Genomic DNA, 72,089 nt, shown 5'->3' on the forward strand with positions numbered 1-72,089 from the left:
ACTACCTTGAAATTCATTTTCTTGCAGGCATTTATCAGAAAGTAAAGAAATACAATAAAATTTCTGAAAACCATATGTAAACCAAGACTGACAAACAACCAGTGTGCAAAAGAAGACAGACTGTGAAGATAAATAAATAAACAAAATTACAATTTATTAAATAAATAATACAGACAACATGAGTTGAACGGTTCCTGAAAGTGAGTCTGTAGGGTTGTGGGATCAAATGTGGGAGCTAGGGCTTTACTCTTTGGAGAGAAGGAGGATGAGAGGAGACATGATAGAGGTGTACAAGATGCTAAGAGGAATAGATAGAGTGGATAGCCAGTGCCTCTTCCCCAGGGCACCACTGCTCAATACAAGAGGACATGGCTTTAAGGTAAGGAGTGGGAAGTTCAAGGGGGATATTAGAGGAAGGTTTTTTACTCAGGGAGTGGTTGGTGCGTGGAATGCACTGCCTGAGTCAGTGGTGGAGGCAGATACACTAGTGAAATTTAAGAGACTACTAGGCAGGTATATGGAGGAATTTAAGGTGGGGGCTTATATGGGAGGCAGGGTTTGAGGGTCAACACAACATTGTGGGCCGAAGGGCCTGTACTGTGCTGTGCTATGTTCTATGTTCAAATCGGAGTTGAGGTGAATGAAAACAACAGGAATTCTGCAGATGCTGGAAATTCAAGCAACATACATCAAAGTTGCTGGTGAACGCAGCAGGCCAAGCAGTATCTATAGGAAGAGGCGCAGTCGACGTTTCAGGCCGAGACCCTTCGTCAGGACATGAATGAAGTTCAGGTGCCTGATGCCTGTAGTATAATAACTGTTCCTGAACCCTGCTGGTGTGGGACCTGAGAGCTCTGCACCTCCTTCCTGATGGTAGCAGTGAGAAGAGACCATGGCCTAGATGGTGGGGGTCCCTGAAGATGGATGCTGCTTTCCTGTAGCAGTGCTTCTTGTAGATGTGCTCAGTGGTGGAGAGGGGTTTGCCTGTGATGGACTGGATGGCATCCCTCGCTTTCTGAAGGCTTTTCCTCTCCTGATCATTGATGTTTCTCCGGGCCAGGATAAAAGCAGGTCGGCAGGCACCTGCAACAATTTGCCTGGGGCGACAGTGGAAGCTGATACGGCAGTGCATTTAAGAGGCTGTTAGGCAGACACATGAATATGCATGACTATGTGGAGGGGTGTGGACCATGTACAGAATGAAAAGTAGTTTATCCTTTTCCATAGATGCTGCCTGACCTGCTGTTCCTGCAGCATTTTGTGTGTGCTGCTTAAGATTTCCATCATCTTCTGAATCTTTTATGATTATCATCGTGGTCAGCACAGACTTTGTGGGCCGAAGGGCCTGTTCCTGTTCTGTGTTGTGTGATCTAGACCAACCTCTTCACTATCCTTATTCCCCCTCAAATACCCTCCAATGCCACATTGCTATCTCTCTTGCCTTCTAACCCACTCCCTGAATCCCACTTCCATGCCTCCTTTTCCTCCTGCCTCTATTTCCCAATACCTGACACAATTTTACGGCCTGGACCCTAGCCCTTCCCTCTCCTTTTCTTACGCTCTTTTCTCAGTGTCATTCACTTAATGTGAGGCCCTCTTCTCCAATCCCCTTCTGAAACATCTCCTCAAGCCCCGCTGTCTCCCTCCACTTCCCCTTGCCGAGCTCCCCTTGCACCCACCTTCCAACCTTGCCCCCGAGGGTTGTGAGGACCCTCACTGAGCAGCTCCCACCCCTCACCAATGCTCCAGAATGGAGAGAACATCAGTGAGGGACAGATCGCCCTCTCACCGTGGCAACCAATCAGAGAGCCGATTGTCACCCACCAATACAACTCATATTTCATCAATCGTCTGCATCACTTAAAAAGGAGATTTCGAACCCAGAATATTCTAAACACTAATAAAACAGTGCGCTCATTGCAGAGATAATTGCATCATGAACCTTTCCTCAATATCCACCTCAGCTCTCTTCAGCCACCCGTTTTGTTTAACATGAAGTCAACAATGAAGGACCTATTAGTCACGCACTAAAAATGTTCCATCTGGTGATTCACTGAGCTGTGGTCAGATCCTAGTGTTCTAAAGAACCAGTGGAGTTTACTTTTCTCATTTTTGATCCATGAATAGACTGAGAGCCTTGTCACCACTGGTGATCGTCTAACACACTCCTTCTCCCCAATGTATCCTTGCCAGGACTGACCGGCAGTGCAGCGATTATGGTGCAAGATCAGTAACCCTGAGGACCTCCTGTAACTACAGGAGTCCAAATCCTGAGCCAGGATATAACTTCTGGTTATAATCTTTTATTTGAAACGAAGTGTTATTAAAATAAAACCCAGGAGGTTTACACAATGTTCTCCTCGCGAGTGTACAGGTTTGTTCCAGGTGTTCGGCTTTCCTTCCACAGTCTAAAGATGTACCAATGAGTAGGTCACTTGGTCATTGTAAATTATTCTGTAATTAGGCTAGTGTTAAATATAGGCAAGTTGCTGGTCAGTGTGGCTTGTTGGACCAGAAAGGTCTGCTCGACACGGGATCTCCTCGTAAATAAATATGTCTTAGTCCTGTCCCATAAACGCACTGCCAAGAAACTACCCCAGTGACTCTATTTCCTCAGAAGGCTAAGGAAATTCAGTAGGTCTCCACTCATCCCTCACCAATGTTTACAGATTTGCCAGAGAAAGCATCCTACCTGGATGTGTTACAAACAAGAGAGAAACAACAGATGCTGGAAATCCAGGTAACACACACAAAATACTGGAGGAACTCAGCAGGCCAGACAGCATTTATGAAAAATGTACAGTCGACGTTTCAGGCTGAGACCGTTCAGCAGGACTGGAGAAAGAAAGATGAGGAGTAGATTTAAAAGCAGGGGGCGGGGGGAAGGGAAGAGAGAAACATAAGCTGATAGGTGAAACCGGGAGGGTGAGGGATGAATTTAAGAGCTGGGAAGTTGATTGGCGAAAGAGGTACAGGGCTGGAGAAGGGGGAATCTGGTAGGTGGGGATAGAAGGCTATGGAATAAAGAAAAGGTGGGGAGGAGCACCAGAGGGAGGCAATGGGCAGGCATAAGAGAAGGAAAAGGGGATGGGCCTGGTGAAGGAGAGGGCAGGGATGGGGGAGCCATTACTGGAAGTTCGAGAAATCGATGTTCCTGCCATTAGGTTGGAGGCTACCCAGATGGAATATAAGGTGTTGTTCCTCCAACCTGAGTGTGGCCTCATCACGACAGTAGAGGAGGCTATGGATTAACATATCGGAATGGGAATGGGAAGTGGAATTAAAATCAGTGGCCACTGGGAGATCCTGCTTCTTCTGGTCTGCCAGAGAATCCCTCCGGTGCTCCTCCATGATTGCTCTGACAAATTTTTCTACAGAAGTGGTTTGCCATTGACTTCTTCTGGGCAAGTGTCTTTACAAGATGGGTGACCCCAGCCATTATCAATACTCCTCAGAGATCATCTGCCTGGTGCCTGTGGCCACATAACCAGGACTTGTGATGTGCACCAGCTGCTCATATGACCACCCCCCCCCCCCACTGCTCCCATGGCTTCATGTGACCCCGATCGGGGGTTTAGTAGGTGCTACACCTTGTCCAAGGGTGACCTGCAGGCTAGCAGAGGGAAGCAGCACCTTACACCTCCTTTGCCAGAGTCGTATCTCCACTCCAACACCCAACTATTGGATATTTTATCTAGACCTTGATATTCAAAGTAGATTTCAATGAGATTCCCCTTTCATCAATGTTCCCTTTAATTTGTAATGAGCAGTGTGTGCAAACATTTTGTGTTGTGCAATTTTTATTGCCCAGTGACAACGGCATGTGCGCACTGAATAATTTCTTCAATAAAAACAGTATAAAGAAGCCAGTTCAAATCATTGCAAACTTCATGTTGTCAGCACCGTCTGCATCAGACACTGGAAACAGAAATGTGATTGTGTACGATCGTGAACTAAGAGTTCCAACGAGGCAGAGGGCACCAACCTTTTGTGCACAGTTTAAATTCCTTTGTGCACGAGTAGCAAAAGTTATGTGCGTGCACACACCTTTGAGGGAACATTGCCCTTCATTCTTCTAATCTCAAGCAAGTACAGGCCCAGAGCCAAGAAACAGCTCTCCTAGGTTAACCCTTTCATTCCCAGGATCATTCTTGTGAATTTGCTCTGGACTCTCTCCAGTACAAGCACATCCATTCTTAGATACGGGGCATGAAACTTCTCAAGGTATTCCAAATGTGTTCTGACCAACGCCTTATAAAGCCATTGTCTACCTGCTGAACCGTGTCTACGCCCACCTGGACAAGCCAGCGAGCACTGTGAGGGTCATGTTTTTTGACTTCTCCAGTGCGTTCAACACCATCCACCCTGCTCTGCTGGGGGAGAAGCTGACAGCGATGCAAGTGGATGCTTTCCTAGTATCATGGATTCTTGATTACCTGACTGGCAGACCACAGTACGTGTGCTTGCAACACTGTGTGTCCGACAGAGTGATCAGCAGCACTGGGGCTCCACAGGGGACTGTTTTGTCTCCCTTTCTCTTCACCATTTACACCTCAGACTTCAACTACTGCACAGAGTCTTGCCACCTTCAGAAGTTTTCTGATGACTGTGCCATAGTTGGATGCATCAGCAAGGGAGATGAGGCTGAGTACAGGGCTACGGTAGGAAACTTTGTCACATGGTGTGAGCAGAATTATCTGCAGCTTAATGTGAAAAAGACTAAGGAGCTGGTACGGACCTGAGGAGGGCTAAGGCACCAGTGACCCCTGTTTCCATCCAGGGGGTCAGTGTGGACATGGTGGAGGATTACAAATACCTGGGGATACGAATTGACAATAAACTGGACTGGTGAAAGAACACTGAGGCTGTCTACAAGAAGGGTCAGAGCCGTCTCTATTTCCTGAGGAGACTGAGGTCCTTTAACATCTGCCGGACGATGCTGACGATGTTCTACGAGTCTGTGGTGGCCAGTGCTATCATATTTGCTGTTGTGTGCTGGGGCAGCAGGCTGAGGGTAGCAGACACCAACAGAATCAGCAAACTCATTCGTAAGTCCAGTGATGTTGTAGGGATGGAACTGGACTCTCTGACGGTGGTGTCTGAAAAGAGGATGCTGTCCAAGTTGCATGCCATCTTGGACAATGTCTCCCATCCACTACATAATGTACTGGGTGGGCACAGGAGTACATTCAGCCGGAGACTCATTCCACCGAGATGCAACACAGAGCGTCATAGGAAGTCATTTCTGCCTGTGGCCATCAAACTTTACAACTCCTCCCTTGGAGGGTCAGATACCCCGAGCCAATAGGCTGGTCCTGGACTTATTTCCTGGCATAATTTACATATTATTATTTAATTATTTATTGCTTTATATGGCTATATTTATACTCTGCTCTTGGTTGGTGCAACTGTAACGAAACCAAATTTCCCTCGGGATCAATAATGTATGACTACGACTATGACTTTGCTTTGCCTGCAATTCAACAACACACTTCCTTATCTACTGAAAACAGGCCCTTTACACAACTCCAGTGTTTATTACCTGCTCCTTGTAAAGTTGTAGCAAACTTTCCAACCATTTTTAATCACAGCTGTGCAACAAAGATCGGAATATCACGATCCATGCTAAACATAAAGTACAGATGCAATGCTGGCCTGTTAATCTACTCAAAGATCAATCTAACCATTCCCTCTCACACAACCCTTCATCCTTCTTTCACCCATGTGCCTATCCACGATTCTCTTAAATGGCACTAATTCACCACCCCAGGCAGCACATTCCACACACCCACCTCTCTCTCCATGTAAAAGTCATACTTCTGATATCCCCCCTGCATATTCCTCCAATCACTTTGATATTATGCCCCTTCATATTAACCATTTCTGCTCTGGGAAAGAGTCACTGCTTATCCCTTCAATCTGTACCTTTTACCATCTTATACACCTCGATCAATTCCCCTCTCATCCTCCTTCACACCAAAGAGATAAGCCCTAACTCACTCAACCTACCTTCATAAGAAATGCTCTCTAATCAGGCAGCATCCTAGAAAATCCCCTCTGCACCCTCACACTCAGAGCAATATCACACATTGACGATTTGGATTAGTCGTCAGATGGAGAATGAAAACGAAAAGAGTCTGGCGTTTCTGTGAGGCTGTCCCAGTCCCTGCAAAGGATGGAGGGGAGGAATGAGGAGGATTAGTCACGTTGCCCCATGACATGGTATTTTTTTACGAATTTGGACCTGACTACCTACAGTTTCTCATTTTGATAGTTCAATCATTTTAATCACGTCAGCTGCCCAGACACCGATGACACAACATCTAAAAATCATTATTATCTGAGCAATGCTGGTGTGACATGTTGTGCTGTCAACAATTAAAACCACAGGATGTGGCCCAGTTTCAGCAAGATGGCTGCTGTCAGCACACAATGGGCTAGTGACTGTAGTGACTACACACTCTCTCCAATTACAGCAGAACTGAAGAGACCATAAGACTGAAGAGTAGAAGTAAGCCATTTGGCCAGTTGAGTCTACTCCATCAAGGCAGAGTTATAATCCCTCTCAACCTATTTCTCCTGCTTTCTCCATGTACTCTTTGACACCATGACTAATCAAGAAACTACCTGCCTCTGCTCCAAATATACCCTATGGCTCGGCCTCCACAACCATCTGTGGAAATGAATTCCACAGATTCTTCACCCTCCTCATCTATCTTCTAAATGGACATCTCTCTATTCTGAGGCCGTGCCCTCTGGTTTTATACTCCCCCACGATAGGAAACAACTACTCTATTTAAGCCTTTCAATATTCAATAGGATTCAATGACATCCCCCCTCATTCTTCTAAGCTCCAGCGTGTACAGGCCCAGAGCCAACAAATACAACCCTTTCATTCCAGGAATTATCCCTGTGAATGTGAAGAGACCGGGCCAAGTGTTATAACCAACACAAAGTGGAGACTCCTGGTCCCCACACGTTGATGGAATAAAGAAGCAAAACACCAGTCACTATATCTCATCAACAGCTTGAGGTGACTTGGCATGTCACTGCATACGATTACAAATTCCTACAGATGTATGATGTAGTCCACTCTGACTGACATGGCGGCTCCAATGAATAGGTGTGCACGAGGCTACTGGGGGTTGAAGACACTTCCAGCTGCATCACAGTCTTAACTCAGACCAGCACTGAGCACAACTTCAAAAGAGGCATCCATCACAAAGAACCCTCGCCACCTGCGGGGCCCCCTTCTCATTAATTCCATCAGGGAAGGAGTACAGAAGCCTGAATATCCACCCTCAAGGATTCAGGAACAGCTTCTTCCCAGCTGCCATCAGATTTCTGAATAGTCTACGAACCAATTGACACTGCCTCCTTTTGATTGCACTATTTGTTCTTGTAATTAATACAAGAGTCTGGCCCAGTGGCTCAGAAGGGTAGGGAAAGGAAGAGAATGGCAGTAGTGATAGTCTATGTTCCCTCTAAGCTGCGCGCATGTGTGTGCGCACACGTTTTTCAACCAGCGCACAAAGGAAATTAATGTGCGCGTAAAAGGTTAGTTACCTAAAATAATGTAGTAATCAATAATTATACTTACTGAAAATAATCTTTTAGCTAAATGTTTCTGTTAGCTAGTGACTTAAGTATGTCTGTTATTTTGTTGTTATTCTGTGCAGTTTTATGTCAAATATTTTGTAAAGCTACATAAACTGTCCCATACGTGCATTCAGTGTGCACATACTTTTGTCACAGGAAAACAATTTGCACAACATAAGATTTTTGCACACACTGACTACTAAAAATTAGAGGTAACATTGCCGATAGGGGACTCTATAATTAGGGGGTCAGACAGGCGACTCTGTGGACGCAGGAAAGAAGTACAGATGGTAGTTTACCTCCCAGGTGCCAGGGTCCGGGATGTTTCTGATCGTGTCCACAATACCCTGAAGTGGGAATGAGAGCAGTCAGAGGTCGTGGTACATTTTGGTACCAACAAAATAGGCAAGAAAAGGGAGGAGGTCCTGAAAGCAGACTACAGGCTACAGGAAGTTAGGAAGGAAGTTGAGAAGCAGGACCACAAAGTAATCTCGGGATTACTGCCTGTGCCACATGACAGTGCGTATAGGCATAGAGTGAGGTGGAGGATAAATGCGTGGCTGAGAGATTGGAGCAGACAGCAGGGATTCAGATTTCTGTATCATTGGGACCTCTTTTGGGGCAGGTGTGACCTGTACAAAAAAGGATGGGTTGCACTTGAATCCCAGGGGGACCAATATGGTGGTGGGGAGATTTGCAAAGGCTATGGGGAGAGTTCAAACTGGGATTGCTGGGGAGTGGAAACCAAACTGAAGAGGCAGAGGAAGAGGTGGTTGGCTCACAAATAGAGAAAGCTTAGAGACAGTGCGAGAGGGGGGATAGGTAGGAGATAGAGAAGGGACTCGCTCAGACCCATGGTTTGAGATGTGTCTATTTTAATGCAAGGAGTATTATGAACAAAACCGAGGAGCTTAGAGTGTGGATCAGTATTTGGAGCTATGATGTTGTGGCCATTACAGAGACGTGGATGGCTCAGGTGCAGGAATGGTTACTTCGAGTGCCAGGCTTTAGATGTTTCAGAAAGGATAGGGAGGGAGGCAAAAGAGGTGGAGGCATGGCACTGTTGATCAGAGATAGTGTCACAGCTGCAGAAAAGAAAGAAGACAAGGAATCTCTGTGGGTGGAAGTTAGGAACAGGAATGGGTTAATAACTCCACTGAGTGGTTTTAAAAAATAGTAACAAGGACATTGAAAAGCAGATAGGGAGACAGATTCTGGAAAGGCGTAATAATAAAAGGGTTGTTGTGGTGGGAGATATTAATTTCCCAAATATTCATTGGCATCTCCCTCGAGCAGGGGTTTAGATGGGGTGAAGTTTGTTAGGTGTGTTCAAAAAGGTTTCTTGACACAATATGTAGATAAGCCTACAAGAGGAGAGGCTGTACTTGATCTGGTATTGGGAAATGTACCTGGTCAGGTGTCAGGTCTCTCAGTGGGAGAGCATTTTGGAGATAGTGATCATAGTTCTATCTCATTTGCCATAGAGGGAAAGGGATAGGAACGGACAAGTTAGGAAAATGTTCAGTTGGAGTAAGGGGAAATATGTGGCTATCAGGCAGGATCTTGGAAGCATAAATTGGGAACAGATGTTCTCAGGGAAATGTATGGAAGAAATGTGGCAAATGTTCAGGGGATACTTGCATGGAGTAATGCATAGGTATGTTCCAATCAGACAGGGCAAGGATGGTAGGGTACAGGAACCGTGGTGTACAAAGGCTGTTGTAAATCTAATCAAGAAGAAATGAAGAGCTTATGAAAGGTTAAAAAAACTAGGTAATGATAGAGATCTAGAAGATTATAAAGCTAGTAGGAAGGAGCTTAATAAAGAAATTAGGAGAGCCAGAAGGCACCATGAGAAAGCCTTGTCGGACAGGATTAAGGAAAACCCCAAGGCATTCCACAAGTATGTAAAGAGCAAGAGGATAAGATGTGAACAAATAGGACCAATTAAGTGTGACAGTGGAAAGTGTGTATGGAACTAGAGGAGACAGCAGAGATATTTAATGAGTACTTTGCTTCAGTATTCACTACGGAAAAGGATCTTGGTGATTGTAGGAATGATTTACAGTGGACTGAAAAGCTTGAGTATGTAGGTATTAAGAAAGGGGATGTGCTGGAGCTTTTGGAAAGCATCAAGTTGGATAAGTCATGGGGACCGGACGGAATGTACCCCAGGCTACTGTAGGAGGCAAAGGAGGAGATTGCTGAGCCTCTGACAATGATCCTTACATCATTAATAGGGACGGGAGAGGTTCCGGAGGATTAGAGGGTTGCGGATGTTGTTCCATTATTGAAGAAAGGGAGTAGAGATGGCCCAGGAAATTATAGACTAGTGAGTCTTACTTTAATGGTTGGGAAGTTGATGGAGAATATTCTGAGAGACAGGATTTGTGAACATTTGGAGAGGCATAATATGATTAGGAATAGTCAGCATGGCTTTGTGAGAGGCAAGTCGTGCCTTACGAGCCTGACTGAATTTTTTGAGGATGTGATTAAACACATTGATGAAGGTAGAACATAGATGTAGTATATATGGATTTCAGCAAGGCATTTGACAAGGTATCCCATGCAAGGTTTATTGAGAAAGTAAGTAGGCATGGGATCCAAGGGGACATTGCTTTTTGGATCCAGAACTTTGCTTGCCCATAGAAGGCAAAGAGTGGTTGTAGACAGGTCATATTCTGCATGGAGGTCGGTGACCAGTGGTGTGCCTCAGGGATCTGTTCTGGGACCCCTTCTCTTTGTGATTTTTATAAATGACCTGGATGAGGAAGTGGTGGGATGGGTTAGTAAGTTTGCTGATGACAGAAAGGTTGGGGGTGTTGTGGATAGTGTGGAGGGCTGTCAGAAGTTACAGCGGGACATTGATAGGATGCAAAACTGTGCTGAGAAATGGCAGAAGGAGTTCAACCAGATAAATGTGAGGTAAACAACAGGAATTCTGCAGATGCTGGAAATTCAAGCAACACACATCAAAGTTGCTGGTGAACGCAGCAGGCCAGGCAGCATCTCTAGGAAGAGGTACAGTTGAAATTTCAGGCCGAAACCCTGACGTCCTGACGAAGGGTCTCAGCCTGAAACGTCGACTGTACCTCTTCCTAGAGATGCTGCCTGGCCTGCTGCGTTCACCAGCAACTTTGATGTGTGTTGCTTACAAGGATGCTGCCTGGATTGGGGAGCATGTCTTATGGGAATAGGTTGAGTGAACATGGCCTTTTCACCTTGGAGTAACGGAGGATGAGAGGTGACCTGATAGAGGTGTATAGGATGATGAGAGGCATTGATCATGTGGATAGTCAGAGGCTTTTTCCCAGGGCTGAAATGGCTAACATGAGAGGGCACAGTTTTGAGGTGCTTGGAAGTAGGTACAGAGGAGATGTCAGGGGTAGGGTTTTTTTACGCAGAGAGTGGTGAGTGCGTGAAGTAGACTGCCGGCAACAGTGGTGGAGGCGGATACAATCGGGTCTTTGAAGAGACTTCTGGATAGGTACATGGAGCACAGAAAAATAGAGGGCTATGCATCACCCAAGGTAATTTCACAGGTAAGGACATGTTCAACACAGCTTTTTGGGTCAATGGGCCTGTATTGTGCTGTAGGTTTTCTATGTTTTCTGTTTTACTAATTTATGGTCATTCTAATGTCTTTGTACCATACTCCTGTCACAAAGCAACAAATCACACGTTATTTCAGTCAGTGATGATAAACCTGATTCTGATTCTGAGTAAGGACCCAACCTGGACAACCCCACTTCCCACACTGAGTGACCATTTTAATTGAGACACCTGTACACCTGCTCATTAATGCAAATATCTAATCAGCCAATTATCTGGCAGCAATCTGATGCATAAAAGCATGCTGATGTGGTCAAGGGGCTCAGATGTTGTTCAGACCAAACATCAGAATGGGGAAGAAATGTGACCTTGACTGTGGAATGATTGTTGGTGCCAGATGGGGTTGTTTGAACATCTCAGAAACTGCTGATCTCCTGGATTTTCATGCAAAACACTCTCTAGAACAGGGGTTCCCAACCTTTCTTATGTCATGGACCAATACCATTAAGCAAGGTGCATGGACATCAGAGTGGGCATTCCCACTCTACAGTTTATAAAAATGGTGGAAATAACAAAAGAAATCCAGTGATTGGCAGTTCTGTGTTTGAAAGTGCCTTGTTAATGAAGGGGGTCAGTGGGGAATAGCTAGACTGATTCAATCGAATGGGAAGGCAGCAGCATCTCAAATAAACATGCACTACAACCATGGTGTGGAGGCGAGAACTCTGAATGCTCAGCACCTTGAACCCTAAAGTGGATGGGCTACAGCAGAAAAAAACGAACATACACTCGTTGGCCACTTTATTACGTACGGGCAGTTTTATAGGAAAGAGAAAATGTTTTATGAGTAAGTGCTTAACATCACTAAACGGAAAGGATGCAGAAAAGATTTACAAAGAGATGTCAAGTCCTGAGGGCCTGGTTATGGGGAGAAGTTGTGTAGGCTGGCAGGAATGTAGGAGACTTAGGGTACACTTTCTAGAGGTGTATAAGATGACGAGGAGCAAAGGCAGAGTGCATGTACATAGTCCTTTTCCCGGGGAAGCAGAATTAAAAACAAAGGACCTAGGTTTAAGGTGAGATGTGAAAGATTTAAAAGGCACCTGGGGGCAACCTCTTCATGCAGAGGCTGGTGTGTATATGTAATGAGCTCCCAGCAGCAACTTTTAAATGACATTTAGAAAAGTGATAACTTGAGACCATAAGGTATAGGAGCAGAACCAGCCCATCCAGCCCATTGTGTTTACACTGTTATTCAATTATTGATGATCTTCTTTTCAACCCCCTTTTCCTGCCTTTTTCTTGTAACCATAAGCCCCCCCACCAACTTTACCAATCAGGAACCTGTTCGTATTTGTCTTAAATACAGCCAAATAAACTTGTCCCCCATAGCCCTCTGTGGGAACAGATTCACCACCCTCTAGCTGAAGAAAATTCTCCTCATCTCTGTTCTAAAAGGATATCATTTGTTCTGAGGCTGGGCCCTCCAATCCTTAGGGAAACAAACTCTCCATGTTCACTCTATCCAGGCCTATCAGCGTGCAGATACCTAAACAGAAGCAGTTGAGAAGGAGAGGGGCACATCGCTACCCACCATTGAGGACATCTTCCAGAGAAATGGCCTCAAGAAGATGTTATCACCATTGGGAACATGCCCTCTCCTTAGTAATACCATTGAGAAGCCTGGAGACCCACACTCACTGTTTCAAAAACAGTTTCTTCCCCTCTGCCATCAGATTTCTGAGCCTATGAACATTACCACAATACTCCATTTTCTTGGCACAATTGGTTTGTTTTTTTGTAGTTCATATCTTCTCATGTACTGCTGCTACAAACAATAAATTTCATTATCTATATCAATGATTATAAATCGAATTCTGTTTGAGACGTGCACACACGCGCGCGCGCGCGCACACACACACACACACACACACACACACACACACACACACACACACACAAACACACAGATGGACAGGGATGGACACATAGCCTGGTATGGAAATACCGATGCTTTAGAACAGAAAGTCCTATAAAATGTAATGGATTCAGCCCAGTATATCATGGATAAGCCATTGAGCACATCTACATGAAACGTTGCCTTAGAAAAGCAGCATCCATCATCAGAGATTCTCACCACCCAGGCCATGCTCCTTTCTCACTGTTGCCATCAGGTAGAAGGTACAAGAGCCTCAGGACTCATATGACCAGGGTCATGAACAGTTACTACCCCTCAACTATCAGGCTCTTGAACCACAAGGATAACTACACTCATCTATTGAGATGTTCCCATTGCCAATGATTTCACTTTAAGGACATTTTTTCATGTTATTTTAGGTTGTCATTATTTATTGCTATTTATTTATATTTGTATTTGCAGTTTGTTGTCTTCTGCATTCTAACTGATCTTTCAGTGATCCTGTTATAGTTACTATTCTATGGATTTGCGGAGTACACAGACACAGACACACACACAAACACACACTATATGTGCTGTCTCTTGTGTCTTCACACTTGGAGATAACCAGGCAACAAGCGATCTATAACCACTGCATTACATGGACAAAGGCCGGAGGGGCCACAGACACACTGGTGAATAAGAAACACACAGGTAACTGCAGACCAGGCACACACAAACCCACACAGACACAGCGACACATCACAGAGCTACAGCACTGCCTAGTAATCCCACTGCTGTGGTTGCTGATGCACAAGTCATTGCAAATCAGGGCAGGTAATTGGTGCATGTTTGCACTGCTGTTTAATCTGACCGCACCTCTTCCAGCTGTGGTGAGTCAGCACCGAGGGGGTGCGACCAATTTGTTTCTCTCCTGAATGGGCCGAAACTTTCAGATCCCGGTAACAATTTCTGTACTCCCCCGACAGCAAGCAGTATCCTGGGGGTGTCCCGATTCACAAACAGTCATCCAAAACCAGAAATGCAGCACGTCTCCATAAGAAGCATAAAGTTTTTATTTTGGGTGTTTCCAAAGCCTGACAGATGGGAAAGGTTTTTGAATGTGGAGCATAGAAAAGTACAGCAGAGTACAGCCTCTTTGGTTCTGAATGTTGTGTTGATCCTTTAACCTGCTCTAGGAGCGGCCTAACCCTTCCTTCTGACATAGCCCTCCATTTTCCTTTCATCCATGTGCCTGTTTAAGAGTCCCTTAAATGTCCCTAATGTACCTGCCTCGACCAGCTCCCCGGGCAGTTCCATGCAGCCACCACTCTCTGTTAGAAAGCCTACCTCTTACATCCCCCAATGCTTTCCTTCAATCGGCATAATGATTCCCCACTGTACTCGCCATTTCTGTCCTGGGGGAAATGGCTCAGGCTGCCTACTCAATCTGTGCCTCGATTCATCTTGTACATCTCTATCGAGTCACCTCTCATCCTCCCTTACTCCAAAGAGAGAAGGCCCAGCTCATTCAACCTACCCTCATAAGACATGCTCTCTAATCGTGGGCCTGGATTCGACCCTGACCTTGAAGGCTGTTTGGGGTCAAAGAGCGGGGTATCATTACAGTTAGCGTAACTTTTACAGCGCATTCAAAGCTAAGAATCGGTGGAGTCATTCTTTCCAAATGACTAAGAGAGAGCGTAAGTTGCAGGGTCACAGATAGAAGGCAATGGGGCTGATGCTCAACTGTAGCCAATATGGATGTGATCCTGGGAACTAAAGGGTTAACAGACAGGGATTTTCCCTCAGGGTGGACACAGCTAATGTGAAGGGTTAGGATTTTAAGGTGATTGGAGGAAAGTACAGGGGGACAAATGGATGCTTGTTTCACACAGAGAGTGGTGGGTTTGTCGAGCATCCTGCCAGGGGTGGTGATGGTTGAGGCAGATACACTAGGGACATTTAAGAGACTATTAGATAGGCACATGGATGATAGAAAAATGAAGGGCAATGTAGGAGAGAAAGGTTAGATTGATATCGAAGTAGTTTAAAAAGTCAGCACAACATTGTGGGCCAAAGGGGCCCTATGTTCTCTGTTCTATAATCTTTGTTATGTGTTCTGTGTTGCTAGAAGTCTGAAACAAATCCAGAAGGTGTTGGAAATATCTGCCAGGTTCAGCAGTTTTTGTTATCAAGGACCCTCACCATCCAGGACATGCCTTCTTCTCATTATTTTTCATTTAGGAGGAAGTACGGAGCCCGAAAACACACACTCTACATTTTAGCAACTGCTTCATCTCTGCCATCAGATTTCTGAATGGAACACTACCTCACTCACCTTCGGCAATATTTGTTCGATATCTTTGTTGTAACTTATAGTAACTTGATATGTCTTGCCCTGTACTGCTGCCACAAAACAAATTTCAAAACAAGTCAGTGATATTCATTTGCCCTCTCAATCTCATTCTCCTGCCTTCTCCCCGTAATCTTTGATGCCTATACTAATCAACATCCTATCAAACTCTGCTTTAAATATATCAGAAGACCTTTCCTCTGCAACCATCTGTGGCAAAGAATTCCACTGATTCACCACACTCTAGCTAATGAAATCTATCTCCGTTCTAGATGGATGTCTGTCTATTCTGAGGCTCCGCCGTCTGGTGTGAGACTCTCCCACTATTGGAAGCATTCTCTTCACATCCACTCTATCCAGGCCTTTGAATATGCGACAGGTTTCAATGAAGTCACCCCTCATTCTTCTGACCGCCGGTGAGTCAGGCTTAGAGCCATCAAGCACACCTCATACGTTAACCCTTTCATTCGCAGGATCATTCTTGTGAACCTCCTCTGGACCCTCTCCAATGCAACACATCCTTACTCAGAGAAGGGCTCCAAGTCAGCTCACCCTATTCTCAGTGCTGTCAGACCAACGCCTTATAAAGCCTCAGAGGTTAGTTGGCTGCTTTGAAGTGCCCATGGTGGTCCGAGTGTGTGAATAGAATTGGAGCAGTTCATGGGCAGGTAAGGAGCAGTAGGTTAAAGGGCAATAAGTGGGAATTAAGACTAATTGGAATACACTGGGGGCTAACACTGACTCCATGAGCCAAACAACCTCCTCCTTATCGTAAGGAAGTTTTCATCTTGATTGGGAGGGGAGTACGACAGAGGCTTTGCTTTATCAGTTTATTCATTTATTTGTTGTCACGTACACCGAGATACAGTGAAAAGCTTATCTTGCGTACTGCTCGTACAGATCAGATCATGGCACAGTGCATCGAGGCAGAACAAGGTAAAACAGAGGAGCAGGTGGCCTTTCAGCCCATCGAGTCAACTTTGCTATTCCATCATGACTGATTTGTCCATCGCAACCCTATTGTCCTACCTTCTCCCCATAACCGTTGACACCCTGACTAATCCAGAATCTATCAACCTCGGCTTTACATATACTCGACGACCTGGCCCTCACAGCCGTCTGTGGCAACAAACTCCACAGAATCACCTCCCTCTGGCTTCGGAAATACCACCACATCTCTGCTCTGTGGGGAAGTGTTTGTTTTCTGAGGCTGTGTCCTTTGGCCCTGGACTCCCCCACTGCAGGAAACATCCTCCCTACATCCACTCTACCCAGGCCTTTCAACAGTTGATAGGTTTCAATGAGATTCTCCCCTCGTTCTTCTGAACTCCAGCAAGTAAAGACCTAAAGCCATCAAAAGCTCCTCATATGTTAACCCTTCCTTTCCTGAAATCATTCTCATAAACCCCCACCCCCACCCCCTTTCTCCAAATCCAGCACACAACATAACCTTTCTCTGATAAGGAACCCAAAACTACCCACAATATTCCAAGTGTGCATGACCAACGCCTTCTAAAGCATAGTCATGTAAAAAACTACTGTTGTGCAGGTAAACAATAAAATACAAGATCATAACGAGGGAGAATCTGATGACAATGGGATCAGAAGGGGCTGGTGATAGAGGGATGTGGTGGGGCCAGAGGAGGTTACGGAGGGAGGGGCAGGGCAGAGGGAACAAAGATTCCTGAAGAGGCCAGTGGGGTACAGAATTTCACAATCTCACATCAGCCACGGAATTTCCAGCAGCTCCCCTCCCTCTCAAACAGCCCTGGAGAACAACAACTGGCCAACAAGGAGTGGGTGAAACATTAACCAGCACCACACAGCTACCAGCCTGATCTGGGACTCAAAGGAAAGGCCAAGCCCTCGTGGCCTACCATGACTCCATGGCAACTGCTCAGTGGAATGGAAAACCATAGAAAAAGTTATTTCCCGATCCCTCACGTCAGAGTTGAAAAGATTCCGGTCTTTTCCATTACCTTTTCGGCATGTTCCTCCAGTTTCAGACTTTAATCCACCTCTCCACCAGGATTTAGTCACTCTTCTGTTGTCAGGCTTGTCTTCATTTGCCAGGTCCTGAGCTCTGGGAGCCCCTCCTTAAACCTCTCCACCTCTCTACCCCCCATTTAGACTCCAACTTGCCACCATCTGCCAGGGGAGGAAGTCTGACCCCAGCCTGGGCTTCTGCACAGCTCAGGACCTGTGATCACCCCACAACTCTCGACAGGGTGAGCAGAGCAATGCGGTTTCCCCTGGCTGGGTGTCCAGAGTTAGGGATCGGAATCAGTTTTATTATCACTGGCATATGCTGCGACACTGGTGGTGTCTCAGAAAGGCAGCATCCATTATTAAAGACCTCTAGCACCCAGGGCATGCCCTTTTCTCACTGTTATCATCAAGTCGGAGATACAGAAGCCTGAAGGCACACACTCAGCGATTCAGGAACAGCTTCTTCCTCTCTGCCATCCGATTCTTGAATGGACTTTGGAGCTTTGGACACTACTTTATACTTTATTGTCGCCAAACAATTGATACTAGAACGTACAATCATCACAGCGATATTTGATTCTGCGCATCCCACTTTCTTTAATATACAGTATTTCTGTTTTTGCCCATTTTTTATGAATCTATTCAATATACGTAATTGATATACTAGTTTATTTATTATTATGTTCTATTTTACTTCATTTTTTTTTCTCTCTCTCTGCTAGATTATGTACTGTATTGAAATGCTGCTGGTCAGTTAACAAATTTCACGTCACGGTGATAGTAAACCTGATTCTGATTCTGAATCTGTTGCTATGCGACAGCAGTATATTGCAATACATAACATAAAGCTATAAATTACAAGAAAGAGTATATATAACAATTACTGTAAATTAAATAGGCAGTGCAAAGAAAGAGAACAGAATATAGTGAAGTAGTGTTCATGGGTTCAATATTTGTTCGGAAATTGGATGGCGGAAGGGAAGAAGCCGTTCCTGAAATGTTGAGTGTGTGTCCTCAAGCTCCTCTAGCTTCTTTTAATGCTAGCAATGAGAAGGGGGCATGTCCTTGGTGAATTAATGATGGATGCACCTTTTTGAGACAGCGTCTGTCCTTGCTGCTCGGGAGTCTTTGCCCATAATGGAGCTGACTGAGATGACAACTTTATGCAGTTTTTACTTTATTGATCCCGAGGGAAATTGGTTTTCGTTACAGTTTTCGGTGACATACCAAGTGTCCTCAAACTCCAGATGAAATATAGCCGCTATTGTGCCTTCTTTGTAACTACATCGTCATGTCGGGCCCAGGACAGATCCTCAGAGACGCTGACACCCAGGAACTTGAGAATGCTCACACCTTCCAGGCTGAGTCGAGAAGAGTTTACTTCACACAGCTGGGCAGTGAGTCGACGTAGTTCTCCACTCAAGAAGGCACTGAGGCTTATTCACTGAAGATGATCAAGTCAGAAGCATGGACCTACTAAGGTAATTGAGCGATGTGTGGTTAATGAAGGGAGTGTCAGTGGGGTGGAAGAACAGTTGTAACCTCACTGTATATTGATTAGAACTCTGTCTCTGCTTCCTGTCCTCTGTGGTTGGAGGGCAGTGGGCAGGGAAGTTCCACGGGCCTATCAAACATAAATGCTGAGAAGTTCCCAAAATATTAATAAATTCAAATGTTCAACCTAAGTACATGCAGTCATTTTTATGAGTTAATTTCCTCCCTCTCTTCACTTTTAATAACTGCTTTTTGAGACACAAGCCATACAGTGATAACTGACTCTTTGACACAATTGGTCAATTTCGACTGAGGTTTCCACCTCAGCTAGTCCCATCTTACTTCAGAGATACAACAACGTAACGGGCCCATCCTGAGGTACTGTGAGCTGCTTTGGGCCCCTTATCTGTGAAAGAACGTGCTGACGTTGGAGAGGGTCCAGAGAAGGTTCACAGGAATGATTCTGGGAATGAAAGGGTTAATGTTTGCAGACTGTTTGATTGCTCTGGGCCTGTACTTGGTGGAATTCTGAAGAATGGGGGCGGGGGGAATCTCATTGAAACCTATTGAATGTTGAAAGGCCTCGGCAGTGGTTGTGGTGAGGATGCTTCCTGTGGTGGGGGATTCTAGGACCAGAGGGCACAGCCTCAGAGGTATATCCCTTTAGACCAGGGAAGAAGAGGAATTTCTTTAGCCAGAGCATGGCCAATCTTTGGAATTCATTGCCACTTCTGGCTGTGCAGGCCAAGTCATTGGGTATATTTAAGCAGAGATTGATAGATTCTTGATTAGTAAGGGTGTTAAAGGTTACAAGGACAAGGTAATAGAATGGTGTAAGGGAGGATAATAAATCAGTCATGATGGAATGACAGAACGGACTTGATGGGATGAACAGCCGAATTATGTTCCTATGTCTTATGGTCTGTCAACCCTAAGAGCCCAGGGTGCCCAAGTACACCCAATCACAATTTGCCAACCTTGGCTCATAGCCCTCTAAACCTTTCCTATTCATGGAGCTGTCCAAGTGGCTTTTAAATATTAATGTACTGTACCTGTCTCAACCACTTCCTCTGGCAGCTCATACCACATACTGGCCATACTCTGGGTGAAAAAGTTACCTCTCTTAAATCTATGTCCCCAAGTTGTGAATCCACCAACCCTGCAGAAATGTCAACCTCTCTATACTCCCCCTTGAAAACTCTGGAAGATTACCCCTCATTCCCCTGCTCTGCATTGAAATCAGTCTCAACCTCTCAATCTGTTTCTTCATCATTCACTTCCCCATGTCCCTACAAGGTTCAAGATTGTTTAATGTCATTTCCAGCACAGAGTGTAAAGGAGAACAAGATAATTGTTATTCCGGCTCCCATGCAGCGCAAAAAAAGAAACACAATAGGATAAAGAACACAATAGTAATTTTAAAAGCACAATAAATATAAATACATAAGACAGCTTAGGTACATAGATGTCCATAAAGTGACACCAGCTCAGGAGTGTCTGCACCCAAGGTGAGTGACAGTAAGTGATAAAGTAGTGGTGGGAGGGATGGGATGAGGAGGGGTGGTCAGTCTTACTGCCTGGGGAAAGTCACTGTTTTTGAGTCTGGTGGTCCTGGCGTGGATGCCATGTAGCTTCCTCCCTGATGGGAGGGTGACAAGCAATCCGCGAGCAGGGTGGTGGGATCCTGGCCCTTTACCTGCACCTTTCGATATCTATGCCCTTGATGGTGGGCAGGCTGGTGCCAGGGATGCGCTGGGCAGTTTTGAATACCCATTGTAGAGCCTTCCTGTTCGAAGTGTTGTCTCCATAGCGAACAGCGATGTGGCTTGTTAGGATCCTACAAAACCTCCTCTGCATGCTTACCAGCTTTGTAGTATATTTCTTATATTTGGGCAGCCAAAAAATGAACACATAACTCCAAATGTGGCTTCAACAATGTTTTATTCAACTGCAACATAGCATCCCGAAGTCTCTCTATACTTAATGCCCTGTTTGATGAAGACTACCAGGCCAAACGCCTTGCAACACATACAAACTGCTGGAGGAACTCAGAAGGCCAGGCAGCCTCTATGGATAAGAGTAAACAGTCGACATTTCAGGCTGAGACCCCTTCTTCAGGAGTAGCCAATAGCCTTCTTCACCACCCTGCCTACCTGTGATGCCATCTGAAGTGAACCATGTACTACAACTCCTTGGTCCTTCTGTTTTACAACATTAGAACACTCCAGAAGTCCCTGCCATTCACTATGAATATCACACACTGACGTGTCTTAAAATGGCAGCGTGGTAGTCTAGCAGTTATTGTAATGCTTCACAGTGCCAACGATTACTAATCAGTGTTCAATTCCCACTGCTGTCTGTAAAGAGTTGGTACAGATGGCTAACTCCTGCCTCTATTTCTTATGTTCCTATGTTCAAAAGCAGCAAAAATCCAGGTATCAGTGAGAACACCTGGCCTTTATATTGAGGAGTCCTGGTATAAATGAAGACGTGTTTTTTTTATATGTTAGAACATTAGAACATTTGAGAAAGCTTTTGACAAGAACAGGATAGTCAGCCCAACAAAGCTCGCCGAATTCCTATCCACAAAGGTATGGGAGATGCAATAAAAATAATTGTTCTTTTACGATCACAACAATTTTTTTCTATTTAAGCTTCCCATGCTTGTATGTAAACTGATTTAGTTTATAATGGAATATAATTTTAAAGTAGTATTAGCCTGTTAAGTGCCACTTGAATGACCACAAGACCATAAGATGTAGGAGCAGAATTAGGCCATTTGTGCCATTAAAGCACGCGGTATTGGGGGTAAGGTATTGGTGTGGGTGGAGAATTGGTTAGCAGACAGGAAGCAAAGAGTGGGAATAAACGGGACCTTTTCAGAATGGCAGGCAGTGACGAGTGGGGTACCGCAAGGCTCAGTGCTGGGACAACCAGTTGTTTACAATATATATTAATGACTTAGACGAGGGAATTGAATGCAGCATCTCCAAATTTGCGGATGACACGAAGCTAGGTGGCAGTGTTAGCTGTGAGGAGGATGCTAAGAGGATGCAGGGTGACTTGGATAGGTTAAGGTGAGTGGGCAAATTCATGGCAGATGCAATTTATTGTGGATAAATGTGAGGTTATCCACTTTGGTGGCAAGAACAGGTAAGCAGATTATTATCTGAATGGAGGCCGATTAGGAAAAGGGGAGGTGCAACGAGACCTGGGTGTCATTGTACACCAGTCATTGAAAGTGGGCATGCAGGTACAGCAGGCAGTGAAAAAGGCAAATGGTATGCTGGCATTTATAGCGAGAGGATTCGAGTACAGGAGCAGGGAGGTACTACTGCAGTTGTACAAGGCCTTGGTGAGAGCACACCTGGAGTATTGTGTGCAGTTTTGGTCCCCTAATCTGAGGAAAGACATCCTTGCCATAGAGGGAGTACAAAGAAGGTTCACCAGATTGATTCCTGGGATGGCAGGACTTTCATATGAAGAAAGACTGAATGAACTTGGCTTGTACTCGTTGGAATTTAGAAGATTGAGGGGGAATCTGATTGAAACGTATAAAATCCTAAAGGGATTGGACAGGCTAGATGCAGGAAGATTGTTCCTGATGTTGGGGAAGTCCAGAATGAGGGGTCACAGTTTGAGGATAGAGGGGAAGCCTTTTAGGACCGAGATTAGGAAAAACTTCTTCACACAGAGAGTGGTGAATCTGTGGAATTCTCTGCCACAGGAAACAGTTGAGGCCAGTTCATTGGCTATATTTAAGAGGGAGTTAGATATGACCCTTGTGGCTAAAGGGATCAGGGGGTATGGAGAGAAGGCAGGTACAGGGTTCTGAGTTGGATGATCAGCCATGATCGTACTGAATGGTGGTGCAGGCTCGAAGGGCCGAATGGCCTACTCCTGCACCTATTTTTATGCTTCTACACCTCTATGAGTCTGCTCTGCCATTTCATGATGGCTAATCCATTTTCCCTCTCAGCCTCAATCTCCTGCCTCCTCCCCGTATCACTTCATGCCCTGACCAATCAATCTGTACCTTAAATATGCCCAGTGACTTGACCTCCACAGCTGCCTGTGGCAACAAATTCCACAGATTTTCCATCTCTGGCTAAAGAAATTCCTCCTCGCCTCCGCCCTAAAAGGACACCGCTCTATTCTGAGGCTGTGTCCTCTGGTCTTAGACTCTCCCACCACAGGAAACATCCTCTCCACATCCACTCTATCAAGACCTTTCACCATCCGATTGGTTTCAATGAAGGCACCCTTCACTCTTCTGAATTCCAGTGAGTAGAGACCCAGAGTCATCAAATGCTCCTCCTATGACAAGCCTTTGAATCGCGGAATCATTTATCATTTTTTGTAAACCTTTGAACCCTCTCCGGTGTCAGCTCATTCTTGTTAAGATAAGGGGCCTAGAACACACACACACGCACACACACACACACACATACTGTAAATGAGTTATGTAACGCACTACTTAATTATTTAAATTTATGGTAATGTTATGTCCGTGCACTGTGTTGCTGCTACAAAACACCAAATTTAATGCCAGCTAACTCATTGGTAATAAATCTGATTCTGATTTGTTTCTGGGATAAGTGGGGTGGAGATGTGTTGCTGCTGGAACACTGCACTATGTTTCCTCATACCATTGCCATACACCCTGATCGACCAGGCCATCAAGTAGCAAGGGGGCAACCGTTCAAAGCCAGTGTTCCCTCCATTCCCTGTGCACCACCCGATAGGAGATACTCTAGTGCAATATGTGGGTGAGCAGGGTTTGACTCAGGCAGCAGAGACCAAGAATGTCACGATGCCAACTAAGCAACGAGAAAGAAATTAAGAGAAACCAAGAGAAAGCGAAAATTCATATAAAAAAGGTTTTGAGACTGAAAAGAACAACAGTAACCCAGAAAGGCACAGGAAAAGTAGAAAGTCAACTCTTATTCTTTCGATCACAATTTCTACTCCGAGTGTACCATTTTCAGTCCAGGCCGCAGATTGAATATATATTGTACTCTGCTTCTTTCAATATTGTTGTTTTTGAACATGAGTGAGAGTTCACTCTGATTATAGAGATTAAAGATCAGCTTTATTTGCCATCTGTGCATAGAAACAGGCCAGGTGAGTGGGAAAGGTAAAGGGCTAGAGAGGATCTGGTAGGAGAGGAACGTGGACCATAAGAGAAAGGGAAGGAGGAGGGGCACAAAGGGGAGGTGATAGGCACATGAGAAGAAGTACCAAGGCAGAATGCGGAATAGAAGAAGAGAAGGGAACAGAATAGGGAAGGGTATTTTTTTTTTTACAGGAATGAGAAATCGACATTCATGTAATCATATGGGCTACCCAGTCAGAATATAAGATACTGCTCCTCCAACCTGAGGATGGCTCCGTGGCACAAGAGGAGGCCATGGACTGACATATTGGAATGGGTATGGGAATGGGAATGTTTGGCCCCCGTTGAGTTCTGCTTTTGGTGGATGGAGCAGAGGTGCTCGACGAAGCAGTCCTCCAATTCACAACGGGTCTCACCAATGTAGAGGAGGCTACACCAGGAGCATTGGTTGCTGGATGTTGTAAGCACTTAAAAGGCCTGGAATCATTTATTGGAAGAGAAGCAGAATGAATCTTTTGGATACAGATTATAATTTATGTCTGTGATATTAATTTTCTCAAACTGAATGGAAAAGCGAGATTGGAAATGAGAATTTTGCATTCTTCACATTGTATTTTGTAAATGTGCATTTTGATTCAGACCTTTTTTGAAAAACTGACACTGACCTTTGGCTGCTACCTGGAAGCCATGACATAAACAGACATTCAACACCTAAAGATGCATCTCATTGATTTGATGTTCAGCTCTTTGCATGGAAGTGAACTTGGATAGAAAATTTGCACTCCACTCTCTCTTAATTATAAACAGTCAATTTCTATTTGATATTTCTAACTTTGGATGTTTTTGTTATTGTTAGTCTTTTGAGAGTGATCTAAAGTATTTCTCTTCTTTCTGAAACATTTTCTTCACAAATGCTATCTGACCTGCTGCATATGTTTAGGATTTTCTGTATTTATTTTCCATTTCCTTCTAATATTTTGCTTTTGCATTACTACTACTTGTTTTCTTGGAATACCGTTTTGGAGAGTTCTTTTCTCCAGGAATTCTGCTTTGGTTCAATGTCCTTGTTAACCTCCATTGGCTTCTGTTACCTTTACTGTTTTGCACAAGGTAATTACTAAATGATTGGGTGGTGTCATTGGATGGAGATATGTTGCTACCAACACTCTCACATATTGATCTGTCTTTAGCAGTGGCCTAAACTACATCCCCTACAACCCTAAAGAATTGTGAATCTCACATGATAAACCTTAACTTTTTTTTGGTCATCTCTTTGGCCAGGAGACTTCATCACAGACAGTGGGTCCTTTTTCTATTTTGGAATTCCCCATCCAATTGAATCCCTGCTGTAGGCCTATCACCCTTGAGATCTGAGAAAAGTCATCAGTCCGGAATATTACCTTTTCTTCTCTCTCCAGAGATGCAGTTTGACTGGTATTATCAGCATTTTCTGTTTTTTTTTCATTTTCTCTCCTTTTTCCTCTGAAAGATTTTTATTGGTTTCGCTGCTTGTGGGGAATGCACAAATAAAGGTTACTGCATCAAACAACCAGACTTGCTTTTCCACCTGTCACCTCCCAGCTTCTCGCTTCACCCCCCACCCCCCACCTGGATTCACCCATCACCTCTAAGCTTGTACTCCTTCCCCTCTCCCACCTTCTTACTCTGGCTTCATCCCACCCCCCTTCCCTTTCAGTCCTGATGAAAGGTCTCGGCTCAAAACTTTGACTCTTTTTTACTTTCTATAGACACTGACTTTTTGTGCGTGTTGCTCACACTCTTTCCAATCCAGCCAATTTTCCCTGAATCATTTTTTGGCTATCTTTTTCATCCATTTGCCAGCTGTCTACTCAAGTCCTTCTATATTTCCTGTTCTTGCACTTCTTCTTCTTCCTCTTCATGTGCCTTGCGTGTTACACGCTTGGGCGATCATGGCTTTCCACATCGAACGATCCCTCACAGCATCAATGATATCTCTCACACTTAGATCTGTTAGTTCTTTCACAGTGTCCATACATTTTCTTCTTTGCGTTCCTCTTCCGCGTTTCCCAGGCACACGGCCTTGTAATGTAAGGCATTCTATTTCTCCCTTTCTGATGACATGGCCCAGGAATTTAAGTTTCCTCTCATTTAATGTTCTCATTAAAGATCTTTTTGTATGGGCACGTTGGAGTACTGTCTCATTAGTTACCCTATCTCTATAAAGCACACGGTATTGGGGGTAAGGTATTGGTGTGGGTGGAGAATTGGTTAGCAGACAGGAAGCAAAGAGTGGGAATAAACGGGACCTTTTCAGAATGGCAGGCGGTGACTAGTGGGGTACCGCAAGGCTCAGTGCTGGGACCCCAGTTGTTTACAATATATATTAATGACTTGGATGAGGGAATTAAATGCAGCATCTCCAAGTTTGCGGATGACACGAAGCTGGGTGGCAGTGTTAGCAGTGAGGAGGATGCTAAGAGGATGCAGGGTGACTTGGATAGGTTGGGTGAGTGGGCAAACTCTTGGCAGATGCAATTTAATGTGGATAAATGTGAAGTTATCCACTTTGGTGGCAAAAATAGGAAAACAGATTATTATCTGAATGGTGGCCGATTAGGAAAAGGGGAGGTGCAACGAGACCTGGGTGTCATTATACACCAGTCATTGAAAGTGGGCATGCAGGTACAGCAGGCGGTGAAAAAGGCGAACGGTATGCTGGCATTTATAGCGAGAGGATTCGAGTACAGGAGCAGGGAGGTACTACTGCAGTTGTACAAGGCCTTGGCGAGACCACACCTGGAGTATTGTGTGCAGTTTTGGTCCCCTAATCTGAGGAAAGACATCTTTGCCATAGAGGGAGTACAAAGAAGGTTCACCAGATTGATTCCTGGGATGGCAGGTCTTTCATATGAAGAAAGACTGGATGAACTGGGCTTGTACTCGTTGGAATTTAGAAGATTGAGGGGGGATCTGATTGAAACGTATAAGATCCTAAAGGGATTGGACAGGCTAGATGCAGGAAGATTGTTCCCGATGTTGGGGAGGTCTAGAACGAGGGGTCACAGTTTGAGGATAGAGGGGAAGCCTTTTAGGACCGAGGTTAGGAAAAACTTCTTCACACAGAGAGTGGTGAATCTGTGGAATTCTCTGCCACAGCAAACTGTTGAGGCCAGTTCATTAGCTATGTTTAAAAGGAAGTTAGATATGGCCCTTGTGGCTACAGGGGTCAGGGGGTATGGAGGGAAGGCTGGGTTCTGAGTTGGATGATCAGCCATGATCATAATAAATGGCGGTGCAGGCTCGAAGGGCCGAATGGCCTACTCCTGCACCTATTTTCTATGTTTCTATGTTTCTATGTTTCTATGATATCTTCAGCATTCTTCTAAGAAACCACATTTCTGTTGCTTCTAAGTTTCTTTGCTGTTCTGGTGTTATAGTCCATGTTTCGGAAGCATGATGAGATTGACAAGATATAACATTTTAGTAGCCTAAGCCTTGTTGTCATAGAAATGTATCTGTTGGTAAAAATGGGTTTTATTTTTTGTAAGCGGAACAAGTGCTACATATGCCCTTACACTTCCTCCCTTACCACCATTCAGGGCCCCAAACAGTCCTTCCAGGTGAGGCATCACTTCACCTGTGAGTCGACTGGGGTGATATACTGCGTCCGGTGCTCCCGATGTGGCCTTTTATATATTGGTGAGACCCGACGCAGACTGGGAGACCGCTTTGCTGAACATCTACGCTCTGTCCGCCAGAGAAAGCAGGATCTCCCAGTGGCCACACATTTTAATTCCACATCCCATTCCCATTCTGACATGTCTATCCACGGCCTCCTCTACTGTAAAGATGAAGCCACACTCAGGTTGGAGGAACAACACCTTATATTCCGTCTGGGTAGCCTCCAACCTGATGGCATGAACATCGACGTCTCTAACTTCCGCTAAGGCCCCACCTCCCCCTCGTACCCCATCTGTTACTCATTTTTATGCACACATTCTTTCTCTCACTCTCCTTTTTCTCCCTCTGTCCCTCTGAATATACCTCTTGCCCATCCTCTGGGTCACCCCCCCCCCCTTGTCTTTCTTCCCGGACCTCCTGTCCCATGATCCTCTCGTATCCCCTTTTGCCTATCACCTGTCCAGCTCTCGGCTCCATCCCTCCCCCTCCTGTCTTCTCCTATCATTTTGCATCTCCCCCTCCCCCTCCAGCTTTCAAATCCCTTACTCACTCTTCCTTCAGTTAGTCCTGACGAAGGGTCTCGGCCGGAAACGTCGACTGAACCTCTTCCTATAGATGCTGCCTGGCCTGCTGCGTTCACCAGCAACTTTGATGTATGTTGCTTGGATTTCCAGCATCTGCAGAATTCCTGTTGTTTTTATTTTTTGGAAGTTGGTTTTGGCAATGGCAATTCTTCTTTTTATTTCTACTTTACTTCCAGCATCTTGTGATAGAAAGCTACCAAGATAATTAAAGGTAATTAAAAATTATACAACAATCAGCAGAGGAGATAATCCCAGTACAAGAAATCCAACACACCAACAAGGGGTGGATAACCCAAGAAATTCTAGATCTGATGGAACAAAGAAGGTTAGTGAAGAATAATGAAGAGCAATATAGAGAGCTGGACAGACAGACCAGACAACCGTATTGCTATAAACTAATTCATCTCACGTATATCAGTGGTAATATATCTGATTCTGATCTTCTCCCCTTTCCACATTTGCTGTCTGGTCTGCTAAGTTTTACCAGATTTTCTGTTTTTATTCCATGCCATGCTCTTCCTTTGGTTCAGCACAAGTATTTTCTACTGTTTTCATTGTTTCTTATCCATTGCTGTTCCTGTCCATACTGAACATCTAACAACCAGTCTGTGCTCTAACTGTACAAATAAGCTGACACTCTGGGAATCCCCATTAGTTGGTTGTCTCAACGCTTTCCCACTTCCTGTTTTCCAGGAGTTTTTCTGTTCCAAAGTGATTAATGCAATTACTCGTTTTCATGACCTGATTAAGTCATTCCTAGTGTGAGCGCAGCCCTACAATGGCAGCACTGAGTCACAGAATCACAGACACCGCTCCGGGATGGGACCCTCAGGATACACACGAGTAGAATGAGGGGAGAGCTGATACAGGTATAGTTCGACATGGAAATCAGCCTCCCCTCCATGGACTCTAACTACATTCCATGTTGCCTCTCTGTCAGAGAGGGTACGGAGGAGGTTTACGAGGATGAGCCCAGGAATGAGAAAGTTAATATCGGAGGAGCTTTTGATGGCGGCCCTGGGCCTGTACTCGCTGGAGTTTAGATGAACGAAGGGGAATCTCATTGAAACCTACAGAATATTGTAAGGTCTAGATAGAGTGGACATGGAGAGGATGATTCCTGTAGTAGGTGAGTCGAGGATCAGAGGGCACAGTCTCAGAATAGAAGAATGTCCCTTTAGAACAGAGATGAAGAGAAATTTCTTTAGCCAGAAAGTAGTAAATCTGTGGAATTCGTTGTCAGGGAAGCCATGTCAGTGGTATATTTATAGGTTCTTGATTAGGAAGGGTGTCAAAGGTTATGGGGAGAAGGCAGGAGATTGGAGTTGAGGGGGCAAATAAATCAGCCATGATGGAATGGCAGATTAGACTCGAAGAACCAAATGGCCTAATTCTTTTCCTATGGTGTTATGGTCTTAACATTAGCAACAACAACAACAACAAAGCAAGCTGTTTCCCATACACACAGACACACAGACACACACACACACACACACACACACACACACAGACTCAGAACTCCAACCCGAGTACAGGCTGCCTGCATTCCCCTCTGGACTCACCAACTCGCAGACCTCTGACCTCCAGACGCTCTGACTTCTGAACTTGCTGATCCTGGGACGGTAAACTTGGCTTTGACTTTTGAGCTGAATGGCTTGGTTGAGGTTTGTTGGAGCTATACTCACTCAGACAAGGGGAGAGTGCTACAATAATCTGTGGACATGAGGTCCATGGAGGGTGGAAATACTTAGGTGGTGAGTCACACATTGACCGTGGCACTTAAGCAACACACGCAGCTGAGATTCTGATCACTAATTAAAACATGAACATAGAACATAGAACATAGAACATAGAACATGGAATGTAGAACATAGAACATAGAACAAGGATATAGAACATAGAATGTTACAGCTTAGTACAGGCCCTTTGGCCACAACGTTGTGCCGAACTTTTAATCTACTCTAAGATCAATCAGACTCAGAATCAGGTTTAATATCATTGTCATATATTTAGAAATTTGTTGCTCTGCGCAGCAGTGCAATGCAACACATAATAATATTTTAAAACTATGAATTACAATAAGAAATACATGTTTAAAAACTAAATTAAATTAGTGCAAAAAACGAGCAAAATAGTGTTCATGGGTTCATTGTCCATTCAGGAATCTGATGGCGAAGGGGAAGAAGCTGTTACTGAAGCACTGAGTCTGTGTCTTCAGGCACGTCCTGGGCGCAGGGGATCTTGAATGATGATGCTACCTTTTCGAAGTGTTGCCTGCTGAAGGTGTCCTGGATGCCAGGGAGGCTAGCGTGCATGATGGAGCTGCCCGAGCTGTCAACGTTCTGCAGCTTTTTCCAATCCTGTGCAGTGGCCTCTCTGTACCAGAAAGGTGATGCAATTTGTTCGAATGCTCTCCGTGGTACATCTGTAGAGATTTGTGAGTGTCTTTGGTGACATATTGAGTCCTGGCCTGGACATGTCTTGGGTTTGGGGGTTCTTAATGATGATTGAGACATCTCCTTTGGAAGATGTCCTTGATGCTGGAGCTCTTCCTTCTACATAATCCTCCACTTTGCTAACTTGGGGCATTTGTCTACTGCCATTACAGTTAGTGTGGGGAACTTGGTGATGGCAATGATATTGCTTCACGTTGTAGTTTAAGTCTATTGTTACATATATACTGTACATACCTCAGACAAAAGTGCCTCAAAACTTTCCATGTGGCAAATTAAAGAAAAACTTTTAAATGTGATGCCTCAGGAAGGAGGCAGCCATCATTAAGCTCCCCCTTCTTCTCATTGCTACCATCAGGGAGGAGGTACAGGAGCCTAGAGACCCACACTCAACATTTCAGAAACAGCTTCTTCCTCTCCACCATCAGATTTCTTGAACTAATTTGCTCTCTTGTTGCGCTGCTTGTTTATATTGTTATGACCTCTCGTAATTTTTATGCAGTTGACATCTCAGGCTGAAGGTTTGTGGTTTTTTTGTGTATTGCACTCTGTTGCTGCCAGAAAACATATTTCACAGGATATGTCAGTGATAATAAACCTAATTATGGTAAATTATTAAATTGGTTCATTGCTGTCTCATGTACCGTGGTTCAATGTAAAACATTGCTTTAAATGCTCTCCATACAGCTCATTTCATCACATCAGTACATTGAGGTAATACAAGGGAAAAGCAGAATAAAGGGTTACCGTGACGGAGAAAGTGCAGTGCAGAAAGACAATCAAGTTCAATGCCATGATATTATCGATTGTGACCAAGAGTCTACAGGGGGTCGTTCAATAATCTTCTAGCAGTGGGACAGAAAGCTGTCCTTCAGCCCGGTGGCATGTGCTTTCAGGATTTTGTGTCTTCTGCCCGAGAGGGGAAAAGAGGGAATTTCATGGGTGGGTCCGATCTTTCGTTATGCTGGCTGCTTGACTGAGGGAGAGAGAAGTACAGACAGAGCCCATGGAGGGCAGGTTGGTTTCTGTGATAAAACTGAGCTGTGTCCACGACTCTCTGCAGTTCCTTCTTGTGGGCCGAGCAGTTGCTATGCGAAGCCATGACACAGCTGCACAGAATGCTTCCTGCGGTGGACCTTGAGAAATCAGAGAGGAGCAAAGTCGACATGTCAAATTTCTTTAGCCTGCAAGTGTAAGATGAGAGTGAAAAGGAAAAAAAGTCTGAAGCACTTTTGGATTTTTTTTACATTGGTTCAAGATCTTAATGGCTGTGGGGAAGAAACTGTCTTTGAACCTTGAGGTGTGGGTCTTCAGGTTTTCGTACCTCCTGTCTGATAGCAGGAATGAGGAGAGGGCATGGCCCGGATGGCCAAAATGTCCCAAATGATGGACATCTTGTAGATGTCCTGGATGGTGGGAGAGCAGCCTGAGCTCACCACTCCCTACAGCCCCTTGAGTTCCCGTGTATTGGTGTTCCCACTTGAAGCCGTGATGCAGCCAGTCGGAGCACTTAACACTGTGGATTTGTGAAAGTTGATCAGAGTCTTCAAAGTTATGCGGCATCTACTTAAACTCTGAAAAAAAATAGAGAGGCTGGCATGCTTTCTTGGTGGTTGCATTGTATGCAGAGCCCAGGAGAGGTCTTCAGAGATGCTGACACCCAGGTACCAGCAGCTGCTCAGCCTTTCCGCTACTGACCCTGAAATGAGGCCACTTCAGCTGGCTTCAGCCCACAGTCTTCCACTGTGTTGTTTTCTGAGCCCCTGGTCATTGTCTTCTGGGCATTAAGGGGTGTATTGCACTCAGTTTGGAGCATTCAAAGACAAGGAGCTTTTGTTCGTGTGTCAACATGTAAATATGCTGGTATCTTCAGAGCAGGCAGTGTGCTGTTTAAACAGGTAAATCCAGTCCCCACATCAACGCTCCTTTCAATATTAGCAACAAAGAATGAGGTTGGAGATGGACAGGCAGCATCGAGGGGTCTGCTGCCGAGGCCAGTCTGTGCAGCTCGATATGTCGTGAACGCTCTGGGAATGGAGATGTTATCTTCTGGGGACGGAGCCTGAGCGACAGTGTGCAGACTGCTGAGGAAGGACCTTCTGCAGACAGCAAGTTGGCGAATCAGAGGCCCGATAGTGTATCCGAAAGTCAGAGGACAGATTTTTCTGAGCTGGAGGCCTAATGTCTGGGAGTCGGAGGTCCAATAGTAATGTCTGTGAGTCAGAGTTCCGCTGTCTGTGATGCCTGCGATCTGGAAGGCCCAGTGGTGTGTCAGGAAGCCGAAGGCCTGATATAGGAGAGTCTGCTGGTCCGGGCCAGGAATTGTAGGTTGGAGAACGAGACGTGGCCTGTCCATGGAAGTGTATGTGAGGTATGGTGGTGAGTGGGAGGGAGGGAAGGAGCTTGAGTAGCAGTGGTTGTTTGGTTTTGTTGCCTTTGTTATTGTTGCTTGTTACTGCTCTGCTGAACACTGTGGGTATGCTATGTTGGCACTGGACTGTGTGGTGACGCTTACGGGCTGCCCCCAGAACATCCGTAGATTGTGTTGGCTGCTGACAGAAATGACGCATTTCATGTGTTTCAGTGTACTGGTGATAAATAAATAAATCAGAATCTGCCCCGTGGGTGTTCCAGGGACAGCAAGGAGGTGCTGCCCGGTGGTTCGATCCCAACCTCCGGTGATGCCTGTGTGTGGAGGTTGTGACTCACGGGTGCTCCAGTTATTTTCCATTTGCAGAGCCATGCTGATCTGGCAGGGTAATCAGCCTCTGTAAATTACCCCTGATGTAGCAGAATCAGGGGCTGGAGGGGCGGCTGTCAATGGGCAAAATGGAGAGAATAGGAAATAATTGGGCAAGTGACATTTAAAGTCAGCTTAAAGTCAATACTTCCTTTTTCTTTCAAAAAAGCATTACACTAACGTACACAAAGGAAGAAAGAGTCTTAAAATTCATGGGAAAGCGCAATCCATCACAACTAAAGCCCTCCCTATCATTGAGCACATCTACACAAGCCCTGTTACAGGAAAGCGGCATCCATCATCCAGACTGCTGCCTTCAGGGAGGAGGTACAGGAGCCTCAGGACCCACTCCCACAGCTTCGTGAACAGTCAACCATCAGGCTCTTCAACAACAGGGGATGACTTCACTCACCCCATAGCTGAACCGTTCCCACAACCCTCGGACTCACTAGCAAGCACATCTCATCTCATCTTCTCAACATTTATTTATTTATTTATTTATTTATTTATTTTTCTCTTTTTGCATTTGCACAGTTAGATATCTTTTGCACATTGGTGTTTGTCTGTCTTGTTGTGGGCGGTCCTTTATTGACTCTATTGTGTTTCTTCGTATCTGCTATAAATGCCCACAAGAAAATGAATCTCAGGGTTGTATATGGTGATACTGAATTGAACTGACTTTATTTTTTACATCCTTCACATACATGAGGAGCAAAAATCTTTATGTTACATCTCCATCAAAATGTCCAAAGTGTAATCATAGTAATTCATAATAATTTATAACAAATAGAACAGTCAATGTAATATAGAGTACACTCAAGTCAGTGTGAGTTCATCAGTCTGATGGCCTGGTGGAAGAAGCTGTCCCGGAGCCTGTTGGTCTTGAGTTTTATGCTGCGGTACCACTTCCCGGATGGTAGCAGCTGGAAAAGATAGTGGTTGGGATGACTTGGGTCTCCAATGATCCTACAGGCCCTTTTTATACACCTGTCCTTGTAAATATCCTGAATCATGGGAAGTTCACAACTACATATGTGCTGGGCTGTCCACACCACTCTCTGCAGAGTCCTGCGATGAAGGGAGGTACAGTTCCCATACCAGGCAGTGATGCAGCCAGTCAGGATGCTCTCTATTGTGCCTCTGTAGAAAGTTCTTAGGTTTTGGGGGCCCATACCAAACTTCTGTGCACAGACCATGTGAGGTCCTCGGTGATGTGGATGCCAAGGAACTTGAAGCTGTTTACCCTCTCAACCCCAGATCCATTGATGTCAATGGGGGTTAGCCCATCTCCATTCCTCCTGTAATCCACAACCAGCTCCTTCGTTTTTGCGACATTGAGGGAGAGGTTGTTTTCCTGACACTATTGTGTCAGAGAGATGGCTTCTTCCCTGTAGGCCACCTCTTTATTGATGTACTTTGATAATAAATTTCTTTTGAACTTTTTGAACCTTTAGTTGTGTAAACTTTAATGAAAAGCATGTACGTTGCCCCATTGCCACTTATGTGGCCTCCTGGGCTGAGTCAATGTTCAAGGGGCTTCCCCACCCATCTCAGCCTCTCCATGTTTGGTCATGGAAAGAGGCCATTCTATGGTGTATCCTCACAGAGCCTTTGTATTGGCTGCATTGTGCTTCAGTGCATCCCTCTGCAGGTCCTCCTGCAGCCTGGACGTGTGCCAATCGGTAGTATCCCCTTATGAGCATCTTTACTGTGCTGGGAGTCCAGTCGGTTTCGGGGACCCTGATCTGCTGATCATCCAGCAGCACCATGCTTCTGACACCAACTTACGAACACTTACAAACGCAAGTCTACAAGTCTTTGGAACATAGCCAGAAAGTAGAGCACCCAGAGGAAAACCGTGAGGTCACGGGGAGAATGTACAACCTGCGTACAGACAGCGGTGGCAATCAAACGCCAATCTTACAGCTGAATGGTTCGGGGCAATGGGAGTGAATTGGAATTAAATTGCTTGGTCAGAATTTGAGCTAATGCACTAGTCAGTTCCATTGCCTGGTAGTTTTGGCTAACCTTGTTTGGAATAATGAGTAGCCAGAATGACTCATGGTATGACAGAGAGATCTATCAATCTATACATTTGGTCAGCTCTACAGGGTGACGCACACAGGTACACGTACAAAACGTTGGAGGAACTCAGCAGGTCAGGCAGCATCAACAGAGAGGAATGAAGGGTCAACATCCCAGCCCAAAACATCGACTCTTTATTCCTCTCCATAGATGCTGTCTGACCTGCTACGTTTCTGCAGAATTAAACAAACTGACAGATAATCATTTGATTTATCACCTTCTCTGTTTTTAAACAATTATGACGTTGAGACTCTTTCTAGGGCTTTGTAAGCTAATGCAAGGGGGGCATTATTTAGAAACATAGAAACATAGAAAGCCTACAGCACAATACAGGCCCTTCGGCCCAGAAAGCTGTTCCAAACATGTCCTTACTCTAGAAATTACTCAAGGTTATCCTTAGCCCTCTATTTTGCTAAGCTCCATGTACCTATCCAGGAGTCTTTTAAAAGACCCTATCATATCCGCCTCCACCACCATCGCTGGCAGCCCACCCCACGCACCCACCACTCTCTGCGTAAAAAAACTTAACCCTGACATCCCCTCTGTATCTACTTCCAAGCACCTCAAAACTGTGCCCCCTCGTGCTAGCCATTTCAGCCCTGGGAAAAAGCCTCTGACTATCCACATGATCAATGCCTCTCATCATCTTATACACCTCTATCAGGTCACCTCTCATCCTCCATCGCTCCAAGCAGAAAAGGCCATGTTCACTCATCCTATTCTCATAAGGCATGCCCCCCAATCCAGGCAACATCCTTGTAAATCTCCTCTGCACCCTTTCTATGGTTTCCACATCCTTGCTGTAGTGAGGCAACCAGAACTGAGCACAGTACTCCAAGTGCGGTCTGAGCAGGGTCCTATATAGCTGCAACTTTACCTCTCGGCTCTTAAGCTCAGTCCCATGATTAATGAAAGCCAATGCACCATATGCGTTCTTAACCACAGAGTCAACCTGTGCAGCTGCTTTGAGTGTCCTATGGACTCGGACCCCAAGATCCCTCTGATCCTCCACACTGCCAAGAGTCTTAACATTAATACTATATTCTGCCATCATATTTGACCTACCAAAATGAACCAACTTACGCTTATCTGGGCTAAACTCCATCTATCACTTCTCAGCCCAGTTTTTCATTCTTTTGATGTCCCTCTGTAACCTCTGACAGCCCTCCACACTATCCACAACACCCCGAACCTTTGTGTCATCAGCAAATTTACTAACGTGTCCCTCCACTTCCTCATCCAGGTCACTTATAAAAATCATGAAGAGTAGGGGTCCCAGAACAGATCCATGAGGCACACCACTGGTTACCAACCTCCATGCAGAATATGACCCATCTACAACCACTCTTTGCCTTCTATGGGCAAGCATCTGGATCCAGAAAGCAATGTCCCCTTATATCCCATTCCTCCTTACTTTCTCTATAAGCCTTGCATGGGGTACCTTATCAAGTGCCTTGCTGGATTCCATATACACTACATCTACTGCTCTACCTTCATCAATTGTTTAGTCACATCCTCAGAAAATTCAGTCAGGCTCGTAAGGCACGACCTGCCTTTGACAAAGCCATGCTGACTATTCCTCAACATATTATGCCTCTCCAAATGTTCATAAATCCTCCCTCTCAGGCTCTTCTCCATCAACTTACCAACCACTGAAGTAGGACTCACTGGTCTATAATTTCCTGGGCTATCTCTACTCGTTTTCTTGAATAAGGGAACAACATCTGCAACCCTCCAATCCTCTGGAACCTTTTCTGTCTCCGCTGATGATGCAAAGTCTTTGCCAGAGGCTCAGCAATCTCCTCCCTCACCTTCCACAGTAGCCTGGGGTACATCTCGTCCAGTCCCGGAGACTTATGCAACTTAATGCTTTCCGAAAGCTCCAGTACATCCTCTTTCTTAATGTCTACATGCTCAAGCTTTTCAGTCCGCTGTAAGTCATCCCTACAATCACCAAGATCCTTTTCCGTAGTGAATACTGAAGCAAGATTTAAGGTGATTGGAGGACAGTATGGGGGATGCCTGAGGTAGGCTTATTTACTGTGTGCGTGAAACACCCTGCCAGGAGTGATGGAAGAGGAGATACATTAGGGAGATAATAGAGACTGTCAGATAAGGTCATGGATGATAGAAGAATGAAGGGCTGTGAGGGACAGAAGGGTTAGATTGATCTTAGAAAAGGTTGAAAGTTCGGCACAACATCGTGGGCCTGTATGGTGCTGTAGTGCTCCATGTTCTGTGAATGAAAAAAGATACTGGAGAGGTTGACAGGGAACTTGACGAAATGCTGTGCTAGTGTGGTTCCCACTTTACAAATGATCTCCGTGATCATTGGGACAGCACAATCGCGTAGTGGTTAGCACAGTACTTTACGGTACCAGCGACACAGGTTCAATCCCTGCTGCTGCCTGTAAGGAATTTGTACGTTCTCCCCATGACTGTGCGGGTTTCCTCCCACAGTCCAAAACCGTACTGGCTGGTGGGTTAATTGTCCCGTGATTCGGCGCGGATGAAATTGGGGGATTGCTGAGTGGTGGGCTCGAGGGGCTGGATGGGTCTATTCCACGCTGTATCCCTACAAATAAACAAAGAAACAAACAAACAGACAGATCCGATTCTGATTCTGTCAGAACACTGACAGACAGAGATGTGGACTTTAATTGAAAAGTTTAAACGCATTAAACATGAGAAGCAGGTTAAATGTTAATGGCAACACAGAGAGCTCACAGCTCTGGAGACCCAGTTTCGATCCCGGCCTCCAGTGCTGTTTATGTGGAGTTCTCATGTCCTCCTTACATTTGCGTGGATTTACTACGAGTGCTCCATTTTCCTGCCACATCCCAAAAACGTGGAGTGGTGGGGCGGGGGGGGGGTGCATTGGCTGCAACAAACGAGGGGTGGAATCCAGGGAGGTGGGTTTGACCGGAAAATGGGCTGAAAGCAGGATTGGTGTAGACGAGCGTTTGATGGATGATGCAGACTCAGTGGGTCAACGGCCACATTCCTCTGCTGTATAACTTCAGGAATCAAGTATGAACCAATGCCCTGACCTCCTGGGAATTCTGCACTCCACTGGAATTGCAATTGGTTTATTGCTGACGCATTCACCGTGGTACATGCTTACTAATTTAATTGGTTTGGCATGACATCGTGGATCAGAGGGCCTGTTCCTGAGCTGTACTGCTCTGTGTTTTATGTTTATGCATTGTGAGAAACCAATTTTGTAAGCTGATTATACAGATCAATTCATTACACGGCGTATTGGTGCAGTATAAGGCAAAGCAATAACAGAATGTAGAATAAAGCATACAGCTACAGAAAAAGGGCAGTGCAGGTGGACAATAAGGTGCAAGATCAAATAAGGTAGATTGTGCGATCCAGAGTCTCTCTTATCCTACGAGGGAAATGTTGATGTATATATAGCAGCTGTCCTTCAGCCTGGTGGTACATGTTTTCAGTCTTTCAGTGGAAGCGACAATGGTTTCTGTGTTCTGCTGAGTTGCGGTCCACAACTCTCTGTGGTGATATGCAGGGTAGCCATGGTGCATGCAGGTAGTATACAATTTGTGGTAAATTGATAAGGAAGAGTTGACAGGGACATGCTAGATTTATTTAAGCTTCTGAGGAACTAGAGGCATTGGTGAGCTCTCTTGGCTGAGCCATCTATGTGGTTGGACCAGGACAGGATATTGGTGATGTCGCCTCCTCGAAACTTGAAGCTCTCAACCTCAACACCATGATGTAGACAGGAGCATATGTTTAAACCTTTTCCTGAGGTTTGTGACCAGCTTATTTGTTTTACTGGCGTTGAGGGGATGGTTGTTGTTATGATGCCATGTATCTAAGTTGTCTATCTCCTTCCTGCACTCTGACTCATCATTATTTGAGATACAGCTCATTCTAGTGATATCATCTGCAGACTCATGAATGGAGTTCGAGCAGCATCTGGCCACATGGTTGTTAGTGTACAGGAAGTGGAGTGGTGGGGTGGGGCAGGAGAATGGCTGAGGACTCTGCATTGTTTGGTAACAATGCACAGAATGACCATAGTGTAGGTGCTGATTGCTATCGCTATGGGCCAGTCAGGAAACCGAGGATCCACCTGCAGAGGTTGGTCATTCTGAAAACCCATTCTCTGTTGCACCTTCAGCGTTGGCCATGCCAAGTCCCAAAATTCCTTCCTGAAATCTCTCTGTGTAATTATCCTGTCAGAATCTCTGTTAAAGCCTCCTTACATGGAATCAAATTATACCTACCAGTGCTGTGGAAAAGCACCTTGAGCTATCAGAACTGCTCTTGTGAAGAATGCCTTGCTGTTATTGAGCAGGGTGAGTGTTGACAATGGAAGTTGTGAAACAGCTTAGAAAGATTATGAGCCTTTACATTTTTATTAGTGCATGCTTATCATTTACCAAAATGACCAGTTTGTAAAGCTGCTAGTCAGTGAAACATCCTCCCATTTGCGTGACACCATAAGTCTTCACCTAAACACGTTGCTTTTCATAAGGATGTTCTGTCATCAGTAAGGAAATGACACAACCCAAAGGAGAAAAACAAATCTGGATACGGGGCAATTTTGTACAGAGAGGATTGTGGCTGAAAGGAGGCGGGGAAGGAGGAAGTCTGTGGAATGTTTTTCACACCATATGGGAATTCCCTCAAAGTCGTTTCAGAGTGAGATCATCGCGCTTCCAGTGTCAAAGGTGTTTTTACGGCAAAAGTGAAACTAAGGAATTTTGAAAGCTATCTTGTTTTCATCGGTGCTGGTAGACGTCATCTGGATTTTCTCTGCCTTGTTTTTATTTTGATGATGCAGACTTTTATTAAATGGAGAGTGAAGCCTTTCTGAAATGTTTTGACCTAACGTCAATAAGTTTGAAAGAATGCAGAGAAAATTTACGAAGATGTTGCCGGGACTTGAGAATCCGATTTATAGGGAAAGGTTGAAGAGGTTAGGACTATTTTTTCTGAATCAGAACCAGGTTTAATATCATGCGCGGGTTGTGAAATTCGTTAACTTTGCAGCAGCAGTACAAGGCAGTGTATGATAATACAGTGAGAAAAACTGTGAAATACAGAAAGTATATATAGTATGACAAATAGTTAAATTAAATAAGTAGAGCAAAAACATAAATTAAAGAAGTAATGAGGTACTGTTCATGGGTTTAATGTCCATTCAGAAATTGGACGGCAGAGGAGAAGAAGCTGTTCCTGAATCGCTGAGTGTGCGCCTTCAGGCTTCTGTACCTCCTACCTGATGGTAGCAATAAGAAGAGGGCTTGTCCTAGGTGATGGAGGTTCTTAATCACGGATGCCACATTTCTGAGGCACCGCTCCTCGAAGTTATTCTGGATGCTACGGAGGCTAGTACCCAGTGAAGATGGATACATCAGGCTGCTCTTCAGTGACTACAGTTCAGCATTCGATACTGTACTATCATCCCTTCAAAATTAATCAATAAACTTCAAGTCCTAGGCATTGCTACCCCCTTGTACAACTGGATCCTCGATTTCCTCACTTGCAGACCCATGTCTGATTGGATTGGCAACGACATCTCCTCCATAATCTTTCTCAGCACAGGTGCAACACAGGACTGTATGCTCAGCCCCTGTTCTACTCGCTTTAACCTTATGACTCTAAGTTCCAATGCCATATCTAAATTTGCCGATGATATCACAGACGGTGGCCGAATCAATGGTGGTGACGAATCAGCATATAGAAGGGAGAATGAAAATCTCACTGAGCGGTCACTCAATGTCAGAAAGACCAAGGAGATGATTATTGGCTTCAGGAGGAGGAAACTGGAAGTCCTTGAGCCTGTCCTCGTGGGGAGATCAGAGGTGGAGAGGGCCACAGAGGATCTGTCCTGGGTCTAAAGATTAATTTGCAGGTTGAGACTGTGGTGAGGAAGGCAAATGTGATGTTAGCGTTCATTTGAAGAGGACTAGAATATAAGAGCAAGGATGTAATGTTGGGACTCTATAAAGCACCAGTGATGCCTCACTTGGGGTATTGTGAGCAGTTTTGGGCCCCTTATTTTAGAAAGGACGTACAGAAACTGGGGAGGGTTCAAAGGAGGTTCACAAACATGAGTCCAGAAACATATATCTTGTCATATAGAAACATAGAAACATAGAAAATAGGTGCAGGAGTAGGTCATTCGGCCCTTCGAGCCTGCACCGCCATTTATTATGATCATGGCTGATCATCCAACTCAGAACCCCGCCCCAGCCTTCCCTCCATACCCCCTGACCCCCGTAGCCACAAGGGCCATACCTAACTCCCTCTTAAATATAGCCAATGAACTGGCCTCAACAGTTTCCTGTGGCAGAGAATTCCACAGATTCACCACTCTCTGTGTGAAGAAGTTTTTCCTAATCTCGGTCCTAAAAGGCTTCCCCTCTATCCTCAAACTGTGACCCCTCATTCTGGACTTCCCCAACATCGGGAACAATCTTCCTGCATCTAGCCTGTCCAATCCCTTTAGGATCTTATATGTTTCAATCAGATCCCCCCTCAATCTTCTAAATTCCAACGAGTACAAGCCCAATTCATCCAGTCTTTCTTCATATGAAAGTCCCGCCATCCCAGGAATCAATCTGGTGAACCTTCTTTGTACTCCCTCCATGGCAAAGATGTCTTTCCTCAGATTAGGGGACCAAAACTGCACACAATACTCCAGGTGTGGTCTCACCAAGGCCTTGTACAACTGCAGCAGTATGTCCCTGCTCCTGTACTCGAATCCTCTCGCTATAAATGCCAGCATACCATTCGCCTTTTTCACCGCCTGCTGTACCTGCATGCCCACTTTCAATGACTGGTGTATAATGACACCCAGGTCTCGTTGCACCTCCCCTTTTCCTAATCAGCCACCATTCAGATAATAATCTGTTTTCCTATTTTTGCCACCAAAGTGGATAACTTCACATTTATCCACATTAAATTGCATCTGCCATGAATTTGCCCACTCACACAACCTATCCAAGTCACCCTGCATCCTCTTAGCATCCTCCTCACTGCTAACACTGCCACCCAGCTTCGTGTCATCCGCAAACTTGGAGATGCTGCATTTAATTCCCTCATCCAAGTCATTAATATATATTGTAAACAACTGGGGTCCCAGCACTGAGCCTTGCGGTACCCCACTAGTCATCGCCTGCCATTCTGAAAAGGTCCTGTTTATTCCCACTCTTTGCTTCCTGTCTGCTAACCAATTCTCCATCCACATCAATACCATACCCCCAATACCGTGTGCTTTAAGTTTGCACACTAATCTCCTGTGTGGGACCTTGTCAAAAGCCTTTTGAAAATCCAAATATACCACATCCACTGGTTCTCCCCTATCCACTCTACTAGTTACATCCTCAAAAAATTCTATGAGATTCGTCAGACATGATTTTCCTTTCACAAATCCATGCTGACTTTGTCCGATCATTTCACCGCTTTCCAAATGTGCTGTTATCACATCCTTGATAACTGACTCCAGCAGTTTCCCCACCACCGACGTTAGGCTAACCGGTCTATAATTCCCTGGTTTCTCTCTCCCTCCTTTTTTAAAAAGTGGAGTTACATTTGCCACCCTCCAATCCTCAGGAACTAGTCCAGAATCTAACGAGTTTTGAAAAATTATCACTAATGCATCCACTATTTCTTGGGCTACTTCTTTAAGCACTCTAGGATGCAGACCATCTGGCCCTGGGCTTCTGCATGGAATTTGCCTTCAATCCCTTCAATTTACCTAACACCACTTCCCTACTAACATGTATTTCGCTCAGTTCCTCCATCCCACTGGACCCTCTGTCCCTTACTATTTCTGGAAGATTATTTATGTCCTCCTTAGTGAAGACAGAACCAAAGTAACTATTCAATTGGTCTGCCATGTCCTTGCTCCCCATAATCAATTCACCTGTTTCTGTCTGCAGGGGACCTACATTTGTCTTTACCAGTCTTTTCCTTTTTACATATCTATAAAAGCTGAGGAATATAAAAATATGAGGAGCATTTGATGGCTCTGGGCCTGTGTTCACTGGAATTCCAAAGAATGAGGGCTGACCAAATTGAAACCTATCGAATAATGAAAGATCTTGATAGAGTGGATGTGGAGAGGATGTTTCCTTTGAGTCCAAGACCAGAGGACACAGCTTCAGAATAAAGGGTGTCCTTTTAGAATAGAGCTGAGCAGGAGTATCTTTAGCCAGAGAGTGGTGAATCTGTGGAGTTCTTTGCCACAGGTAGCTGTGGAGGCCAAGTCTTTATGTATACTTAAGGTAGAGGTTGATAGATTCTTGATTGGTTGGGGCATGAAGGGATAGAGGGAAGAGGCAGGAAATTGGGGCCGAGAGGAAAATTGGATCAGCCATGCTGAAATGGTGGAGCAGACTCAATGGGCCAAATGGCCTAATTCTGCTCCTATATCTTATGGTATTATGGTATTGAAATTTGTGAGGACAAACCAGGATATGACTTACACAGTGAACGTAGGGACAGAGGAGCGCAGTGGAACAAAGGGATCTGGGAATACTGAACCATAATTCTCTAAAAGATGAGTCATATGTATATAGAGCTGTAAAGAAAGTTTTTGGCACAGAGGCCTTCATAAATCAGAGTGCTGAGCACAGGAGTTGGCACGTTATGTTGAAGTTTATATGGCAATCTGGAGTAATGTGTACAGTTCTGGTCACCTACCTACAGGAAAGAGTTAAGATTGGAAGAGTCCGGAGAGAAGTTACAAAAATGTTGTCAGGTGGTAAAACTCTTAAGCTTTAAGAACAAATTGGATAGATACATAGATGGGAGAGGACTGGAGGGTTATGGACTGGGTTGGGGGGGGTGGAGGTCAATGGGACTAACGGAATAAAGTTTCAGCACAGACTAGAAGGGCCAAATGGCCTGTTTTCTGTGCTGTAGTGTTCTATGGTTCTATGGACTTGAGGATCTGGGTTATAGGGAAAAGCTGAATAGATTAGGACTTCATTCCTTGGAGCATAGGAGAGTCAGAGGAGATCTGATAGAAAGATATAGATAGGAGAAACACAAGCAGTCATTTTCCACTGAAGTCGAGTGAAGCTAGAGCAAGAGGTCGTATGTTAAGGGTGAAAAATGAAATATTTAAGGAGAACCTGAGAGGAATTTCTTCACAGAGTGGTGAGAGTGTGGAATGAGCTGCCTGTGGAAATGATGGATGCAGGTTTGATTTCAATATTTAAGTTTGGATAACTAGATGGAGGGGAGGTGTACAGAGGTCTATGGTCAAGGTGTGGGTCGACAGCTCGAAGCAGAGTAACAGGTCAGCAAGGGCTAGATGGGCCAAAAGGCCTTTTTCTGTACTGTAACACTTTTATGGCTCTATTACGCTATATTTCATACCCTGTGATATCTCGTTTAGTGTAGTCACTGGAAGTTGTAAATGCTTGAGTGTGACTGACAGCGCTGGAAACCAGGCACACAGTCAGATAGTGTGTGACATGCTCTGCATGCTCCCAGCAAGCTTCCTCTGTCGTTAATTCATTCACCCAACCCTGTCAGCTTCATATGAAAAACCATTCAATCCTGGAATTATTCTCATGAATCTACTCTGGACCTTCTTAAAAGCCAGCACATCATTTCTTCGATAAGGTGCCCAGAACTGCTCACCATATTCTAAGCCTCAGCATTACATCCTTGCTTTTATATTCCGGTCCTCTCAAAACGAATGCTAATATTGCACTTGCCATCTTTACTGATTCCGCCTGCTTTTGATCTGTCAGAGTGGCAGCTGTTGGGGAGCACGGCACTGGTGCAAAAGCGGACAAGGTTGGGCGAATGAATTAACGACAGAGGAAGCTTGCTGGGAGTGCGCAGACCATTTCACACACTATCTGACTGCGTGCACGGTTTCCAGCGCTGACAGTTACACTCAAAGATTTACAACATTCGGAATGAGCCTCCCCTCGTTCTTCTAAATTCCAGCTCCAGGCCTGTACTTGCTGGAGTTTAGAAGAATGAGGGGAGGATAGAAGGGTGCCCTTTTAGAACAGAGATGAGAAAGAATTTCTTTACCCAGAGGGTGTTAAATCTGTGCAGTTCATTGCCATGGATAGCTGTCGAGGCCAAGTTATTGGATATAGTTAAAGCAGAGTTTGATAGTTTCTTGATTAGTCAGGGCATCAAAGATTATGCGGAAAAGGCGGGAGAGTGGGGTTGAGAGGGATAATAAATCGGCCAAGATGGAATAGCAGAGCAGACTCAAAGAGCTGAATGGTCTAATTCTGCTCCTGTGTTTTAAAGACTTAAGAAGAGGAAGCTAGCCATTCAGCCCATTGAGCATGGTCTGTTCAGTAGTATCATAATCAGGTCAATTATCACCGATACATGCTGTCGTATTTGTTGTATGGCTGCAGAAGTACAGTGCAATACGTTAAAAATCATGATAACTTACAATAAGTTCAAGAGCTGAGAGGTAATGTTGCAGCTTTATAGGATTCTGGTCAAACCCCACTTGGAGTACTGTGCTCAATTCTGTTCACCTCACTACAGGAAGGATGTGGAAGCCATAGAAAGGGTGCAGAGGAGACTTACAAGGATGTTGGCTGGATTGGGGAACATGCTTTATGAGAATAGGTTGAGTGAACTTAGCCTTTTCTCCTTGGAGCGACAGAGGATGAGAGGTGACCTGATAAAGGTGTACAAGATGATGAGATGCGTTGATCGTGTGGATAGTCAGAGGCTTTTTCCCAGGACTGAAATGGCTAGCACGAGAGGGCACAGTTTTAAGGTGCTTGGAAGCAGGTACAGAGGAGATGTCACAGAGAGAGGTGAGTGTGTGGAATGGGCTGCCAGCGACAGTGGTGGAGGCGGAAACGATAGGGTCTTTTAAGAGACTTCTAGATAGGTACATGGAGCTCACAAAAATAGAGGGCTCTGGATAACCCTAGGTAATTTCTAAAGTAAGGACATGTTCGGCACAGTATTGTGGGCTGAAGGGCCTTTATTCTGCTGTCAGTTTTCTATGTTTCTATGTTTAAGAAGTATACACTGCACAAAAAGGTAAGTAGTGCAAATAGAGAGCACAATAATGAGGTAGTTTATGGGATTATGGGCATCTAAGAAATCAGATGGTGGAGGGGAAGAAGCTTTTCCTAAAACATTGAGTGTGCATTATCAGGTTCGTGTGCCTCCTTGCTGGTGGTGGTAATGAGGAGGGCATGTCCTAGATACTGAAGGACTTTCATGATGCATGCCACAATTCTCATCACGTTTGAAGATGCCCTCGATGGTGGGGAGACTGGAGCCCATGATGGATCTGGCTGAGTTTACAGCCCTCTGCAGCTTTTTCCGATCCTGTGCTGTGACCCCTCCAGACCAGATGCTTAATGCAATCAGTCAGAATGCTCTCTGTAGAAATTTGCTGGAAGCTTTGGTGACGGATGAAATCCTCTCCAGTTCCTCATGAAATATAGCCACTGGCATAATTTCTTTGGAATTGCATCAATATGTTGGGCCCAGGATAGATCTCCAGAGATCCCAACGCCAATGAACTTGAAGCTGCTTGCATTTTCCACTGTTGACTTTTCCGTACACACCTCCCCGACTCCTTTTCACTTGGTGTCCTCCCCACTGTAAAGGAAGCAGCTCCACGTATCGACTGCCACCCAGAAGCTCTGCACTTTAATTTTGCTGACTGCACGTTTCTGAGTTTAAGTTTCCAGGATGTTGCACATTACTTTAAGAAATGTCTCTGAAATAATTTGAAGAAATGTCTAAGTATGAGAAATGTCAAATACCGGAGGATGTAGAGGAGGAAAGGTTTAAAGGTGATGTTTAAAGTTAAAAGTTTAAAGCAGTTTATTTACAGAGAGAGGACCAGGCCAGGGATGGGGGTGGAGGCGGATACGACAGTGATGTCTGAGAATCATTTAGACAGGCACAGGAATGGGGAGAGAATGGCGGGGTATGGTTCATGTGTAGGCAAATACAATTAGTTTAATTTGGCATCATGTCTGGCACTGACATTGTGAGCCATGTGACCTCTCCGCTGTACTCTTCTGTGTTCTAATTTCTATTCGTGCTGCAGAAACAGGCCATTCTGGTCCACGGGAGGGAGGTGGGGCAGCAGATATATAGCCCCGTTTCTGGGCTGCATGCCGATAACATGGAGTCACCAGTCACAGAGACAGGAACGCCTGCCTGTCGGTTCCACACCCACCATGACCCTCGTCTCCTCTTATCCTCCCCACATACTCAGCAGCTCCCACCCCAACCTCCCACTCCCCAGGCATAATTCTCACCGGCCAGTTTATCTCACCAAGCCACACACCCTTCGGGTTGTGGGAGGAAATCAGAGCACCAGGGGGAGTTCCGCATGGTTACCGGGAAAAATTTACATGGAAAGCACCCGAGGTCAGGATTTGAACCAGTTCAATGCAGGAGTCGAGAGGCGGCCACCCTGCCCTGTCTATCTCTGCTCTTCAGTTTAACGGTAATCACTATGACAGAGAGCATCCGGCTTCCCAAGACAAGGAGACAGACCCGTAATTCCATGAGAGTGACGTCACAGGAAGAAAGGGTGGTAAAAGAATTTTTGGCACATTGCCCGTCATAAATCAATATATTGATTTCAGGAATTGGAAGGTTATGTTAACACCATATGAGATGTTGGTGAAGCCAAATGAGTTGCTCCCCTACCTACAGAAAAGCTATAAGGTAAGATTTTTTAAAGAGTGCAGAGAAAATTTACAAGGATGTTGTGGGACTTGAGGACCTGAGTTGTAGGGAAAGGTTGAATAGGTTAGGACTTTAAGTTCTGATCAAGGGTCTCAGCCTGAAAAGTCTACTGTTCACTTTTCCACAGGTGTTGCCTGGCCTGCTGAGTTCCCCTGGCATTTTGTGTGTGTTGCTTAGGACTTTATTTCCTTGGGGAATGAGTGGAGATTTGTTGGAGGTGTGGAAAATTATGAGGGTATGGGCTTCTCCCACTGAGGGTAGTTAAGATGAAAACTAGAGGTCATGGGTTAAGGGTGAAGGGTGAAATGCAGAGAGTGGTGCAGACCAGTAGATGTGATCTTCCCACTATTCGGGACGTTTACAAAGACAGGTGCGTAAAAAGGGCCCGAAGGATCATTGGGGACCCCAATCACCCCAACCACAAACTTTTCCAGCTGCTACCATCCGGGAAACGGTACCGCAGCATAATAGCCAGGACAGCTTCTTCCACCAGGCCATCAGACTAATTAACTCACACTGATACAATTGTATTTCTATGTTATATTGACTAGCCTGCTGTACATACTATAAATTGCACATTTAGATGCAGACATACCGTAAAGATTTTTAATCCTCATATGTATGAAGGATGTAATTAATAAGGTCAATGTAATTCAATTAAAGGCAACCTCATCACTCAGAGGGCGGTGAGAGTGTGGAACGAGCTGCCAGCGGAAGTGGTGGATGTGGGCTTGATTGCAACTTTTAAGAGACGTTTGAAAAGTATATGGATGGGAGGGGTTTAGAGGGTTATGGTCCAGGTGCAGGTCAAAGGGGCTAGGCAGAATAACAGCTTTTCATAGGTTAGATGGACCATAGGACCCAGTTCTGTGCTGTAGTACTGGAAGTGCCTATGACTATATTGTTGGAAGTCCAGAGCTAAAGGACACGAATGATGGGGTCGGGAGAAGTTTAAGGGAGATGTGATGGGTAGGTTTTTCACACAGAGTGAGTGAATATCTGAAATGAGCTGCCAGAGGGGAAGGATGAGCTATTACAATATTCAGAAGCCACAGCTGCCGACAAAGGAGAACGAGCAGGGGAACATGCATCTAACACAGGTATCGTGTGAACAGGCATCATGGACAGATGGATGAAATGGGCCACATGGCCTATATCTGTACTGTATGATCCTATGAATCCCTTCTACAATTTATTTACTTAATTTCTTATTTTTTTTCAAATTTAGCAATACAGCCACGCCGCCCGGCCCGGCAGGGTCATGCAGTGGTTAGCGCAATGATTTACAACGCCAGCGAACTGGGTTCAATTCCCAACACTGCCAGTGAGCAGCGTGTACGTTCTCCCTGTGACGGCGAGTGTTTCCTCCCACAGCCCAAAGACGTACCGGATAGCAGGTAAGTTGGCCATTGGACATTGTCCCATAATCAGAGGCTGCTGGGCAGCAGGACTCGAAGGGCTGGATGGGCCATACTCTGTGCTGTATCTCAATAAATAAACAAACAGATAAATAAATAAACCCACTCATTGAACACTAACCTCATCACCGGACGATCTACAATGACTAATTAAGCTACTGCCCAGTTTGTCTTTGGACACGGGTGGACATTGGAGCACTGGGAGGAAACCAACAAGGTTCATGGGGAGAATGTTCAAACTCCTTACGGACGGTACCGGAAGTGAATTCAAAACTCCAACGCCCCAAGCTGTCATCTACTCTCGTTCCTTGTATATAGAAGATCCCCCAAAGGGAGTGTCAGACATACCATAGGATTCGAAGATTTAGGGACAGAATTAGGTCATTTGGCCTAACATTCAATCATGGCTGATTTCTTTTCATCCCTCCACTGTTCTAACCTGCTGGTAACCTTTAACCCCCTTATCAACCAAGAACCTAATTCATCACTGTTTAAAATACACCTACACACGAGGAAATCTGCAGATGCTGGAATTTCAAGCAACACACATAAAAATTGCTGGTGAACGCAGCAGGCTAGGCAGCATCTCTAGGAAGAGGTACAGTCGACGTTTCAGGCCGAGACCCTTCGTCAGGACTAACTGAAGGAAGAGCTAGTAAGAGATTTGAAAGTGGGAGGGGGAGGGGGAGATCCAAAATGATAGGAGAAGACAGGAGTGGGAGGGATAGAGCCAAGAGCTGGACAGGTGATTGGCAAAGGGGATGTGAGAGGATCATGGGATAGGAGGCCTAGGGAGAAAGAAAAGGGGGAGGAGGGGAAGCCCAGAGGATGGGCCAGGAGTATAGCGAGGGGGGCAGAGGGAGAAAAGACAGAGAGAGAGAAAAAAAAGCAAATAATTAATAATAATAAATAAATAATAACGGATGGGGTACGAAGGGGAGGTAGGGCATTAATGAAAGTTAGAGAAGTCAATGTTCATGCCATCAGGTTGGAGGCTACCCAGACGGGATATAAGGTAAATATACCCAATGGCTTGGCCGCCACAGCCAACTGTAGCAATGACTTCCACAGTTTCACCACCCTCTGGCTGAAGAAATTCCTCCTCATCTCTGTTCTAAAGGGATTTCCTTCTATTCTGAGGCTGTGCCCTCGGGTCTGGACTCCACCACTATTGGGAACATCCTGCCCATGTCCACTCTATCCAAGCCTTTCAATATTCAGTAGGTTAATATCAGATCCCCTCCATCGAGTACAGGCCCAGAGACATCAAACTTTCTTCATAACTTAACCCTTCAATTCTTGGAATCTTTCTGGTGAAACCCTTCAGGACCCTTTCTAAGGCCAACACATCCGACCTTCGATACAGGGCACAAAATCACTCACAATTGTTCACAGCTTCAGAATATTTTTGGTCCCTGGCCACATCTCCAAGCTTCCCATCCTGGACCCACTCAAAGATGCCTATCAGGACTTCCTGCCACCTTCCCCTCGCAGCAAGGGGTACCAAACCTTTCACTCTTTCTCTTCAAGTTCAAAGTTCCAAAGAGAATTTATTATTAAGGTATGTATATTTCACCATATTCTACCCTGAGATTCATTTTCTTGCAGGCATTTACAGGCAAGCGAAGAAATACTGTCTAGTTTCTGACAAACACTGACAAATGTCCAAAGTGGGAAAGGAGGCAAATCAGGTCCATAATAAATGAAGGAAGTAAATAAATAATACTGAGAACATGGGTTACAGATTATTGAAAGCAGGTCAATAGGTTGTAGAATGAGTTCTGATTTGGGAGCCTGATGGTTATAGGGTAATAACTGTTCCTGAACTCGGTTGTATGGGACTTGAGGTTTCCGTACCTGCTTCCTGATGGCAGCAGCGAGAAGAAAGTCTGGCCTGAGTTGGGGGGGGGGGGATGCGTGGTCCTTGATGATGGCTGCTGATTTCTTGTGACAGCGCTCGACGTAAATATGCTCAACAGTGGAGAGACCTTTACCCATGATGGCCTGGATTGTGTCCATTACTTTTTGCAGGCTTTTCCATTCCTGGGCATTGGTGTTTCCATACTAGGCTGTGATGTAACCAGTAGGAATACTCTCCACTGTGCATCGATGGAAGTCTGTCTATTTAATATAAATTCCTATTTTACCAAGCCTACTTTAAATTCAGCACTCAGGATCTTTGTTTCACAGTAGCTTTTCTTCCACTGGTGTCAGACTCATGCATTTCTAATTACCCGCTTTATTCCCCATTGCTGCATTTCAGACACGGTTGGCTGCTCACTTGAGAGAAGCCTCTGCCGCCTTGCCGCTATACCCACTCCTGGTGGAGGCTTCCGGAGGAAACCTTGAGGGAAAATCCGGAGCTGGAAACCCTAAGGCAGTTCTACGTTGACTGGCAACTCCTGGGACGTTGGCACCGAACGCTATCAGTCTCTGCCATTGCCTTGGATTGATCACCTGCGTGGAGAGGGGAAGCTTGCTGCGTGGTCAACAGCTTGTACTCAACATCATGGTGGCTCGCGTATCACAACGGCAGCTAGGGTGCAACATCCATGGTTGACCCTGACCAACAGAGGGCTGTTCTTGACAAGTTCCCACACCAGCTGTCCCTTAGCCACCTGATAGCTCACCTACTGTGATGGAAGATTTAAAAATCTCTCTCAGGCCTTCGACAATCTCTTAAATTGACTCCCACAGTGACCACTTTATTAACTACACTGTGCTGGTTCAGCAGCCTGATGGTTGTTCCTGAACCTAGTGGTGTGGGACCTGGGCTCCCGTCCCTCCTGCCTAGTGGCAGCAATGAGAAAAGAGCATGGCGTGGATGCTGAGGTGACTTGATGACAGGTGCTGCTTTCCTGTGGCATCCCTCTTTGTAGATGTCCTCCACGATGGGGAAGGCTTGACCTGTGATGGACTGGGCTGTATCCACCCCTTTCCAATTTCCCTTTTACCGGAGCTTCATATTGCAATCACAATATTCAGACGGGGTGGAATCTGAGAATACAGGAAACTCAACAGGTCTGGCAGCATCTGGGGCGGGAGAAACAGGCTTCCTTTTTCAAGTCAAAGCCACCCCTAAATAGCACTGCACTATCCTGTGGACGATCTGCCTGAAGGGATGGGAGAGGTCGAGGCCTTCCTGGGCGTGTACTTGTTTCTATTTTGGAATTCCTGTTTCCGCAGCTGTTTTTTTCCTTTACTTACATCAAGACGGCATAACCTTATCCTGAGAGAGGTAAACAAGAGGTTAATCTCTTGTTTTTCTGATTCTAGCTCAAAAGAATTGGAGTTTGAACAAACTTGGTTTGTTTTTTCTAGAGCATTGGAGGCTGAGTCCATTAAACCATACGACGTTGGAGCAGAATTAGGCATTTCAGTCCGTTGGGGCTGCTCCACCCTTTGCTTGTGGTTAACCTAGTTTCCCTCTTACCCCGTTGCCCTGCCTTCTCCCCGTAACCTTTGACACCCTTACTAATAAGAACCTACCAACTTCCACTTTAAATATACCCAATGACTGGGCCTATCCAGTCATCTGTGGCAATGAATTCCTCAGATCCACTACCCTCCAGCTAAAGAAATTTCCTCACATCTCTGTTCTAAAGTGACGTCCTTCTACTCTGAGACTGTGCTCTCCAGTTACAGACTTCCCCACTACAGGAAATGTCCTCTCCACATCCACTCTACCTAGGCCTTTCAATATTCAGTAAGTTTCAATGATATTCCCCCCCCCCTTCCTTCTAAACTTCAGCAAGTACAGGCCCAGTGTCTTCAAACACTCCTGATACTTTAACCCTTTAGTTCCCAAGAAATCAGTTTCTTAAAGCTCCTGTGGACCCTTTCTTAGAATTTTGGCTGAGGGAAGTCCTGATAAAACAAAATAATATTCTGAGACACATGGAACAAGGAGACAGCCAGTATCTTCCACATGTAGTCAACATGTCTAATATGAGAGGGCATGTATTTAAAGTGAGGGGGAAAACCTTCAATCCTTAATGACAAGATCCAACATCGTCTTAAATGCGCTGGAACAGCTTTGGACGTCTCCGAACAAGAGTCTTTCATGATCGTGACATCCGAACAGACACCAAAATGTTAGTGTACAAAGCAGTGGTGACCCCAACACTCCCGTATGCATGAGAAACCTGGACAACATGCAAACGACATCTGAAAGCACTTGCAAAGTTCCATCAGTGCTGTCTTTGAAACGTCTTAAATATCAGCTGGGAAGAGAGAAGAACCAACGTCATCGTGCTAAATGAAGCAAAAACAACAAGTATTGAAACCTACTTCATCAAGAACCAACTAAGGTGGAGCGGTCATGTTGTTCAGATGAAAGACGAACATCTGCCAAAACAAATCTTGTACTCCCAGCTTAAAGAAGACAAACGTAAAAGAGGCGGACAACAGAAGAGATTCAAAGACGTCTTAAAAGCCAACATGAAGAAATGTAACATCGACATCAACAAGTGGGAAACCAATGCCAAGGACTGGAAACTCTGGCGAGCCATCATCCGAGAAGGAACAGCAACGTTCAAAGCCAACAGATGTACAGAATTAGAAGAAAAGAGAAGAAAATAGAAAGAGAGGCAGCAACAACCAAAGTCCGATCTGCCATCTGGAACTACCTGTCCTGAATGTAGAAGAACTTTCAAAGCCAACATTGGACTCATAAGCCACTTGACAGTCCATAAATAGATCAACAGAATGAAGACCATCATCCTCGACTCCGAGGGATAGCCACAAGGACGACGATGACGGTATTGGAAGCCAACAAGATAGAGGCATTTAAGAGTCCTTCTCTCTCTTTCTTTCCTCCCTCTCTCTTTATCCTCTATCTGTCTCCCTCCCCATCTCTTTCTCTCTTTCTCCATTCCCCTCTCTCGCTCTCCCCACAATTCTTTTTGAAACAGGACATTTATCCATGCTGCCACATCTTTTTCCCGAAGCCCGTACCTAACACAATGCCAAATTAAGCTCAGCCCTTCCGTCTGTCCTTCATCCAAGGTTCTTGATTCATGTCCCTGTATTCCCTGTGAACTGATGAACCTGTCTAAATGGCACTTGACCACCTCTGTTGTACCCAGTTCCATCAGCTCTCCTGGCAGCCTGTTTCAAGCAGTTGCCACTCTCTGTGTAAAAAACTTACCCCACACACCTTAAACCCTCCCCTCCCACCTTAATGCTGTCTCCTCTAGTATTGTCCTGGGAAGAAAGGTACTGACTATCTGACATCATAATTTTTTAAATCTCAGTCAAGATCGATGCTCCAGAGAAAGCAATCCAAATTTGTTCATCCTCTCCATGTATCACCTGCCCTCTAATCCAGACAATATCCTGTATCACACATAGAAGTTGCTGGTGAACGCAGCAGGCCAGGCAGCATCTCTAGGAAGAGGTACAGTCGACATTTCAGGCCGAGACCCTCCATCAGGACTACCTGAAGGAAGAGCTAGTAAGAGATTTGAAAGTGGGAAGGGGAGGGGGAGATCCGAAATGATAGGAGAAGACAGGAGGGGGAGGGATGGAGCCAAGAGCTGGACAGGTGATTGGCAAAGGGGATGTGAGAGGATCATGGGACAGGAGGCCAAGGGAGAAAGAAAAGGGGGGGGAAACCAGAGGATGGGCAAGGGGTATAGTGAGGGGGACAGAGGGAGAAAAAGGAGAGAGAGAAAAAGAATGTGTGTATATAAATAAATAACGGATGGGATATGAGGGGAAGGTGGGGCCTTATCGGAAGTTTGAGAAGTCAACTTCAAATCTCTTACTAGCTCTTCTTTCAGTTAGTCCTGATGAAGGGTCTCGGCCCGAAACATCGACTGTACCTCTTCCTAGAGATACTGCCCGATTTGCTGCATTCACCAGCAACTTTTATGTGTGTTGCTTGAAATTCCAGCATCTGCAGATTTCCTCGTGTTTGCGTTTTTAAGTATCCTGTATGCCTCTTCTGCACCCGCTCAAGATTCTTGACATCCTTCCTGTAACGGACGATGAGAACTGAACACAGCCCTCAGTGGTATCTTCTGCCAGATAGGAGAGGGGAGAAGAGAGAACACCTAAGAGTGGGTGGGGTCTTTCATTATGCTGGCTGCTTTACCAGGGAAGAGAGAGATACAGAGAGGAGGCTTGTTTCTGTGATGCGCCAAGCGGTGTCCACGACTCTGTGCAGTTTCTTGCTATCGCGCCCAGCGCAGTGGCCTTACCAAGCTGCGGAGCATCCAGAAAGAATATCGTGTTTCAATAAAAGTTAGTAGGAATTGGTGGTTGTTGTTCCTTTCCATGTCTTGCGCAGCATTTTGCCATTTCCAGAGCATTTGACTGTTTTTTACAAAGCCGAATAGGTTGATGCTCCGCCTCGGGCAGATGGGAAGAGTGCAAGGGGCCAGCTGGATTTGAACTCAGGAACCATTTGCCTCGATGTTTGGTGGGGACATTATGCTTTTGCCTCCTGAGGAAGTTGACGAGATTTCTGGGTCGTTACATCAATGTGTTTCGACCAGGACAAGCTATTGGAGATCTTCACTCCTGGGTATTTGAAGCTCTTAACCCTTTCAAACCCACTGGACAGGAGCACACCTTCCTGAAATCAATGACCAGCTCTTTTGCTTTGAGGGGAATGTTGTTGTCAGGACGCCATGTCACTAAGCTCACCATCTCCTTCCTGCACTCTGACTCATCATTATTTGAGATTCAGCCCACTACGATAATATCATCTGCAGGCTGGTAGATGGAATCTGTGCAGCTTATTTCCACTGAAGTGAAGAAGGCAGAGGGGTGACCTCATAGAGGTTTATAAAATCATGAATCACAAGGAACATAGATAAGATGAATGGTCTCGGGCTTTTACCCTGGGTCGGGGAGTCTACAGCTAGAGGGGTGAGATTAGGGTGGGAGGGGAAAGATTGAAAGGGGATATGAGGGCCAGGTTTTCCACACAGCAAGTGGTGCATATGTGTAACAAGCTGACAGAGGAAGTGGTAGGTGACAGTATCTTTACAGCATTTAAAAGCTATATGGATAGTTACTGTACATGAAAAGGAAAGGTTTAAAGGGAAATAGTCCAAATAAGGTGAATGGCTCTCGCGCACAAAGGCACATTGGTCAGTTGGGCTGAAGGGCCTGTTTTTATTTACTAAACTATACTGCCCAGCAATCTGTATGTTTAACCCTAGCCTAATCACAGTACAATTCGTAACGACCAATTAACCTCCTGACTGGTGTGTCTTTAGAATATTGGAGGAAATCGGAGCACCCTGAGGTATCTCACGCGCTTCACAGGAAGGAAGTACAAACTTCTTACAAATGGTCCAAAATTAAACTCTGAGCTGTGCTAACATCTGCGTTACCATGGTACCCAGCTTCTGTGCTGTTAATATCTCTGCCTCTGTGAAGCTCTGCAGGTTCATTAAGGTGCAGAGATGACCTCAGTAAAGAGTAGCATGTTCTTTGACAGAGGCAACTGCATATTTTTTTATATATCAAAATAAACTCAAAGTTCTAAGTTTATTATCAGAATCAGGTTTAATATTTATTACTGGTCACTGCCATCCGGGGCCCTAAACAGTCCTTCCAGGTGGGATGACACTTCACCTGTGAGTCTGTTGGGGTCACTTACTGTGTTCAGTGTTTCCAGTGTGGCCTCCTGAACATCGGTGAGAACCGATGTAGATTAGGAGACTGCTTCGTCGGGCATCTACGCTCCATCTGCCAGAACAAGCAGGATCTCCCAGTGGCCACCCATTTTAATTCCACTTCCCATTCCCATTCCGATATGTCCATCCATGACCTCCTCCACTTTCATGTCGAGGCCACACAATAGACAATAGGTGCAGAAGTAGACCATTCGGCCCTTTGAGCCTGCATCACCATTCTGAGATCATGGCTGATCATCTACTATCAATACCCGGTTCCTGCCTTGTCCCCATAACCTTTGATTCCCCTATCCATAAGATACCCACCTAGCTCCTTCTTGAAAGCATCCAGAGAATTGGCCTCCACTGCCTTCTGAGGCAGCACATTCCACACCTCCACAACTCTCTGGGAGAAGAAGTTCTTCCTCAACTCTGTCCTAAATGACGTACCCCTTATTCTTTAACCATGCCCTCTGGTACTGGACTCTCCCTGCATCTGGAACATATTTCCTGCCTCTATCTTGTCCAATCCCTTAATAATCTTATATGTCTCAATCAGATCCGCCCTCAATCTCCTTAATTCCAGCGTGTACAAGCCCAGTCTCTTTAACCTCTCTGCGTAAGACAGTCCGAACATCCTAGGAATTAACCTAGTGAACCTACGCTGCACCTCCTCCACAGCCAGGATGTCCTTCCTTAACCCTGGAGACCAAAACTGCGCACAGTACTCCAGGTGTGGTCTTACCAGGGCCCTGTACAAATGCAAAAGGATTTACTTGCTCTTGTACTCAATTCCCTTTGTAATAAAGGCCAACATTCCATTAGCCTCCTTCACTGCCTGCTGCACTTGCTCATTCACCTTCAGAGACTGAGGAACAAGTACTCCTAGATCTCTTTGTATTTCTCCCTTACCTAACTCCACACCGTTCAGATAATAATCTGCCTTCCTGTTCTTGCTCCCAAAGTGAATAACCTCACACTTATTCACATTAAATGCCATCTGCCAAGTTTCTGCCCACTCACCCAGCCTATCCAAGTCACCTTGAATTCTCCTAACATCCTCATCACATGTCACACTGCCACCCAGCTTAGTATCATCAGCAAACTTGCTGATGTTATTCACAATGCCTTCCTCTAAATCATTGACGTAAATCGTAAACAGCTGTGGTCCCAATACCGAGCCCTGTGGCACCCCACTAGTCACCACCTACCATTCCAAGAAACACCCATTCACTGCTACCCTTTGCTTTCTATCTGCCAACCAGTTTTCTATCCATGTCAATATCCTCCCCCCAATGCCATGAGCTCTGATTTTACCCACCAATCTCCTATGTGGTACCTTATCAAATGCCTTCTGAAAGTCAAGGTACACCACATCCACTGGATCTCCCACGTCTATCTTCCTGGTTACATCCTCGAAAAACTCCAATAGATTAGTCAAGCATGATTTGCCCTTGGTAAACCCATGCTGGCTCAGCCCAATCCTATCACTGCTATCATGATATGCCGTTATTTCATCTTTAATAATAGACTCTAGCATCTTCCCCACACTTAGGTTGGAGAAACAATACCTTATATTCTGTTTGGGTAACCTCCAACCTGATGGTATGAACATCGATTTCTCAAACTTCCAGTAATGTCCCTCAACCCCCACCCTCTCCTCCTCCATTCCCCATCCCCCTTTCCCTCTCTTGTCTCATCTCCTTGGCCGCCAATCCCACCCTCTGGTGTGCCTGCCCCCTTTTTCTTTCTTCCATGGCCTTCTACTTCTTTCACCAATCAACTTCATCCCTCCCGCTCCAAGTTTCACCTATCACCTGGTGGTTCTCTCACCCCTACCTCCACCTTTTAAATCTACTCCTCAGCTTTTTTTTACTCCAGTCCTGCTGAAGGGTTTCAGTCCAAAACATCAACTGTACTTTTTTCCCATAGATGCTGCCTGGCCTGCTGAGTTCCTCCAGCATTTTGTTGGACTTGGTTGTCAGAGGCTATTTGAGACACATGCCATTGGTAGCATTTAATAGGCAATTGGAGTCTATCCCCATTACCACCCCCTGGCTACAACAACCTTAAGGGTATACATGTATATTAAATAGTTAAATTAATTAAGTCATGAGAAAACAGAAATAGAAAAGTAGTGAGGGTTCATGGGTTTAATGGCCAATTAGGAATTGGATGACAGAGGGGAAGAAACTGTTCCTGAATCACTGAGTGTGTGCCTTCAGGCTTCTGTCATTCATTCCTGATGGTAACAATGAAAAGAGGGTGTGTCCTGCTTAGCGGGGTCCTTAATGATGGATGCTGCCTTTTTGAGGCACCGCTCCTTGAAGATATCTTGGATACCATGGAGGCCAGTACCTGTGATTGAGCTGACTAATTTTACATCTACGTCATCTGTACAGTGAAGATGCATACATCAGGATGCTCTTCATTGACTACATTTCAGTATTCAATACTATTATCCCTTCAAAATTAATCAATAAGCTTCAAGCCCTAGCTATCAATTCCTCCTTATGCAACTGGATCCTTGATTTCCTCACTTTCAGACCCATGTCTGATTGGGTTGGCAATGACATCTCCTCCATAATCTTTCTCAGCACAGGTGCAACTCAGGGCTGTATGCTCAGCCTCTGTTCTACTTGCTTTATCCTTATGACTCTGAGTTCCAATGCCATAACAAAGTTTGCCGATGATATCACAGACGGTGGCCGAATCAATGGTGGTGACGAATCAGCATATAGAAGGGAGAATGAAAATCTCACTGAGCGGTCACTCAATGTCAGAAAGACCAAGGAGATGATTATTGGCTTCAGGAGGAGGAAACTGGAAGTCTTTGAGCCTGTCCTCGTGGGGAGATCAGAGGTGGAGAGGGCCAGCAACTTTCAATTCCTCAGTGTTATAATTTCAGAGGATCTGTCCTGGGTCCAGCACACACAGCAGCACCTCTACTTTCTTAGAAGCTTGCAAAGATTTGGCATGTCTCCTAAAACTTTGCAAACTTCCATAGATGTGTGGTGGAGGGTATACTGACTGAACACCAACAGAATCAACAAACTCATTCGTAAGGCCAGTGATGTTGTGGGGATGGAACTGGACTCTCTGACGGTGGTGTCTGAAAAGAGGATGCTGTCTAAGTTGCATGCCATCTTGGTCAATGTCTCCCATCCACTACATAATGTACCGGTTGGGCACAGGAGTACATTCAGCCAGAGACTCATTCCACCGAGATGCAACACAGAGCGTCATAGGAAGTCATTCCTGCTTGTGGCCATCAAACTTTACAACTCCTCCCTTGGAGGGTCAGATACCCTGAGCCAATAGGCTGGTCCTGGACTTATTTCCTGGCATAATTTACATATTACTATTTAACTATTTATGGTTTTCTTACTGTTTAATTATTTATGGTGCAACTGTAATGAAAACCAATTTCCCTCGGGATCAATAAAGTATGACTATGACTTTGACTATGATGCCTCACTGCCTGGTATGTCGTCAATGAGTGGCAGTGCTCATTATGGATGTGTTCAGTGGTGGGGAAGACTTCGCCTGGGATGGACTGGGCTATAACCACCACTTTTTGTAGGCTTCTCCATTCTTGTTCCCATATCAGGCGATATCCCGACTTGTTGCAATTATTCACAATAAAACTTATTTACACAAATAAACCGTGCAATGCCTTTTCATACCTACATTCCTAGTCAGTGCATTAACCAGTACTCTATTACATTTGTTAAAACCAGTTGGACTGTTCCCACTCATGTGACACCACCCCCCCCCCCCCGGGTCGTTCTCTGCTATAATAATCGAAGAGCTTCCTCACCCAACCTGCCCCTCATCATCCAGTTGTGGAAGAACCCGACACTGTGGTCCTTCCCCAACAAGCCCTTGGAGTAGCTGCAAAGGACTGCATTCACAGCGCAGTAAGTAAGCTCCAAATCAGCCTGCAGAGCCTGGGGTGAAATGGTGAAACTGCACGCACTGCACAGTGAGAATGACTGAATCAGGTTTTTGGTGCTATTGCTTCTGCCCGGGATGGGGAGAGGAAGGAGGGGAAATCCCAGAGAAAGGAGAGCCCCAAGGAAACTGGAAGAAAGAGTGTGGGGGCGGAGTGTGGGTTGATGGGCTGGTAGTACTCACTTCCTCTGTAACCGTGAAACCTACAGTAACAGTCTCCACATGTTAATCTCTCTCTGTGCTGAGAGGAATCTCTGCAGACTTTCCCCTATATGGTGAGCAATCAGTGGCTTCCCACTGCTACCTCCATGTTCCAGACCTTCTCTTGGAATCTTCCACCCCCTTACCCCCAGATTCCAACCCCATTGCTGATTTGCCTCCCACTTACCCCTCCCCCTCCTCCTGGCTCTCCTCGGCTCGATCCCTGTCTGTGGACCCCCAACTTATCAACGAGTCAGTATCGGATGGGGGTCATTGGGGAAGCCATTTGGCAGGCAGGGTCAACAATTCCATGCTGAAGAAACATGTACACAACATACTCAAGAGACCTTTGTTAATGAGGTTGGGTATATCATCTGTACATAACACAAAAATATAGTCAAAGTCGAAGTACATTTATTATCTAAGTACGTATGCAATAGACAAGCTTCAAGTTCACCTCCCGCAGGCAACCACAAAAAAATGAAACACCACAAAACCTGTTCAGAGAAGATATCGATCAACCACCTAACATGAAAAAAAAACAAATCATGCAAATAGCACAAAACAGGCGACAGCACGCAGTATATTAAACGTCAAACCACAGAGTACTTGAAACAGCCTCGAAATATTTAAGTTAGTTCAGGCCAGTTTAATTTAGCACTGTTTCATTTGTTGACTGCAGGCTACAGACCCTGTTCTGTGTCAAAGTGCCCCAATCAAAATCATGCAAATTAACAATAAAAGAACAATAACCTACCAGAGAGAGTCTAAACTAGAATTGTTGGAGGTGGGAACTGAACTCAGGAGACTGGGGAAGAGGCGGTTGGCTCAGAAATAGAGAAAGCTTGGAGACTGTCTGAGAGGGAGGATAGGCAGGTGATGGAGAAGGGATGCGCTCAGATGGGTGGTTTGAGATGTGTCTATTTTAACACAAGGAGTATTGTGAACAAAGCCGTTGACCTCAGAGCGTGGATCAGTACTTGGAGCTATGATGTGGTGGCTATTACAGAATCTTGGATGGCTCCGGGACAGGAATGGTTAATCCAAGTGCTGGGTTTTAGATGTTTCAGAAAGGACAGGGAAGAAGGCAAAAGAGGAGGGGGCGTGGCACTGCTGATCAGAGATAGTATCACGGCTGCAGAAAAGGTGGACGTCATGGAGGGATTGTCTATGGAGTCTCTGTGGGTGGAGGTTAGGAAGGGGTCAATAACTCTACTGGGTGTTTTTTATAGGCCGCCCAATAGTAACAGGGATATCGAGGAGCAGATAGGGAAACAGATCCTGGAAGGTTGTAATAATAACAGAGTTGTTGCAATGGGTGATTTTAATTTCCCAAATATCAACTGGCATCCCCCTAAAGCGAAGGGTTTAGATGGGGTGGAGTTTGTTAGCTGTGTTCAGGAATGTTTCTTGACACATTATGTAGATAAGCCTACACGAGGAGAGACTGTACTTGGTTTGGTACTGGGAAATGAACCTGGTCAGGTGTCAGATCTCTCAGTGGGAGAGCATTATGGAGATAGTGATCACAATTCTATCTCCTATAAAGTAGCATTGGAGAGGGATAGGAACAGACAAGTTAGAAAAGCGTTTAATTGGAGTAAGGGGAATTATGAGGCTATCAGGCAGGAAATTGGAAGCTTAAATTGGGAACAGATGTTCTCAGGGAAAAGTATGGAAGAAATGTGGCAAATGTTCAGGGGATATTTGGGTGGAGTTCTGCACAAGTACGTTCCAATTAGACAGGGAAGTTATGGTAGGGTACAGGAACCGTGGTGTACAAAGGCTGTAATAAATCTAGTCAAAAAGAAAAGAAAAGCTTACAAAAGGTTTAGAGAGTTAGAGAGTCATGATGCCATGAACATCGATTTATCAAACTTCCTGTATTGGCCCCCCCACCCATTTCCTTCACCTTCACCATTCCCCATCCCCTTTTCCCTCTCTCATCTTATCTCCTTGCCCACCCATCACCTCCCTCTGGTGCTCCTCCGACTTTTCTTTCTTCCATGGCCTTCTGTCCTCTCCTATCAGACTCCCCCTTCTCCAACCCTGTATCTCTTTCACCAATCAACTTCCCAGCTCTTTACTTCATCCCTTCCCCTCCTGGTTTCACCTATCACCGTGTGATTCTCTCTCCCTCCCTCCACCTTTTTCATCTTTTTTCTTCAAAGGGTCTTGGCCCGAAACCTTGACTGTACTTTTCCACAGACGCTGCCTGGCCTGCTGAGTTCCTCCAGCATTTTGTCTGAGTTGCTTCGATTTCAAGCATCTACAGATTTCCTCTTGTTTTGGAGTAAAGGAGGCCTTTTCTGGTTGGCTGCCAGGGACTAGTGGTGTTCCTCGAGGGTCAGTATTGTTTGTCAATGATTTGGATAATGGAACTGATGGCTTTGTGACAAAGTTTGTGGATGATAAGTGGAGGGTAGATAGTGCTGAGGAAACAACGGAATTGCAGCGGGACTTAGACAAATTGGAAGAATGGGCAAAAAAGTGGCAGATAGAATACAGTGTTGGAAAATATTTAATAATGCATTTTAGTAAAAGGAACAATAGTGTGGACTATTATCTAAATGGGGATAATGAGGGATTTAGGAGTCCTCGTGCAAGACTCCCAGAAGGTTAACTTACAGGTTGAGTCTGTCAGAAAAAGGTAAATACAATGTTGGCATTTATTTCAAGAAGAATAGAATATAAAAACAAGTAGATAATGATGAGGCTTAATAAGACACTAATCAGGCCGTACTTAGAGTATTGTTGACTGTTTTTGACCGCATATCTCAGAAAGGATGTGCGGTCATTGGAGAGAGTCCAGAGGAGGTTCAAAAGGATGATTCCGGAAATGAAGGAGTTAACATATGAGGAGCGTTTGGCAGGTTTGGGACTGTGCTGACTGGAATTTAGAAGAATCCATGAGGATCTCATTGAAACCTACCGAATATTGAAAGGACTGGAAAGGGTAGATGTGGAGAGGATGTTTCCTATAGTGGGTCTATCCATAACTAGAGGGCACAGGCTCAGAACTGAGAGACAACTTTTTAGAAAACAGGTAAGGATGAATTTTTTTAGCCAGAGATTAATGAAACTGTGGAATGCTCTGCCACAGACTGCAGCGGAAGCCAAGTCCATGTGTATATTTAAGGTGGAAGATGATAGTTTCCTGATTAGTCAGGACATCAAAGGATACGGCGAGAAGGCAGGTGTATGGGATTGAGCGAGATCCGGGATCAATGATGATGGAGCGGCGGAGCAGACTCGATGGGCTGACTAGCTTAATTCTGCTCCTCTGACTTATGATCTTATGGTCTCTTGGAGCTGTGGGGGCAGAGACACAAAATATATTCAAGGAGAAGTTTGACGGGTTTTGGACTTTAAAGGGTCAGGCAGGTAAGAGGTGATGAGATCTGGACAGACACACGGGGCCGAATGTCCTGTTGCTTCTCCTGTACTCTTCAGCAAACCATGTCCCCGCTACAGACGATTGTAGGCTCGGCCAGTTCCATTGCAGATCACGAACACAGCCCATCCCACCATCAAGGATATCTTCAAACGACAATGCCCCAAGAAAGCAGCATCCATATTAATGGGCCTAACCATCTGAGACTTGTCCTCTTCTCACAACCAACATCAGAGTGGAAGACCCACACTCGGTGATTTAGGAACAGCTTCTTCCCCTCCATCATCGGATTTCTGAATGAGCCCACGAACACTACCTTGTCACTCCTTTTCTTGCACTTCTTTTTTAAGTTATAATTTATGGTAGCATATGCCTTTGCACATTCTGCTGCTGCAAAAAAACAAATTTCATGGCATGTAAGTGCGTGATTATAAACCTCATTCTGGTTCTGATCCTGCTCTGACATAAAAGAGTCCACACCCATGTTGGTTCATGTTACACCAGGTCCTGGGTGCAACAATTGTTGTCAGGGTAATTTCCAGAAATGAATTGCTCACGAGCACAGGCACAATCTATCCAACCTCTCTAAACGATCACCTATTTGACACGACAGCAGCTATGCTGAATCCTGGGCCCATGTTCCTGTTAGGACTCCATAGGCTGGCAAAGTAAACTCATAAAATCCCTCTCCTGAGCACTGTAATTCACCCCATTCCACTGAAACACTAGGGTAACTTTGATCTCTTTGCAGTGAAATGAACCTTGTGACTAATCTGTTCCAATTGTGTTCTTTCTTGTAAAAATTGACAACTAAAATTAGATTCATTTATTTATCACATGTACATAGAATAGTACAGCACAGTACAGGCCCTTCAGCCCACATAGTTGTGCCGACCCTCAAACCCTGCCTCCCATTTAAGCCCCCCCCACCTTAAATTCCTCCATATACCTGTCTAGTAGTCTCTTAAACTTCACTAGTGTATCTGCCTCCACCACTGACTCAGGCAGTGCATTCCACACACCAACCACTCTCTAAGTAAAAAACCTTCCTCTAATATCTCGCTTGAATTTCCCACCCCTTACCTTAAAGCCATGTCCCCTTGTATTGAGCAGTGGTGCCCTGGGGAAGAGGCGCTGGCTGTCCACTCTATCTATTCCTCTTATTATCTTGTACACCTCTATCATGTCTCCTCTCATCCTCCTCCTCTCCAAAGAGTAAAGCCCTAGCTCCCTTAATCTCTGATCATAATCCATGCTCTATAAACCAGGCAGCATCCTGGTAAATCTCCTCTGTACCCTTTCCAATGCTTCCACATCCTTCCTATAGTGAGGTGACCAGAACTGGACACAGTACTCCAAGTGTGGCCTAACCAGAGTTTTATAGAGCTGCATCATTACCTCATGACTCTTAAACTCTATCCCTCGACTTATGAAAGCTAACACCCCATATGCTTTCTTCACTACCCTATCCACCTGTGAGGCAACTCTCAGGGATCTGTGGACATGTACCCCCAGATCCCCCTGCTCCTCCACACTACCATGAAATGCACCCTATGTATTTCATTATATGTCAGGACCAGGTTTAATATCACTGGCATATGTTGTGAAACTTGTTGTTTTGTGGCAGCACTGCTGTGTAATATGTAATACAAATAACTATAAATCACAATTAGAAATATATACACAGAACCCTGAAAAAGTCTTAAGCATCCTCGCTGTATATATGTGCCAAAGACTTCTGCACAGTGCTGTGTATTAAAATTCAATAAGTAGTGCAAAATAAAAAGGAAAAAAATAGTGAGGTAATGTTCATGGGTTCATTGTCCCATCAGAAATCTGATGGTGGAGGGGGAGAGACTGTGCCTGAATAGTTGAGTGAGTGTTTTCAGGCTCCTGTACCTCGTCCTTAATGGTAACAATGAGAAAGGGCACGTCCAGTGTGATGGGGGTCCTTAGCGATGGATGCTGCCTTTTTGGGCATCACCTTTTGAAGGCGTCTTGGATGCCAGGGAGGCTAGTGCCCATGATGGAGCAGGCTGAGCTTACAACTTCTGGCAGCTTTTTTCCGGAACCTGCGTAATGGCCTCACCATGCCAGATGGCGATGCAGCCAGTTAGAATGCTTTCCACCGTATACCTGTAGAAATTTGCGAGCGTCTTTGGTGACATACCAATTCTCCTGAAGCTCAATGAATTTTAGCCACCGTCTTGCCAGCTTTGTAATTACAACGATATGTTGGGCTCAGGATAGGTCCTCAGCAAAGGTGATACCCAGAAATTGCTTTCCTTTACCAGTTCTGATCTCTCAGTGAAGACTGGTTTGTGTTCCCTTAACTTCCCCTTCCTGCAGTCCACAAACAATTCCTTGTTCTGACTTACACTGAGTGCAAGCTTGTTGCTGCCTCACCACCTCAGCCGCTACTCTATCTTGCTCCCTTAACGCCTCTTCAACACCATCTAAAATTCTCCAACAATAGTTGTGGCATCGGCAGATTTATAGATGGCATTTGAGGCGTACCTGTTCACACAGTTGTGGGTGTGGAGCCGTGGGCTGAGCACGCATCCTTGAAGTGCGTCAGTGTCGATTGTCAGCGAGGAGGGGATGTTATCTCTGTTCCGCACAGACTGTGGTCTCCTGGTGAGGAAGTCAAGGATCCAGTCGCAGAGGCCCTGGTTTTGGAGCTTTTTGATTAGAACGGAGGGTATGATTGTGTTGAGCACTGAGTTGTAGTCAATAAACAGCAGTCTGATGTAGGTATTACTGTTGTTCAGCTGATCCAAGACCGAGTGGAGAGCCAGTGAGACTGCATTCATTGTAACCTCTTGTGGTGACAGGCAAATTGAAGTGGGCCCTGCTCTTTCCTTAGGCATAAGTTGATTCTAGCCATGACCAACCTCTCAAAGCACTTCATCACGATAGACGTGACGGCCACTGGGTGATAGTTGCTGAGGCAGCTCATCTTGCTCTTTGGTCAGAGGTTTCTTTAAGATGGCCTGGTCGAAATCTCCTGCAATGATAAGGAAAGCATCGAGGTGTACACCATCTCGGGCCTGATGGTAACATTCCTCAACTCCTCCTGAGCCTGCCTTGAGGTGGAGTGAACACCATTACCAGGATGATGGAGGAAAGCCCCCTTGGTAGATAAAGTGGACGAGATAAAGTTCTGCAGCTGTACAGGGCCCTGGTGAGACCACACCTGGAGTACTGTGTGCAGTTTTGGTCTCCAAATTTGAGGAAGGACATTCTTGCTATTGAGGGAGTGCAGCGTAGGTTCACAAGGTTAATTCCCGGGATGGCAGGACTGTCATATGTCGAAAGATTGGAGCGACTGGGCTTGTATACTCTGGAATTTTGAAGGCTGAGAGGGGATCTTATTGAAACATATAAGATTATTAAGGGATTGGACACACTGCAGGCAGGAAGCATGTTCCCGCTGATGGGTGAGTCCAGAACCAGAGGCCACAGTTTAAGAATAAGGGGTAGGCCATTTAGAATGGAGTTGAGGAAAAACTTTTTCACCCAGAGAGTGGTAGATATATGGAATGCTCTGCCCCAGAAGGCTGTGGAGGCCAAGTCTTTGGATGCTTTCAAGAAAGAGATGGATAGAGCTCTTAAAGATAGCAGAATCAAGGGTTATGGGGATAAGGAAGGAACTGGATACTGATTGTGGATGATCAGCCATGATCACAGTGAATGGCGGTGCTGGCTCGAAGGGCCGAATGGCCTACTCCTGCACCTATTTTCTATTGTCTATTATCTATTGACATTTGACTGCTTGATGTTCCAGGTTGGGTGAGCAGGACTGAAACAGAACTGGCATGTTTGTGCACCACAATGAGTTAATCTTAAAGCATACTCCACCTCTGCTGCCTTTTAAAGTCTGAGTTGTTAGAAATTCAGAAGTTAGAAGTTAGATGTTAGATATTAGAAGTTTATAAAATATGGGTGGCAGAGGTGGGTTAGACCAGTAATATCTTTGTCCCAGGGTATTAATGTTTTATATTTGAGGGTATGCATTTAACGTAAGGGGAAAAGCTTAAAGAAGTTGTGTGTGATGAAGTTTTCACACAGAGAGTGCTGGTTGCCTGGAATGGACTGCCAAGGGTATGACAGTGGTGTTCAAGACAGGGAGATGTAGTTGAATCAGCACGGACATTGCAGGCCAAGGGACCTGTTCCTGTGCAGTACCCTTCTATGTTCTGTGAAAGTTGTGCTGCTACCTCACCAGTACAGTGACCTTCCATTGTATTCTCTCTGTGTAGAGTCTGCACGCTCTCTCCTGTGTCTGCATGGATATCCTGCTGGGTTCCCTGGTTTCCTCTAAAATCCTGAAGGTGGATTGGTCACATTGTATTACCCCATGTGTCATCAGAAAGAAGTGAAGTGCCTGTGAGACTGGATAGGGTGAGCAGAATAAGGGGAGGAATGGGTTTACTCCAGCAGGAGCTGGGATTAACCCAATGGGCCAAATGGCCTGTGTTTCTAATTTCAGGAATATGGATCTATGCCCCAATATTTCAGAAAGCAAAAGTGTACAGCAGGAATACTGCAGAGATAGTATCTTAGAGTGATAGAGAACTACAGTCAGAAACTTGCCATTTGGCCCAGCTAGATCATGCCAAACTATCATTCTGCCTCACTCTATTGACCTGCAACCCCTTCCCATCCATGTACCTATGCAAATTTCTCTTCAGTGTTGAAGTAGAACTTGTTTCCAGCACATCCACTGGCAGCTCGTTCCACCCTCTCACCATCCTCTGAGTGAAGATCAAAGCCCCTAGGTCGATCAGAAATCCAGAGCTCGAGGCCCAAATGGCCGGAGTGATCAGAGATGCAGACGTAATTATTTATCACATGTACATTGAAACTTACAGTAAAATGTGCTGTTTGCATTGACAGCAAACGGATGAGCAGGGGGCAGCCCACAGGTGTCACCACACATCCCGTGCCACCTAGATCACACAGTTTGACACACCCTGCACATGGGCTGCTTGTCCCACTCCCATCCAGGAGAAGGCTGCAGGTCCACCACTCAGAAACAGTGTCTTTCCTCAAGCAGTAAGGCTGATCGACACCTCCACCCACTAACTCACCCTCCTCAGCCCCAACCACCACTACTTTATGATTTCCTAACAGAGTCACCTAATGCGCATACACTCCTGTGCCTAAGGATTCAAAGATTTAAGTACATTTACTATCCAAATATGCTTACAGAATACATCTCTGGGATTCATTCTTCCAAATGCAGCCACTCTATGAGGCTCTATGGAAACTCTGTGGGACCCGTTCAAAGAAAACATCAGACTCCCCCCAAATGTGCACAAAGAGAACAAATTGTGCAAATGGAAAAAAGCGAGAGAACACATAGAATAAAGTAACATCAAGCCAAGGGTCCAGGAGAATCACTTTGGTTCAGTTTAATTCCACTCCACTAGCCGAGTACAGCCTGCAGAGCAAGTCTTCACCAAGATACCCCCTCCTCACCGATCGCTCCAATCAAACCATTCAAAAACAGAAAAAAAGAGCACTCAGAATCAGAAATACTTGCAATATGAACTGCAAAGTACCCCAAAACAATTCCATAGCTACGAGCCTCGCTGAACAACATGGAGCCTAAGTCTCCTGCAATTCCTTCCAACCGCAGCTAGCAAGAGGCAAAGGACAACTGGTCAAATGCAGGCCAACAGTGCCGCACACCTGCCCATCCCCCATTCTCATCTTCAACGACTTCAACTTCGCTTCACGCGTCAATCGAAGAGGAGCGTGGGCTCACTTTCCGCGTCCAGGCTCCCAGGCTTCCAGACCTCCAGACCGCAGACCCCACCCCCAGCTTTGCCTTCGGAGACAACAAATCACTCAATCAGCCCAAAAGCAACACCACCCAGATGTAATTCACAGGTTCCAATGGCACATAGCTGAGTTGTAGAAACGTGTTTCAAAGAAGAAGTAAAAGAAGTTTGAACTGCTGGCAGGTTGTTGCTGGTGGAACGCAGTGGGTGGAGCAGCATCTGAGGGAGCCCTGGAGCCAGCAGTGATAACTTCAGTCACACCAACACTGAACTGTTCCACAATCTATGCACCCGCTTTCACGGGCTCATCATCTCATGCTCCCCATAGTTATTGCTGATTTATTTATTTTTATTATTTTGTTTGTTTTGTTTTTCTTTTTTATATCAGCACAGTCCGTTTTTTGCACATTGGTTGTGCGTCCACCTTGTTGTGCGGAGTCTTTCATTAATTCTATCGTGTTTCATTGTGCTTACTGTGAATGCCCACAAGAGATCAATCCCAGGGTTGTATATGGTGACAAACATGTACTTTGGTAACAAATTTACTTTGAACTTTGATCTGGAGTCAGAGTTTCAACTCTCTAATTGTCAGTTTGCCTGACTCTCTGAGTTCCTACAGTCTTGTGCTTACTGATATAAAAAATATTCTACACCACTGTACATTAGGGGCGATTGCACAGGAATGAAATAAGTTGCAGACTTGTAAGATTAGTCTGCTCCATCATGCGCACTAGCCTCCATAGTATCCAGGATATCGTCAAGGAGCAGTGACTCTAACAGGCAGCGTCCATCATTAAGGACCCCCATCACCCACGACATGCCCTCTTCTCCTTGTTAACATCAGGAAGGAGACACAGACACCCAAGGACACTCCCTCTGCAATTCAGGAACAACCTTATCCCCTCTGCCATCTGATTTCTGAATGAACATTGAACCCACGAACATGACCTGGAGAGAGCCCAGAGGATTTCACAAGGATGATTCCGGGAGTAAAGGGGTTAACATATGACGAGCATTTGACAGCTTTGGGCCTGTACTCAGTGGAACTTAGAAGTATGTGGCGGGCGGGGGGGCGCGAATCTCATTGAAACCTACCAAATGTTGAAAGGGCTAGATAGGGTGGATGTGGAGAGGATGTTTCCTGTGTTGGGGGTATCCAGAACTAGAGAGCACAGCCTCAAAACAGAGACGTGACCTTTTAGAACAGAGATAAGGAGGAATTTTTTTTAATCAGAGAGTATTGGCCACAGGCTGTGGTGGAGGCCAATTCTGTGGGTATATTTAAGGTGGAAGTTGATAGTTTCAAGGTTGGTCATTCATTCTAAGGTTATAGCAAGAAGGCAAGTGTGTGGGTTTAAGTAGGATCTGGGATCAGCTATGATTTGATGGTGGAACAGATTCGATGGCCTGAATTGCTTAATTCTGCTCCTATGTCTTGTGGTCTCATGGTCTTCTGCTCTAATTTTTTTAAT

The 72,089-nt window shown here is 45.2% G+C and overlaps 1 long non-coding RNA gene across 1 annotated transcript in view; it reads left to right on the forward strand.

The window, feature by feature from the left end:
• LOC134346097 (uncharacterized) overlaps positions 1 to 158 on the forward strand; it is a 5,113-nt gene extending 4,955 nt beyond the window's left edge. Inside the window, exon 3 of the long non-coding RNA XR_010017827.1 lies at positions 28 to 158. This is a non-coding gene — a long non-coding RNA (uncharacterized LOC134346097). The remainder of the gene's footprint in view (positions 1 to 27) is intronic.
• Positions 159 to 72,089: the final 71,931 nt, after the last annotated feature.

The sequence above is a fragment of the Mobula hypostoma genome, chromosome 5 (assembly GCF_963921235.1).
Source record: "Mobula hypostoma chromosome 5, sMobHyp1.1, whole genome shotgun sequence".
Classification (NCBI taxonomy): domain Eukaryota; kingdom Metazoa; phylum Chordata; class Chondrichthyes; order Myliobatiformes; family Myliobatidae; genus Mobula; species Mobula hypostoma.